Genomic DNA, 70501 nt, shown 5'->3' with positions numbered 1-70501 from the left:
TGCTTTGCTAGAAATCTTTTTTACAAGGCACTGTACTCCCCATTTCCACTTTAGTGAATGAGTGTTATGGAATTTGTGTCTGTGAGCAGCCACTTTGTGCAAAACTATGCCAAAGGTTAGGACCATATCCAGTCTACCCCTCCCAAGACCCCAGATAGCTAGGACCAACATTGAATAATGGCGTTTTTATTTTCTTTTAAAGTTCTTCGTGGTTTGAAAAATGAGACTCTTCTTGATGGTGAAATTCCATTGTCCAATCTTTTGAGTTGGTCAGACTCCAATCCTGGGGTGGGTTGGGTAGAATGACTAATTCCCCTATCTATTATTCTCTTATTTGTTCTTCTTTATTTTCTTTTCATTTGTGGAAATTCACCATTAGAGTACATTCAAGATCTTATCAGTTATACCACTTGGAGTACTGACATCATCTTGGGTTCCATGTTGGCATTGGAGTGACCCCATTAAACGATGGCTTCTGCCACAGATTTCCCATACTACAATTTAAGCTTATTGAATGGTTCAGTATTTTTAAGCCTTGTCAAGCTGCCAACTTCTGGCCTTCAGTGTTACAAGATAGAGGGCTATAATCATTTGATCAACTCTTCTCAAGATATATTTGATCAGCATTCAGATCAACTTAGAATGTGGAATATTTCCATTACTATTCCCACTAAGTAGGTCACTCCACTATATGCAAGCTATTAGTGGAGTGTCCTAATAGCATATATGCCATTAGGTTTCTTCTGGCACTCCGGTTCAGTATCCTGTGAAACCTTCCTTCTCTTGTTTTCCCCAGATTAAGAAGATAGGGTAAGGGGGCTTCTACCTTCCAAAGATTTGAGTATAATCCATTCATGGAGGAGAGGAGGGTTGCCTGAAGACCATTTAGTCTTGCCTTTATCATTAAAAAAAAGAGAAACACCAGCCATCAGCTGATTTAGTTTTGTCATGGTTAAGCTAGTTTATAGGTCTGGATTTTCTATGCTTTGAGTTTCTCATCACAAATACAGTTAACATTCCTGTGCACTTCATGTAGGTTTCAGCAAAACATGGCGACATATCAGAACTTAATTACGCAATCGATGTATGACAAACAACTGGATAGCGGGAGAGGGACTCTTCTTCACTTATGTGATGATGTGATTCAACAGGAAGTGGGTTCCAAGCCATAAGTAGACTTTGTTGTGTAAAATGTTGTCCATCACATAATAAATCTCCAGTCTGCCACCATTTTACAGAATTAAGAGTTGATAAAGAAGACAAGATGGTATAAGAACACAATCTAGGTAGATGCATGCAAATGACCATGACAATGTATCATATATAGAGGGTTGAGAAACAACAAAGAATGGACCCTGTTGAACAGATTTCTTGTGAAGTGATTGGCATGAATATATTAGTTTGTGTTGTTTCATAAATAATTTCAGATGGGATATCTTTTATACATGACACAGAACTTCCTGAATCCAGATATGAGTCCTCAGACTGGTGAATGAGTCCTGTAAGCTCGAAAGCAAGCCCCCCTCCCCCGAGCACAACAGAATAAAATAAAGAAAGGAAGAAAGAATTCCATGCAATTAGTTATGGAAATTCTAACTTTTAGTTTTGCTTGACTTCAAATTTGGTTCAGTCCTATAAAGTTTGTAAAAGGCACATAAGAAAATTTTGAAGAGCAAGAGCTTATGGTATGATCTGGTTTCTCAAATTGCTGAGCACTCAGATGGATTTCTGAGTCCTGACTGTTTGTTCAATTTTTTGAATGTTTTTAAATTTGGAAAAGGAATGTATTAACTGGACAGTGTCAACTGGCTCAATTGGGGTATATGATATCTAGCGGGTTGTAGCAAAGACTTGGGATCAAATCCCGCTGTCAGTAGTGGGCCTGGGTTGGGGTTGGTTGTGTGTGTGTTGGGGGGGTGGGGGGCATCCCTCCACTGGGCGGTTGTGTAGCCCCATGAAGCAAAAAGAAATGCCTTAACTGGATGGACATGCAAACTTACATGGATAGAAGACAGAATACAATAGAAGTTACATACACCAAATTGGATGGACATACAAAGTAAGCCTCTGACTCAATCAACCCTAAACTTTCCTTGGTCAACAGTCAGAATATTTATGGTTATCCTACTGTTGAAGTCTCCCAAGGTAAGTATCAGTTGATAATCCTTGTAAGTTGTAATGGTGATTCTGTCAAGACATGAGGATTTTAGGTCATAATCAACATTGAGTATATTCGTATATAAGCAGCAATTGTTTTTTGAATTTATTAAATCTTAGTGTTCGTGCATTATTTGAATGTGCAGGTTAAAGAGGTGATCATTTCATTCTTTATTTTGATGGAACAGGGCAAATCTACGAGACAAGTATGAATCGCTCATGTGGTTTCTTACTTTCATAAGTAAATGTAGACAATCAAAATATGTAGCGTGTGGAACTTAGATAACATTTGATTTCTTATTGTAATATCATGTAGGATCTTGACCATCGGTGTGAAGAACTAATTCAAGAAGAATTTGGTGAGAAATGTAACTTTGATGTGGATGATGCAGTCCAAAAGTTAGAGAAGCTAGGCATTGTTGCTCGGGTGAGTTTCTTTTTATATCATTTTCATCCCAATTCAAATGGATTCTCATTGATCTATTTTGAGAAAACAAAAATTTGTTGCTGAAATTGTCAACACTTGCATACACAAATGAACAGGATAAATAATGTGTTTGCAATAAGCATGCATGGAGCACAGTAACTTATGCATAGCAAATCAGATATTGTATTAAAGGACTTGATCTATGTAACTGATCTTCCTGCCTGACATAATTATAAATTTATAACTACATAAACATTGGCATGCATGCCTTTCATTTTGCCCTTCTTTTAACAAATGAGAGGGTATTAGGATGGTCATCTTGGGCTTCACGCTTGACAAGGGTTAACCTGTGAATTCAGGATGGCATTGGAAGGTATTATTGTGTAGGTTTAAAGCGTGCTAATGAGATCATTGGCACCACAACAGAGGAGCTAGTGCTGAAGGCAAAGCAGGGACCAAGTGTTTCTTAATTTTGTACCTAAAGGTATGCTTCCCTCCTCATTATGTATTTTGAGTAACTGAGCATATAACTAATGACTTAAGGAATTGACAGGCGCGATGCTTTTTGGGTCTTCAAGATTTTGGCACCTCATTTTCTTTCAGTAAATTTTCCTTCCAACTTTAAAATACAACAGTATGATCAGTCTATGTAAACCTTTGATGAACATGTATCCAGTTTCTTTTGTTTGCATGTGCTTATCTATATGGGCAAATGATTTATCCCAAAAAATCCTACGTTGTTTTGGGGTGGAGGATGGGGATGGGTGGGCTGATTGTTGATGAAGTCCTTTAATTCTTTACCTCCCTCATCTCCGTTTGTTTTTCGAGAAACATTACATATTTTGTCCAACAAAAAGGTATTGCATTTATTGAAAACCCTTTGACCAGTTTGGTTTGTTTACAACGGAACTTGTTAACGTGGAACCAATCACAGGGATGACAAATGACTGAAATAATAAAGCTGAATCAATGGGCAATGGCAGACGGCAAGAACAACATCCATCCATTCTATTATTTCTCAGAGAAATAGGGAGAAATTACAAATGACTGATGAAAAAATTTTAACGCCAGCATTGGAGTCAATGGCACTCAGACTGAAACTATCATAATTCCATATTTCCATTCACCAAACCCTCCCGAGGATTAGAAGCAAATGTCTCAAGTTTTTGGTTGCCTTCCACCAACCTCTTCCAAAACAGTAAACATGGGCTTGCTATTTCGCATCCTCCAGTACTGCGCAGAGACGAAAGCAGAACCAAAACCGACAACTTGTTAGTTAACTAAAATCAATACATTGCAGAGGAACCCGTCAAGGCATCAACGTATCACTGGCCAAGGTGGTTTGCGACATCTATTATGGTACATTAGAGCATCATGGTTTCTTTACCGAATAAACTTGCATTTTTAACTCCAAAAAATAAATGAATACAAAGAACGAATATTAAGAATACATCTAAAAGATTTCTGGAGGTTTAGACAGAACTGTAACTAATCTAGTTTGTATCTTTTTATGTGGATGCAACCAGGAAAATAAAAATCAGCCAATTTATATATGAAACAATATCAACACATATGTGTCAATGGATCTTTTCCGCTGTGTTTGGTTTGAAGGAAAAAGTAGGGAAAGATGGGGAAGCCTTTACAATCCCTACCTTTTCCTTCAAACCAAACATAGCCTTCAGGTGAATTGATTCTCTTATCTCCAAGGCGTAAAGTTCATCTACAAATAACTGTAGCTCATATACATCACCGACCTGCATATGCTTAGTATGTACATACAGGTACATGCAATCTAATTATATACCAAACTATTGAGAGTCAGGTGACTTACTGACTATACACATGCTTACGTGTAAAGACATAAGGATACATGTATACAAACAAGATCACTAATAGATACGCTTATAGAATCATAGACAACAAGCACAGAGATTGATCATTAATAAATAATGAAACTTTGAACTCCAAATGCACATGCAAGCACAAAATTACAAGCTTGCAATTTGGAAAACTTAAAAAAAAAGTTAAGCACTAATATTTGATGTATAATGCACCGATAAAAGAAATGTATAAATGTAGTGTATACCTGTAGAAAAGCTTTGGGGAGCCATGCGGTCATTTTCAAATTGCAAATAGTTGCGAATGATCGATAGATTTTCAGGAAAGCAACAAATTAGAGTTCTATTCATTTGTTTTTTTTTTTTTTTTTTTTTTTTTTTTTTTTATGTTATTTCAGTATACTTTCAATTGAAACTGCCTACAACTTTGATCTGCACTGCAATAAATCATGGAATGGGGTCCTTGGTTACCTGTCCAGAACCGAATGACTTGTTTGTGTGGTTAAAAATTTACATCAATCTCAAATCAAATTTCATTTGCATATACTAATGAAAATAATTTTGGGATTGATTACTTCCTATAGAAGATGATTGATTTGTAGTCTTGCATGGGAAGTAGTATCATCATACTGAAGTTGATTTACAAGCCCTAATAGAAAAAAATCCTCAAATTTTGAGTTTTCAAATCCCCCTATTTGCAATCCCTCAAAAAGTCGAAATAGATATAAAAAGGTTGTCCAGCTGATTGTTGACAATATACAGTACCCCAAAGCCAAATTCATAGTCAGGTCCAAGCAACACAGTTGAACCATTTACTAAATGGGTTGGACTAAAGATCCAAACTTGTGCCATTTGATGGTTCTGGTGACTTTTATCCACCACCTAGAACCTCTATTCAAAATTATGAATCAATTAAAAAATGTCAACAAACTACCATAGCCAAAAGTTATCATAATAACTGATGGTAATGAATTAAAGACGAGAATAATGATGGTGCTTTTTTTGGTTCATTTATTTCTTAATCAGAAACAAGATTAAAACAAAATATTGAAAAAATTGAAGGGAAAGATGTACACCTCAGGTATTCATGGAATAAAAAGGACTACCTCCTGTATAATATCATTGTCATTGTCATAATTCAATAACTGACAAGTTCATTCTTTTTCTTTTGGCATTCCTATAATGGCTCTACTTTACAGTATGAAGTTATGCGATCAGATTCTTTGTTTGGGAGGCTTGCCTGCAGCGAGTGAACACTTGTGAGTTACTGCAGAAGAAAAATCTTGGAAGGCTTTATATCTCCCCTCACGCCCGTACCCTTTGCTTATGTGAAGGAGAGACAAGAGACCATCTCTTCATACATTGCCAGGTAGCCAGCAGCATCTGGAACTTCTTTCTACATTTAGTTGGCTTCAGTTGGGCGGCTCCTAAGCATCTTCAGGATCTGATTTCTCAGTGGCAAGAGGCCTGAGCAAGAGAGGTAAGACCTATTGGCTGATAATACTGCACGCTCTTTGGGGAATTTGGGAGGAAAGAAACAATCGGCTGTTTGAAAATAGGTCAAAATCTAAGGGTGAGCTGATCAACCACATCACTCACTACTGCAACTTGTCGGCCTCTAGTTCAGAGGAGCTCACAGGAGTTAGTTTCAATGATCTCAGCAGAGACGTATATAACTTCCTGGTTTCCTCCCCTCCTACCCCACTCCCTCCCAGAGCTCCCTCAGTTAGAAGGGTAGGAACCTGGACTCTTAGCTTTGATGGAAGTGCTTATGATAACCTTGGAGCCGCCGGCATAGGAGGAATTCTAGGAGATGAGAATGGTCACACCTGCTGGGTTTACAGTGGTCCGATTGGGATAGCTGACTCCACAAAGGCAGAAGTGTTAGCAGCTCTAACAGGGATTTTCCTAGTCAGCAAACTGGGCATTCAAAGCTTCTCAATTGAAGGTGACTCAGCCAATACTATAAGATGGTTGGAACAACAGGAAGCTGGACCTTGGAGACCTAGTCACTTACTATCAGAGGCAAGGGACCTCCTGGCTCATAAGAATGTTTCTCTAACCGGGATCCCAAGGGAACTAAATGCAATTGCAGATGGTCTAGTAAAATTAGGAGTTATTCCAGAGACATTGTACTGTGATTCCTGTCCTCCTGTGTAGTTCTCAGGGGTCTGGCCCCTCTTTTGTACTTGTACACCCTCTTGTGTATCTCTCCTTTCATTAATAAAATTAGTTAACTTTTTTCAAAAAAAATTCATAACACATGATTTGCAAACGCATTCTCACTAATTTGAGTTTGCTGAGGCTAAATTATTGAGGAATTTGTGGAGAATAAAAAAGATTGCTAGTAACATGTACACATTTGATCTACGTTTTGTCAGAATTCTAATCAGGTCTATGTGGGTGAGACCCTCCCATAGTCCCATGTAGATTAACAGGTCCAGGTTCTGTATAGGTGGAATTGGATCTTTTTAAGGGGGAATAGTGAAGCAGATCCATCATGTTTACAATTTAGAGGCTAGAGACATAAATGGGTCAAATGCGGGTGATTATTCTGTTCAAACATTTCATTTACAACCTTTTCGCTCTTGCAATACACAGCAAGTAAGCTTGCCAGAATGAGAATGCTAAAATAAAGACCAGCACTTACTGCTGGTAGCAGAGCTGGTTGACATCTAGGCAATTGTCTAAAATAAAAAACTTGGATGAGTAAGAGTTGAATCGGTTATTGAAATTGCACCAAAGTTGCATAAAACAAAGATCAAACTGGATGATAGTGATAAAAAGATATGGGACCCAGACACAAATGGCAATTCACTGTAAGGTTGTGCAGTGGACTGTTTTTGGATAAGATCCTTGCCATACCACCTTATTTCTAGGAGGACATCCAAAACTATTGTGCTCTCTGTCACTATAATGAGGAATCAGTTGTTCATCTCCTACTTTCTCCTTGCTTTTACAAAGTGTGTACTACCTTATAAAGCCATTTGGCCATCAATGAGTCCTGACTTCTACCAATAAAATAAAATAAAATAAAACAGAGTCCTGCCAGATATGAAATCCCTCATTCAAGCATGGGGTGAGTGGTTTTCAGTTGAAAGATTCCTTTGGAACTTATACCTTTAGTGGTGTTTTGGTGTTTGTGGAAGGAGCACAATGTAAGGATTTTTTTTTTTTTTTGTATTTTATTTTTATTACCAAAAGAGCTTTCAGGAGGAAACATCCACTGCAAAAATTGAGAGAGCATTTACCGGGGGCTTCCATTCTTTTGGAATTAGGAATCCCACTTCTCACTTTTTTTTCAAACTTTTGTTCCAATTGGAATGCCATTGTTTTTCCTAACTAATGATATATGGATTGTGACAACCAGGTCTCTCCCCTGGGCCTCGTGAGTCATGAGTATGTAAGATCATGGAAGCATTCAGGTCCAAAATTCATGCACTGAAGTACATATAAATGAAGCAACATCAGTATGAAAACAAACATATTACATATACATCAATCATAAATAAAATCATGTCACTTAAACATACAGTTGGGCAACTGCACAGAGATACACACATGCAAGGGAAATAATATGAATTAATACATGCATGCAAGCACTGAGATCAATCGCTCATGAAAAATGAAAGCTAATCCCCCCCCCCCCCCCAAAAAAAAAAAAAATGTGCACACATGAACGGACACTGTAAGCATGTGTTTCAATTTAGATGCAACTTGTACAAGTATGGATTCAATAACTGATCAGACAATCAAGCACTGATATTTTTCACATATAAACCAATGTAAGGATTAAGAAATAGAGAAAAAATTAGGAAGCAATAGCATTTTGGAAGGAAATGCATTTACTATGAAGTTGCAAAATGCCACCTAATAAAATTTGCAATAAGACAATAGATTTACAAGGTAATTAATATATGTTTTCAGGAGGAACTTCTCTGAGAATCAAATTCTCATAAGTTTACGAGGTCAAGCATAAGATCACCTAAATAGTACCCAAGACATTGTTGGATCAATTACCAGTACTTCAGATCAGATTTCATGTCCTGCAATACAACAATGACTTGCTGATTGGTTCTGCAGAAAACAGATGAAAGAAATTTGTCATTATGTTAACCAGATCATACCAGAAGCACAATAAAAGTTGCTACTACTAAACCACAAGGAAGAGAAGAAACCAATAGAAACTAAATTAGTAGGAAACCTCAGTAATGCAGAGAGAATATTGTTATTGTCAAGTTAGTTGAGCTCCGTCTGGTTAATTCCTGCACACGGAAATATTAGTCAAGGAATTGTATAAAAAAACTTGTACACATTCGCCTATATAGAACAATAGTAGTCATGAAACTGTATACAAAAAGAACTTCAGCTACTTTCTTTCCTTGCTCTCAAAGTTCCAACCATCAAGAGTCTCTCTAAAAGACAACAAATATTCCAAATTTATGCATTCTAATTACTCTGATCTATCAGAACTACATGGAGCAGTCACGCAACTGCAAGCACATATTTGGTTGTTTGTGTAACATAGAATAGCTATGACATTACTTGATATTGTAAGTCAACATTGATCTCACTAAAACTACATTCATAAATCAAGTTGTTTTATATTTTTCACCTGCCCCTTGTGTAGGGCAGGTAAATAATGATTCCAAACTTGTATCTTTTATATTAGTAAAACTATTCCTGATTGATCACGCAAGAAAACAAGGGAATGCATCGTCAGTTATTATGACTGAGCAACTGACCTGACCTTATTTATGACCTCAAGGGCATGAGCACCATAACCTGATTTCTATCCCAACAATCTAGAACTGAGACAGTAGGATCAGCTGTCAGATAGTCTGTAACTGCTTCAGTTTTTCAACAACATGCTTCATTGATGGTCGCACAGAAAGCGACTCCACTGTGCAGTCTGATGCCAGCTTTAACATGCCCAACAGATTCTCCTTGGGCCCTGCGTCCCACAGCTCTGGGGAGAAAAGCTCAGAAGCACGGCACTCTTTGATCAGCAACTTGCTCCAGGCTACAATATTAAAGCCATTCCCATATTCACAGAATGATGGATCCAGAGATTTCTTCCTTGACATTAATTCTAAAAGAACTACACCAAAGCTGTAAACATCTGACTTATCAGACACCCTGCATGTGGTTGCATACTCTGGGGCCACATAACCGAATGTACCGGCAACATCTGTAGTGGCATGGGTCTCTGAGACTGCTAGAAGCTTTGCCAGTCCAAAATCAGACAGGTAGGCATTAAAAGCCTCATCAAGCAAGATATTGCTAGGCTTGATATCCCGATGAACTATCCGAGGAGAACAAGAATAATGAAGGTATGACAGTGCTTCTGCTATATCAAGAGCTATCTTGTGGATCACTGGCCACCACACATTTTTTCCTGATCTGTCATGTATGAAGGCTTCAAGATTTCCACCAGAGAGATAATTGTAAATTAGGAACATCTCAGCTTCTCCCATGTAGTATCCAATAAGAGTTACAAGATTTTTATGCCGAATCCTTCCTAATGTTCTTATCTCTGCATCAAACTGTTGGAGTCCTTGGAACCTGCCAACAGAAAGCCTCTTCACAGCTACCAGGAAACCTGGGACTAGCTCTGCCTTGTAAGTTGCACCAAAACCTCCTGTTCCAATCAGGTACCTGATGCTAAAATTCCCTGTTGCTTCAACCACATTATCATAAGTCAACTCAATTGGAGTATCTGTAAATGTTACAATCATTTTCCTTCTTAGATTGGAGAACCCACCAAGCCTTTTCCTTCCTAAAACCAGGAATACAACCATCACTAAGAGAATAAAGACCATGATGGAAGCAGAAGCCACTATCACAATCACCAATAACTTCAGTTTGTTCTTTTGACCACCCTGTTCATTCACTGGGTCTGGGAGTGGAAGCCCAGATGGGTGTGTTGGGTATGGGTATGGTTGTAAGAAGTAATTCCCTTTGAAGCAATCACAGTCAAGGGAGTGCTGAAGATGGGGGATATGACCAGAAAGATTGTTGAAAGAAACATCTAGTTTAGTAAGACTAGCAAGAGTTGAAAAAGATGATGGTATCTCCCCTGAAAGCTTGTTTTGATTAAGCAACACGACTTCAAGTTTCATGGCATTTGCCAAACTTGCAGGGATAGGTCCGGTAAGAGCATTTTCAGATAGATCCAAAAACATGAGAGAAACCAATTGACCAAGCAGAGCAGGAATTTCCCCTGTTAAATTGTTCCTACCTAGAAGAATCCATTTCAGATCCCTCAATTTTCCAAACTCGTCAGGGACAGATCCAGTCAACTTGTTTCCTCTCAAGTCAAGGTATTGAAGCATCTGTGATTCCCCAATACTAGGAGGAATTGACCCATTGATCTGATTATGGGATGCATCAAATCGTGTTAACTCCAAGCAACCAAGAAGCAAGCCCTGAGAAATTACACCTGCTATCTGGTTGATACTCAAATTCACAGCAAAACTCTGTATGTCTTTACAGGCTGAAAAGAGTTCATCAGGAAGAGACCCATTGAACTGGTTATTGTTTAGGAATAATCCGTATGACGTTTTCTGGCTGCTTGCTAATAATTTGTCTCCGAGTGAAAACAATGGTAACGAACCAAAGAACCTGTTCGAACTAAAATCATGCAAAACTACAGATTTTTCATCCCGCATCCAGCCAAAAAGATTATTCACCGCAGACCACCAATGAGGGACAGCAAAGTAAGTGTTCTCGGTATTTTTCTGTTCCACCTCTGGGAAACTGCCACAGTTACTATTCACAAAGTTCGGTAGAAAGCCAGATAAAGAATTCCGGCTCACGTTAAAATATATCATGCATGGAACATGCAGCTGTGGGTAGAGGTATCCCTGCAAACGATTTGAACTCAAGTCTAAGAAAGAGAGAAACCTACACATTCTCAGCGTCTTCGGTATGACACCAGTCATATAATTCTGGGCCAGATTGAGTATCCGCAGTTTGCACGAATGGCTCCAAGCATTCGGCAATCGGCCATGGAGGTTCGCTCGGGGTGCCCAAACAATCTCAAGGTTTGGAAGCAAGAATATACCAGAAGGAATTCCTCCCACAAAAGCATTGAATTCTCCCCTGGTAATTTCAACCAAGCTATCGCCAACAGATATAACATCAATCAAATTGGTAAGGACAAGAACGGACAGTTTCCGGCAGGTTGCAAGCTCTTTCGGGATCGTACCAGTGAGACTGTTTCTAGAAACATCTAGAATCTTAAGTTCAGAAATCCTACCAATCTCGGACGGAATCCGACCTTCGAGAATGTTCCCATCAAGCAAAAGAGACTTGAGATTGGAGCAGTTTCCAATTTCGGGAGGAATCTTGTCGACCAAAAAATTACCAGACAACTTCAAATGAGTAAGTGACTGACATCTACTGAAAGGCTCGATTTTAATTCCTCCAGAAAGCTGATTATACGATAAATCAATAGCTCCGATTCCAGTAAAACCGATCATATTGTCCGGAATCGGGCCGGAAAACAAATTATAAGATAGATTAAGCAGACGAAGTGACGGAAGTTCTCTTATCTGGTCAGGAATCCGCCCGGAGAAGTTATTTCCCTGAAGTTCGAGGACTTCAAGAACCTTAAGCCCTCCCACCTCCGCCGGAATCTCACCATGGAATGCATTATAAGGGATGGAGAAAACCCGAAGTTCTGTTAGGTTTCCAATTGAAGACGCCAGGGTTCCCGCGAGAAGATTGTCCCTTCCGATTGAGTTGTAGCCCGAATCCCACGACAGGGTGGTCATGCTCCCTGTAATGTTCAGAGCAATGACTCTGCCAGAAAATGGATTGCACGTGACACCATACCAATAGCAATGGTTTCTCGATAGATTCCAGTTGGAAAGGAGGTTCGACGGATCGAAAGAAACACAACTCTTGAAGCTAAGTAGCGACATTGCATCAGTAGACACGGAGCTCACTGATTTCGCAAAGCAAAACACCAATGAGAGAACAAGAAAGATGAAAAACGCCATCTTCTCCGTAAAAAGTTCATTGCAGATGCGTGACATTCCGGTCCGGAGCTGCTAGACCTGCCGGCCGGAGAGTTTTGATCCGACGACTAGATTTTAAGACGAATTTCAGAATCCCGCCGAGATTCAAAAATTGAAATCTCACTTGCAAGGGGATTCTTGAACTGATTCTGCAGAAACGATGAACTGTATCGAAACCAAAAAGCTTCAACTGAGCGAGCGGAGACCGGAAACGAAGGATTTGTTTGTTTGTTTCTGCTATTTTCTGTCTTATTAATCGACTTCTTCAGTTCTTCTACCCCAAAAAAAAAATCGTCTTCTTCTCCTTCTACTTGTTATTATTATTTTATTTTTATTTTTAATTAATCTTATACCATATAATTTAATATTTTTTTTGAGACGTAAAAAGCGGAGTTTCAAAACATTGCTTTGTCACGTGGTACCGTTAGGTGCGTAGTGCGCACTGGTGAAGAGAAGATCCTCTCAGGAGAGATCCTAGCGAAATCGCTACGTCCAAACAGCAATCAAGGCGGTGCCTTGGCTGATGCATTGCATGAACGATAGAGGGTGTTTTGGTAATTTTGTACTGTTGAAGGCCTCTCTTTCATTGGCGGGAGTATAGATTTTGCAACAACCTCGCCGTAGAGATTCAGTTACCCCGCCCTACTGGCTACTGCTGTCTGCTGATACAGAGATTCTCGAGCTTCCCGATGTAGTTCTGATGAGAGGAATTGGACACGTGGAGACAAAAAAAGAATTATGACAAAGCATGGCCCACTAGATGATTCTCGGCTTAGGATTGGACTAGTGGAGCTGGACACGTGGACCCAAGCATTCCGTTCTCGCTTAGCGTGGCTGACTCCGACTGCCTCTGGCTCCGGGATAAATATTCCCAACTGCTAACGTAAGCTTATGGCGCAATCACCCTTTTTACATTAAAGAGTTCATTATAATATCCAATCGACCAATCCACATCCGCTGGAAACAGGACGTATAACAATTGCTGGTACAGAATCTTGGTCCAGCTAAAACCAGTCGAGCCTTCAATTCAAACCGACTTGGGTGGTGCATGGGGCTGCTCATCAAAAACCCAAAAATCGATCAGTTCGGTGTTTTGAAAAACGAAAGGCGTGAATTCGGTTTTGAGAGGGTGTTTGGTTTCGTTTATATTATTGAGTAAACCTTTTGCGTCATTAGGTACCACAGCAAAGTGCCAATAAATCAATGTTTGCTTTTATTTGAAACATCGTTGCATAGAAATGGATGTTTACTTTTGTTTGAAACATCGATACGTATGGATACAATAAATGAGGCATTTGCTGATGTTTACTTTTGTGCACCAATTTATGTGGCAACATTTACTCAATAAACATAAATGGAACCAAATACATACTAAGTATCTATTAGGTATAACTTTCGTTTATTAAATAAACGTTTGTACTTCATTTGTCTTCAATAACGAGAAAAGTATTTGATAAATAGTTTATGGAAAATTAAGTGCCACTAGGTGCCATTAGGCATCACATTAGTAGAACATTAAATAAACGCTCAATTGTTGGGGGAAACGTTAAAATGAAGCTTCCCTAATGATTGGTGCACATATATATTAAAACCCACTTTTGTGAATATCAATACACAGATGAATATGATGAAAAAAAATTTTGATTTGGTGATGACATAGCAGCCTATCACAAAATGCCAATGGACAAAACACATGCTAAAAATATGGAAACTTGGTTAATCAATATGCATTATAATATAATATATTATATATTTTTAATATTAGTATTGATGCAACATGATCTAGTGGCTCCCTACTGGAACGATAGCTCGAACGTCGACATGTGAGGTCAGTTGGCCGAACTTCAAAATAACAGTGAGAGTACCCAAGTTGTTTTACCTAGGGCGAGCACTATGATACTTAAGTCAACGAAGAATTTTTATAATGTTGGAAAGCTAGAGATCTGTGAATGCTAATTGCATGTATCTTTTCTAAGGAATGTAACGCCTTTATATAGGTGCAGTTTGTCATTGGCTTCACGTAACATGTCCGAGATCACCAGCTTATCTAATTCATAAGTGGTTTCACGCCCGAAAATGGACTTCGCATAAAGTGATAACGCTTATTTGCTTGCCTCCAAAGTGGGTGGGACGGGAGTCAATTCCGTCGGCATGGTGACATGATACCGGAGGAGTCGAAGACGATAATCTGCTCATGAAGGAGGTCACTCGTCACGTCGTGTAGGTTGCGACTGGGCCTCAGTCAAGTTGACGGAGGTAGGTTGCCTCTTACGCCGAGTCACCGACTTGACATCTTTTGGGGCATCCCCAATAGACCTGTTCATGGGCCAGGCCGGGCTTTCACTTGTCACTAATGAAAATATACTAGGCTTGAGCCCGACCAACGGGCCTATAACTTGGGCCCGAGCCCGGCCCTGTTAAAAAGCCCAAAACCCGAGCCCGATCCCGAAGCCCGACCTAATTGAAAAAAAAAATTTCCCTATTCAAATTAGAATTAAAAATTCAGATAGTATATTTTTTTCTATTTAAATAAACAATGGGCCTACAAGATGGTATTTTTCCCTTTCTTTTATATTTTAAAACACAATTTTACATTCTTAAATCAAAAAATTTATTCAAATGGACATAATCACATAACTAATTTTAAGTTTAATATTAGGTTGGGTCGGGCCAGGCTATTTTGATAAAACCCGAGCCCGGGTCGAATTTATTGCGGACCGGGCTTTTTGGCCCGAATTTAAGCCCGCGGGCCTATAAACATATTCAAGCCCATCAATGGGTCAGGCCGGACTGGGCCGGTCCATCGGACCACCCGGCCCATGAATAGGTCTAATCCCCAAGTCAGCCTACCAAAGTAGGGTCGAGGAGGTCTAGGTGCGATGTATTCGAAACGCTCTCGAAGTCAATACTTACATGACGCTGAGGTGTCATATGAAGGGTCTAGGGTGCCACATGTCGCAATGTCACGAGAGGGCCAAATTACCACTCACCAATATTATATAATTATATATTTGTTTATTTATAATATATTATAAATTCAAAAAACAAAAATCCAAAAAATTCAGTTGATTAACCAATTGATTTCGGTTCGGTTTTGATTTATGAATTTTCAAAAAGCAATGATACCGGTTGTATTCGAAAAATTCACGAGAGGTGTACACTGCGCACTGTGACTGTGACTGTCTATTTGTTCAATTATGTTAAATTAGACACGTGGAGCCAAAAAAAGGCGGCATGCTGTAAATAATGTTATCCTTTGGTTTTAAATCAGTCGGGGCGGGGCGGATTCATCCAAGGCAGTGTGTGTTAACATTGAATGGTCAACTTTTTTTTGGTAGAAAACAGTCAAAAATTTACTTCCCTTTTTGTACCTGTAAATAATAATTTATTTTACAAATTTGCCCCTCTAAAATTTTGGAGCAGAACAGTATTATAACATAAAGAAAAAGAATAAAGTAAAGATCAGCACTCAACAATCTATACATCATAACACCACCATCATCTCTCCAAATGTAAAGGAAAATGTCGTTGAAAATTGAAAAGAGAAGGGTTTTGGGCAAGAAGATAAAACAATGACATTTGTGTCTCCAAAAGAAATTTTTATAGGATTAATTTTGGAAAAAAAAAGCCTTTAACGCATTGTTACTTTAAATATTTTTAAAAATAATTTTTCTTAGAGGTTGAACCAAAGTACCAAATAAAAACCAGCTGGATTTCTAGAAAGTCATTGTTTCATACTTCAAATTAAGGTCCGTCCATTAATTCAATGCAAACAAACACCACCCAAACATTTGCATTCAAGTGAATTCAATTTCAATTCATCATTCCTTACAACTTAAAAAACTTTATAACCAATTTAGGATTTCCTATCCACAATTCTATCCACACTTGCCCACAAAACACTAGTTTGTGTATTGGGAACATCTCCCATGTATAATAACATGCATGAGCATAAAATATTCCTTATATAACTGTGATGTCATGTGGATTGGTATGTGCAGAGTCATCATAGGTAAAAAATCCGGACTCCAAAGAACCACCAGTTGGATATGATTCATCAAGTCTCAACAGCACCCACTGAAATTTGCTTATAGTGGAGGTTATCCATATAAGAAGATTTGGTCCTCATTTTTGGGTTTTGTAGGCCCAATTGTAGATGTACTATTTTTTTTCTAAGTCAAATGGCAAAATTTCATTAAATAATGTTTAGAGTACAACCAAGAACCAGACATCCAGATAACCAAACAAAAACAATACCGAATCATACAGTAACAACAAAACAATAGAACACGAAACAAGAAAACTTTTTGCTGGCTGTAGATGTGCCGATTTGATTCTCTTCTTCTTTTATTTTTTCCCTGCTTTTTCTTGCTATATTATACCATACCATTTGAAAACTAATTAATGTATAGGCACAACCACATAGATTAATGGAGATGTATTTTGTTCTCATAAGATGTTTAACATCAGAATCTATAAAACAAAACTAGCATTTGTTTTTGAGAGAGAGAGAGAGAGAGAGAATTGCTGCCCTAACAATACACTATTAACCTTCTTAACTAGGTCTATGACATGACACCTCAACCTTATAGGGTCAAACATACATCTCAGAGAATGAAATAGCAAATAAAAGCTTTAGGCTATGTTTGGTTTGAAGGAAAAGGTAAGGAAAAGAAGGAAAAGACAGGGAAACCAATACAAGGGTTGTAAAGGTTTTTCCACCTTTCCCTTCTTTTCCCTACATTTTCCTTCAAACCAAACATAATCTTAGTGGATGACATTTCTAATTAATGTACTAATTATATATATATATATATATATATATATATAGCTGGTATCCAACAGCTTTGATAGAAAATAAGATGGATCGATCGAAGGGAAAAGGACACGAAATTAGAGGAAAAATAAATAAATAAACAAATCAAAGAGGGACCTGGTAATACAACTAGTTTGGTTTAATTTATAGAAGTGGGACTACCTAGATTATTTCTTTTCTTATTTTACAAGCACAAGAGAGATACGTATATAGAGTAAGGAGGCCCTAGGAGAAGGAAAAAGGTTTCTTACTTTTATTTTTTATGCAATTGGGTTTCGTTCTTGTCACCAACATCGATCGACCCATGGACTGGATTTCCTGTTTGGAAGCTTCACATGGCCTTATGGCCCACACACATAACAAGCAGAAAAGATTCTCCTCCTTTCCATCCACACACGGTCACACCTTGTCAATACTCTCAACGCCACCCTCCGTAAGGAAAGTTGGAGATCATAGGAAGGCAGAAGGCAGAAGGCTTCCCACTTTTGAATATCGATGAGACAATGACAATTCAACCAAGTCCATGTGATGGAACCCACGATGACCATAATCTCCAACCCATACATGATCCCGGCCATCCTATCAAAATACTGTGGTCTACGTAAATTAAGGCAACCATATCCACCAAAATTATCCCCACCCCAACAATTAAATCCTCGTAGACATGCATCCATGCATGTATGGATCACTACTTCACATCCCATGAAGATAGACATCATTGGTTCTGACAATGTATATGATGATGTTACCATGATCATTGACAATGCATGTAAGTAATGTGTCTTATCATCATGGACGTGAGGGAAAAAAAGCAAGAAAAGAAAGAAAGGGAACCGATGATGTCTATTTTATTTTTTTTCTGGGTTTTGCATGCATGCATGGAAGTGTGTAGCCACAAATTAATGAATTATTATAGCATCAAAGGTCAAAGCCAATTTTGGTACTTAGAAATTGAAGGGCGACACGAAAGCTAGGCTATCCATGCATATAAACATGAGAGCTAGACCTAGAGCCAAGAATCAAGCTGAATGTCTGTAACTGTAAGCCCTCCCTTGTCCCCCCGGCCCCTAGCTTTCTTTACTTTATAGCTTTAACTTGTTGGAAAGAAGAATGAAGCATCTGAAACAAGAAAGTTTAGTAGGCTGGCCCTACTTAGTAAGATACAAAAGGGTCAAGTTTTAATTTGAAATTTTGAATTTGATTGAATGAAAGAAAGGAGCTGAGGACAGGGACAACCCTAGTCCCCAATAAGTAATTTAAAATTCAAAAAGAAGTTAACTAATGCATCAGGGGCTTGGATTTGTGATGCAGATGGGAGTGCCTCTCATCCTGTGCAAGACCCACTGGTCTAACCCTTTTTAATGGTCAATAAGCATATATAGATTCCATTCCAGCATCCAAAGTCATCTTGACGTCTTGTCTTCAATATTGGAATTGAAAGCTCAAACCTTTTTTTTCTTGGTCTTCACTGTTTGACTCAATTCACTACACAGACACCCCAAGACGGAAACCCACAAAATCTAAGCTTACTGATATCATCTACATTCTACACAATGAGTATTTGTACTAAATCCAAAGCCTTGTCATGATCTTCTTTATATTTGTGGTTCTCGTGTCTCGGATGCTTTAAATTTGGACGCAGCGCCGAAAGAAAAGAAAAGATAAAAAAAAAGAATGTGGAGACATGGCTGTGTCCAAATCATTTGGTGTACATTTCACCAACTAATTTTCCCTCGATCGGCCATCCATCACCTAATTTTCTTTCCATTCTCTTATTAATTCATTATATTATATGTTTTTTTATATTTCTTGTACCTGTGTGATACATGTGCCTTCAATGTTTGAAAAGATTTGTTGTTGTTAGGTCGCCTACCAGATAGGGGTGTCAATTGGACTGGATTTGGTCTAATCCGATCCAGTCCAATGTGATTCCATTACAAATGGATCAGGTGCAATCCAATCAAATGAATATTTTGGACCGGTTTAATTCAATGTCCGGATTGTTCATTCTGTTTAAATTCGTTTTAATTTAAATTGATTTCAACTTAAACTCAGTCTGTTGACATTTATATTCTTATCTTATATCAATGAATCAGATATTGGTTCAATCCAACCAAATCCAATATAAATTTAATATGAATGGACCAGGTCCAGTCCAATCTAATAAATATTTTGAACTAGATTGATCCAATCCAATATGTCTTGTTGGTCTGTCCAATCCATCCAAATTGATTTTGGAGTCCAGTCCAAAACCGGCCCATTAACACCCTTGTTACTGCCAGAGTGTTATCAACTCATTCAATTTCAATCTCAATTATTTGAAGTCTGCTATATATATAACTCTTATCCTACCATTGTGCTTTTGTCATCAAAAGCCGTTTTCTGTCAAATTCAAAATTCATATTCATATTTTGGATTTAAATTTATTTAAACCCGTCTATGGAGTGAGGAGAAATGAGGAGGCCTAATCACGTGTTTGGGGGTGAGAAGAGGTAGTAGGAGAGATGGTAGAAAGAATTTTCAACATAGAAAAACTGTTTTGATGTGAAAAATTAAAGAAGAGTTTCAGGCATTGGAAGCCTGTTGAGAGGGAGGTGGATTGTATTGATTGGTTATATGGTAGAAACAAGATGATAAAGAGAAAAACAAAAATATGAAAAAAAAGAGATAAAAACATACTCCTAAACTTACTTTATAAATTTGAGTAGGAAAGGCTGAAGAGCCAACTTTCATTCATCGAAAATATTCTGGTTTACACTAGCCTCCTTGGGAGGCAAATCATATATAAAATCAAATGCGGAATATAAGAGAGTGTGTCACCCATCCAAAAGAAATGGCCAAAGCCAAGTTTAGCAATAGGGGTTAACCAAACCGTGGGTTTATTTTTGAAATCGAATCGGGGTTATCGATTTTTGGAAAACTGGTAACCGAAACTGAATCAAAATAAATCGGTTAACCGGTTTGGTTAACTATCAGTTCGGTTCGTTGGTTCATCGGTTTTTTATTATTTACAATATATTATAAATAAATATATATATATATATATAATACTATATTTTAAATAATAAATAATATATTATATATTATAAATATATATTTATATATAATGCATATTTATTAATTTATAATGTATAGAAAATATAAAAAATATATAAATTATATATATAATATATAAAAATACATAAAAATATATAAATATATGTATATCAGTCGGTTTAGTTAACCGCCAGTTTTCTATTTTGATTAACCAAAACTGAACTGATACCTTTGATTTTTTAAAATACTGAACTGACCGGTTCAGTTAGTCAAATTTTCGGTTTGGTTTCGGTCAATTGTTTTGATTGATTTGATTTTTAGTTTTTTCTTGCTCACCCCTATTTAGCAAGTTTATGTGCAACACGATTGAAATCCCTCTTGACATGGCGAACCAAGATTGATACAAATGAAAGGAGAAGTTACTTGCAGTCCATAATAAAAGAGTGGATGGACCAAGGAAGGTAGGATGACTGGATGAGTCCAACAAGCACTGGGATAGGAACTATGGAGTCTCCTTCTAGAATAATTCTTCTGAAGTTGAGAGAAATAGCCAAAACTAAGCCCAGCAAATAGAGCCTGCTCTTCACCCCTAGTTGTGGAACAAAGAGGAATAGTGGCTGCCAAGCTAGCCACTTGATTAGCAAAGGAATCAAGAAATACGGCTTCAGTGCCAGTCGTGGAAGAAGAGAACTCAGCATCCATGTTCACCATTTTAGCGCCCTCGATTGATGGGAGCCAAGCAATAATAACAGTGTGTAGAGCGCCATTGAAATCACTACACTATGTACTAGACCTGTTCATGGGCCGGGCTTCGGTCCTGATTTTCCATTGTGTTGGGCTTAGGCTTCAGGCCAGGCCCATTCATATTTTGACAAAAGTCAAGCTCAAGCCCGGCCCATGAACAGGTCTAATATGTACATATGATATCCAATACTCCTTCAGCATAGTAAGAGATACAGCAATAATAGTGGAAGGGTGATTGACTTGTCAAATTTGAGAGTATTATGACCTTTTCATAAGTGCCACCACCCACCAATGTTTTCAACCTGTCGTTGGTCGGGCCGGCCCAACCGTTCAAATTGTGACTCAGCCAGGATTGTGGGTCTGGTTCAGTCAAGACCCGTCAGATGGTCAAAATTGTTGATTTGGTCAAGAATTGTTTGACCCGGCCAGTCTGACTGTTGACCCATTCGACCCGGTGATCGAGTTGCGGGTTGCACACTCAATGTATACAAAACTTTCAGAGGCCATAACTTTGCGCTTCGATGTCCGATTGGGGTGTTTTTTATTTTATTTTGGGTATTTTTTCGAGACCTATGTGTCTGAAGGAGGCATAGGCGCCTTGCCCCACTATTTTCATAAAAAAAAAAAACAATTTTGGCCTCAAATTGTAAATTTTAATATTTTTAAAAATAAAAAATAAAAAATGAATTAAAAAATATAAATTAAATATAAAATAATACATATGACATACCTAAAATATATTTATATATTATTTATTGCTAATATATATATACGCACATACACACACATATATATAAACTGATGTGGCATAGTCTGAATCGTTCGACCTAGCCGGTTGAACCAGTGACCTGCGACCCGGAGGCAAAAATGGTTTTGACTCCAAGTCGGTTTTTAAAACATTAAGTGCCACATAACGATTGCTATCTTCTCAAACGGTGAATAGGTCTCCAACTCCATAACATTGGACACCAAGAGCCAATCAACTAAAGGCCCATCAATCACTTCAGATCGTATAGATAAATTCGAGGCCCACCATACAAACTTTGTTAAAGGGCAGTGCAGAAATAGATGTTCTAAAACTCTTCCATAGAGCATAAGGGACAAGAAGGATCAACATGAGAGATTCTCTTAGCAAGAACAGTCCCAACCGGAAGGGCCTTGGATAAACATCTTCATATGAATGTGATAACCGTGGGGGTAAATACTTACAAGTCCATAGTTTATTTCACAAATGAAACCTAACACCAGTTATAGAACTCGAGCCTTGTTGATTGAGGAGTTCCGCATAGACTGATTTGGGATGTGAATTGAATTGTACAAATTTTCCAAAAATAAAAACAACGTAATTATCTTCCTGCTATAATATATGAATATATATTAGAATTGTCTAAAAAGAAGAAGGTCAAGAAAATCATAGATACGGGTACCCATTCCCTTGCTGTTGAGCTTCTGTTTTAATAAAAGAATTAATGGGTCGGTCGTTTGTGTTATTGCTTTATAAATTTTTTATATTCATCGCAGCCCTCTTGAGTCTTGATATAGCATCACCTACGAGAAAATTGGCTTATAAACATACTTTCTGTAGCATTGGGCCTATCGGCCCTCACCTCTTAACCAGCAATTTTTTCTGAAAAGATAGGTTAGAGCTTGAACAAAGGTGTTTTCCTTTTCCTTTCTTTTATTGTGGGGATCCAGACATCCATTAGGGATGATCTCATTTTCTTATTTAATGCGGGGTCAGGTATAGGTAAGGTTCAAAGTATCGATACGTATTGGCTGATATGTATCGTTTCGGGACCCTTCCGATACACCCCTACAGTGAGTGTATCAGGAGTCTGACCGGTTCAGGGGGTGGAGGAGCCCTAAACCGGCCTCCCTGAACTGGTTGTGAAAAAAATAAAAAATAAAAAAACACAACAAAAAGCAGTATCGATTCACCCGATACGCCCCTACCGGCATATCGGGCATATCGATATTTTGAACCTTGAGTATAGGCAACCACTAAGGTGGTGTTCAGCCTCACACTGTTTTGTTCTTTTACCACTGTGAGCATAATCAGCAAAGCAAGTAGGCAACACCCTCCCGATTGTGCAACGTTTTTTTATAGATATAGACTAATAAGGAATTTGAAGTGTTTTAGGTTTATTATAATTAGTGTTGCAATTAAAATATGACTAGAATGCTGATATGACAAGTTACTTAAATGGATAAGAAATGCTTGGAGATACTAAGATGGTCTATTGTAGAGAAAGACCATAAAGTTGAATCCATATATTAGGGACAAGGCTTGTTGAGTTCACTAGAGCTTACATGGGATTCTTTGCAAGGACATGAAAGAAACACCATTTTGGCCTTTTCATTTGAAATCTTGTATCGCTTAAAAATCTTTTTCGACCAAAAAAGAAAAAGCAAAAACCAAGTGTTCTCTGAGAAGTACGATTGCTGTTGAACAATATAAAATTCATTGTTTATAACGATAACAAGACAGGAGTGCTTTGCAACTTCAATCATATCATCCAAAATTACCATATTTCCTTCTGTTACTAGTGAGTAGTTGCAACCTCCATTTCCTGAAGAATGTGTGAGCATTCCCAACTCTTAAATGCCTATTAAAGAGTTCATCACTCCAGTCTTGTCTGTAGTTTGTTCTGTTGATTTCTTCCTTTTTGGAGGCATTAATCATAGTGGTTAGTGCCTTTGGAACAGGAAGTAAATTTCAGTATCTTTTGATGTATTATGCAGATAATATGTGTTGCCCTGAATCCAACGCATATTCGGTTGTGTATTCTAATTTGTTTCCTGTTAGTCAACAAGATCCACTAAAACCCGTGTTGAGTGCTAATTCATTCCATAAAATCACAGCTCTGTAAAATAGAAACTGGAAAAAAAAAGATTTAAATTGTACCTACAATATAACATCTGACAAGGGGATAAATTCCCATTTCATGTCCATTCTCGTATCTGAAGTGGGCGGCAACATAGAATTCACAGGCTATGGAGGTATAACCGTGTAAATGGTTTGGCTCAAATGCTAGTCTTCTATCAATGATGATGATGAATGTTACAAACCACTCTAAAATGGTTATCCTTCTTAATTATACAAAATTGTAGATTGTTGTATAAACGAACCAGAAAGAATCAACCAATCAAGTGGCCATATATTTAACGCATCAGATATCACTACTGTTTCTTCCTGGTACATAAATATGAACTTAGTGTGCTTCAGGCAGGGAAATATAAAGCATTGATGGCTTCAAACAGCTTGAACATGTTAAAACAAGCAGCATATACCAAGGTGCAGCTGACAATCAACCTTTCTGGAATAGTAATAGCCACCCAAACAAAAACATAAACTTAGATAATGGCCATGAATTCCCAATCATCACTGTTTTTTCCTGGAATGTCAATATGGACTCAGGGGTGCTTCAGGGTAAGGAGATATACAGGGTTGGCATCTCCATACAGCATCAACCTCTTGCTGCCAATCCCTAAAGAAACCTGAGCTGCTGATTCCATTGGGCTTATTCCTCTTTCTTCAACAGGTCTAATTTAGATTGCTGAAAACCATGTGTTTTGTGCCTTACAATTATGTTAGATATACAGCAGCCTTTATGTTTCGTTTTTCATGCTTTTACTATGTCATCTTTGAGCATAGAAAGTTAAAATCAACCCATCTACGATTTCGTTTTTCCCATCTAGTCACATATGCTCAGTTACTGGTTCAGCGGGGATGATTGACACAAACATCCCAAGTTCAATGCTTTCTTCTTTCTAGCTTATCTAGTTTCCCCTCATACATTAATCTTCAATTATTTCCTCTTTAGATTGAATGTGACCATTGTTTTTGACTTATTTCCCTTGTTTCTATTGATCTTTAAATACATCAAATATTCAAAGTTTTTCCAAGCCTAGATTATGTTCTTTAATCTTTTTTTTTTCCTGTTTCTAATAAAATGTTCTAGATCTTCCTGGAAGTACAAAAAATAAAATTCTCACAATATGTGTCCCCATGAATAAAAAAGCATGAATAAAATTACACATTTATACATGGTGTTTTTGTATTTGGATCACAGACTTGACACAGCAAAAGAAAAAAAAAAATTGAAAACATTAATTGGGTTAGAATTCACAGTTAAGGATCCTGCAACCACTGACATTTTGCATCATAGTAGCAAAAGCTGGAAATAAACACAAGACAGAACTAATTACCAAAAAAAAAACAGAAGATAAAATATACATTCAGATGCTTAGAATTCTTCCATGTAATATGAGTTCTATCTTTGCTCAAAAGCATTGGCAAAATTAACTTAAACATAACATCGATGGTAATGTTAATCTATACCTCTACTTGCAAAATCTGGAATTGAGATCACAGGAAATGGAGGAAAAACAAAAAAGAAGTGACAATAGAAGCAAAAAGGGAAAAAATGTCCTGCAAAAACTTACAAGAAAGAGGGATACCTAGTTAACTCCCTCAACTAAACACCTCATAGAATTTCTCAATGACCAGTAATCCAGAGTCAATTGACTCTAATGGATCCTTCCGAAGACGATGTCTTAAGCAGTTGGGAATAACAGTGGCAATATCCTCAGGAGCTACTTTATCCCTCCCCTTCAGTGCAGCCAAAGCTCTTGCAGCCCTGTTTGTCACAATATCACCTCTCAATCCATCAACATTCAGCTCAGCACAGACCTTAGAGATCTTCACCCGAAGATCATGATCAATCTGAACAAAAGAAAGATAACTCCTGGCTGAGGCAATTTGTTGTTGGAGCTTCTCCTGCTCTGCCTTGTAGGATTCACGGAATTCCTTAGGATTTCGGTCAAACCTTGACCTCTCCTCCACGATCTTAACTCTGAGCTCCGCATCCTTCACAGTTCCCACCTGTGCATGCATACCAAACCGGTCAAGAAGCTGTGGCCTGAGCTCACCTTCTTCAGGATTTCCAGAACCAATCAGAATAAAACGAGCTGGATGTGAAATGGATATCCCTTCTCGCTCAACCGTGTTCCATCCAGATGCAGCAGAGTCCAGCAGCACATCCACTAAGTGGTCATCCAAAAGGTTAACTTCATCCACATAAAGAATACCTCTATTAGCTTTAGCAAGAAGACCAGGCTCAAATGCTTTGACACCCTCAGTGAGGGCCTTCTCAATATCAATAGTTCCACAGACCCTATCCTCAGTAGCACCTAGGGGCAAATCCACCATGGTAATTTTGGTTGTCAGGACAGGGAGCTTCTCTCCTTCAAAGATCTTCTCTCTGACTTCCATTGCCATTAATTCTGGGTCATCTGGATCAGAGTTAAAGGGGTCCCCAGCAACCACTTTGATCTCAGGAAGCAAATCCACCAAAGACCTCACCGTGGTGGATTTCCCAGTGCCACGGTCACCCATGATCATGACACCTCCAATCTTGGGATCAATCACATTTAGTAAAAGGCACAATTTCATCTCATCTTGCCCTACTATAGCAGAAAAGGGGTACACTGGCCTCTGACTTTCCTTTGATGCGAGCTTCTGAACCTGAAAAGTGACATGGCTAAAAGATTTACTACTAATTCTCTCAAATTTAGCTTTAGACATTTCCCTCAGAGCAATTAGTGTTTAACTGATCAATCTCAGCCTATTTCCCAGTTCATCCAGAAACAGAGTTGGGATCTGCCGCACTTTTTTCCCGGCACTTATCCTGCACACCCATTGAGTCTATGATAGGCATCCCATTAAACATGTATAAATAACCATACACGTGAGACCACAATGTAATGGCACACTTGTCACAGATTGAATGGAAGTCCATAGACAAAAAGTGCAGCAGATCTAACTCTATAAACTTTGTGATTCCCGAATTCCGGATAGGATTCAAGCTACCCGATTAAACTTGCATTTTATGAAATTAATATTACGTTTAACTGATTTAACTGAAAACAAAACACGAGAGTGAAAGAAGAAAAGCCAAGATACGGAATACAACCTGTTCTGTGGAACTAATTTCTGTGGCTATATTTGTAACTGCAGCGTGGACCTGAGATCTTCCCTTCTTGAGGGGAATTCTGATCCCTTCATAAAATTTCCTCCCATAAATCTGGCCTGCAAGTATAGATCAACGAATTGTGCATTAAATAACTATTATAATAATAAAACAAACAGTAATAGTAACAACAGGAAGAATGGTTAGCTTCTTCTCGCCTAAAGTATACTAAATCCCGGCTGTCTTCATCGTCATAAAACCGAGGAATTAAGCAAACCAAAGCAATGAAGACGAAATGGATGGAACTCATCCATGTCGAAATTCAAGAATCTAAAAGAAATTAAAAAGAATGGAAAGCTAAGCTTTCAAGAATATCGAGGGATGGACTGTTTATTGTTATTATCCATTTACTAATTTGCTTTCTTTTCTAAGGGGAACGGAGGAGTAAGGATTATGCGTTCCAGAAATTTGAGAATGCAAAAGAAAATAGAAAGAAATTTGAAATTTTGATACTTAACTAGGTCAAACTTGATGAATCATCCGTGATGTTAGAATCTGAGAAAATAAACTAAACAAAAATGGGAAAATTTTAAGCTAGCAAATGCATTGGAAAACACTGTGAAAGACTTACCCATGTACAAAAACCTAAGAATGAAAAAAAAAAAAGAAAAAGAAAAAGGAAACGACAACAACAACAACACAGGAAAGAAAGATGGACAGGTAGACTGATAGGAACAGGAGAGTTTTGATGCTTGTTCCCTAACGTACCTGTAGCAGCAGAAGAGAGGCAAGAAAACGAAGGTTTTGAAGAGTGAGAAGTGGGGAGCCGAGAGGCCAAGATGGAGGCAGAAGTGGCTCCGAACAATGCCGCCATGTCCAACTGCGTCAGAGACTTCCCTCTGTTTGTGTGTGTCCCAACTTTCTCATGGAATGGAGGAGGTCGTTTGGATAAGCTTTTCAATCTATATCCATGTAACCACTTGTTGACAAGCCTTGAAGATACTCGGCCGGTTTATCATCAAGGTACGATTTTCAATCTCTCTCTATAACATTTTAAATATATTTTTTTAATATTGAAAAATGACAAAATTCTCATATTTCTTAATTTAAAATATTTTATGTTGTAAATTTATTTTTTTTAATAATACCATTGTAAAATTTTAAATTTAAATTTAATTTTTTAAGCTTAAATATTTTAAATCAATTGACCAAACCGAAAATCAGCTCAAACCGATACAATCTGAGTTGGTTGATTTTCACTAATGGTTAACGACCCTTGAACACTCCTAATTTCAACTAAATTAATAGTGTAATCTCTAATAAATAACAATAGTTTAATCTCCAATAATTACTAAAAATTTATAGCTAAATACACAATTATTGAAAATAAGTTTATAATGAAAATACAATAAATAACTAATAAAAATACAATAAATATATTAAATTTGTCTATAAATAGTGTAATGTCAAATAATAGTTTAATCACTAATAAATATTATTCAATAAATTATAATAAAAATGCATAATTACTAAAAATATAATTTATAATAAAATACAATAAGTACAATAAATTAAATTTAAAATGTTAAATAACAGTAGTTCAATCTCAAATAATTATTGAAAATATTTTGTTAAATAACAAAACAAAATAGATTTATACATTATTATTGAAAATACATTTATCAAAAAATGCAATAAATAATTACTAAAAATACAATAAATATTAATTTATTATATATAAATATATAATAAATATAGACTAAGATTTTAAAATTATTATTAGTAAATATTAATTTTTTGAAAGTTATTTTCTATAATTATTAATTGATATAAGTGAAATTAGTTTTTCACAACATTATTTATTTATTTAAATAATATCATTATTTAAAAATTTTAAATTATTTATTGAATTTAATAATCTGTACTATTATTACATAATTTCGTTGTTTTTACTATTTAAAATTTAGTTATGTTAAATATTTAGTTATTTAAATGTTTAAATAATATGTAAAATATTTAAAATTTTTGTTATTTGACTTTTATTTATTTTAAAGTTATTACATAATATTAAGTATTTTTTTATATAATTATTTAGTTGTTTTTAATATTTTGTTATTTAAGATATTTAGTTATTGAAATATTTAAATCTATTTTGTTTTCAATGTTAAACTTTTATTATTTGAATAACATTTAAATTTAATAATCCATAATTTATATTGTTAGTACATAATTTCAACATGAATTTTGTAATTTAAGAGAAAGTTGGGGATAATTTAAGAGGAAGTTGGGAATAGCGGTGCTAGTTGACTAGTCCTCTAGACATTAAAAAAACCAAATTCCTATTTCTTTATCTATTGATTTTTAGAGATAATTTAGCCTATATTGCTTCCTTATTGATTTAATGGGTAATTATTTAGAATTAAAAAAAACAAAAATTCAATAAAAAATAGAAAATTAGGAAGAGGTATTTAGAGCAAGAAAAGACATGATGATGTGGAAAATCTTGCTTTAAATATATAAAATAGATAAATAGATTGTTTAAAAATAAACTCCTAAACTTACCTTATGATTAAGCCTCGTCGTTATTTTTTACTTTTAAGAACAAGAACCTCAATTTTCAGATACGTGGCAAAAATGTTTGGGCAGCAATGAAGAAAAACAGTCAACATCCTCAACTGTCAATCCTACGCACTAAGAATTTGGATTTGCTTCAGTTCACTACATCACAGCTGTGCATTGGGAACATCACCTGTGAATAATAAAATACACGTATTGAAGATATTCTGATATTCTCAAGTCAAATGCATGGCTGAATGCATTGAGGTTGGTGAAAAGAGCACTGTGTGAGGAGCAAATCCCGTATCACACGCCAAGATATGTTGCCCATAAAAAGATGGCAGGCCCACCGCCCACTTCGTAAGTTCGAATCCCTTTCTAAGTTGTAGCTTCGATTGGATTGAACTAAGCAAGGTTAAAATTTTAACAACGTATACATATCTGCGGGTCACCCTATGCAAAATACAGGTGTTTGGGGACTTCAGATCTCCTGTTCACGAGAACCCTGTTCACCCCCCGTGAATTAGTAACATCTCCCCCTGCATTATACTATGCAGAGGATGAGATGTTCTCCATGTGTGGCTGTGACAAACGTGGGCAGGGTTCTCGTGAGCAAGAGATCCAGGCTCTTGTTTGGGGGAGTTTGTGGGTACGAGATCCAAGTTTAACCGTTGAATTTGAGGTTATCTTTCTTTTTTTTTTTTTTTGAAAATGCCCGAAGGTTGATCCATTCAACAATTACTCAGTTACATCAGATTCCAAAGAAAGAATAAAAAAAGTAGGTGCCACAGACCAAGAGTGCGCTGAATTACAAGACAAAGCATGTTTAACAAGTCTATGGGCAACCCGATTACAAATCCAAGGAGCAAAAGTAACTGAATAGTCTTGAAGGTGGGATATGAATCTCTTGCAATCCATAAGAAGAGTGTAGATACTCCATGGAGGTGTAAGGGTATCCTCCAACAAGAGATTAATCAAAAGTTGTGCATCACCTTCAATTACAACAAAAGAAATACCAAGAGAAGAGGCAAAACGAAAGCTTTTCAAAAGAGCTAAGGCTTCACTGAAGAGTGCAGGCTGAAGTGCTATCGGAATAGCATGTGCAAAAAGAAATGATCCATTATCATCCCGAATAATAATACCAATGCCAGATTTATCAGTAGTAGTGGCACCATCGAAATTGATTTTCACACTACCTATATAGGTAAGGTAGGGTTGCCTTACCTACCTATATAGGGAAGCTCCTATTCAAAGAAACATTCTCATTAGGTACCACTAAAGAGTGATGAATAACATCATAATGCAACTGCCAATCCACACGGGCCTCTTCTATAATGAATTTTGGGTATTGGTGTTGATGATTGAATATGAGGGCATTCCGAGCAAGTTAAATGTGCTAAAAGATATTGAAGTACTAACCACAAAACAAACCATAAGATTGACCGTTACTCAAATCAAAAGAAATCCATTCAGCAATCCATTCTGATAAGCTACTCTCCGAGTATGAATCAGGCCTAAAGCTTATATAGGAACCAAACCAAACCAATCAAAAAAATTGGCAATGTAGAAATAAATGATCCATTGTCTCTGTAGCCGATTCACACAAAGGACATGTCATTGCAGAAATGAAGAATTTTATGGAGTTTATTTCTAGTGGGTAAAGCATTTTGGAGCAACCTCCAAGTGAAGAGGAGTAATTTAGGACTGACATTCTTAGGCTCCATAATTGATGCCAAGTAATGTTAGAAGCCAAAAATTGCTATCTTGAAGAAATGGGATGCATAAACGTTATAAGCTTGTAACCTGATGCTGTAGTATAGCGTCCATGAGGTGTCAGCTTCCAAACTAGTTTGTCTGGCATTGTGTTAGCCTGTAAAGGAAGTCGAATGGAAACAATAGAATGAGCAGTAAGTGAATCAAAGGAAACTGCAATCTGATTATTGTGCCAAGTTATAGAGAAGTGCTCAATAAACTCTGCAACTTTAATGTTGTGTTGGCTTGGTGTGGGAGCCAAGGTAGAGGGAATAACCCCAATTGATAGCCAAGGGTCGTGCATTGCATCAATAGTCCACCCATCCCCAATAAGCCAATGGCAACCTTGGCACAAGATATCTCTCAGCTTTAAAATGCCTCGCCAAATGTACAACCGGGAGGGCAATAGTGGTACAAACCAGAAATTTTCAGTCTTGATATATTTTGTCCCTAACACCTTCACCCAAAAAGCTGATGGATTGGAAAGGAAGCGCCAACCAAGTTTGAGAATCAGGGCTCCATTAAGAGCTGATGCATCATGGAAACCAAGTCCTCCCTCATCTTTTGATCTCAAGAACGTATCCCAAGAACGCATATGAAGACTATGCTTATCTGAGTCAGACCACCAAAAATTCCTACAAATATTATTAAGATAAGTACAAATAACTTTAGGTAAGAGATAAAACTGCATGATGTACCGAGGTAAACTTGTAGAATGGATTTGATTAAAGTTGTGCAACTTGCAAGGCTCAAAGTGTGTTTCTTCCAAGAACTAAGTTTGGACTTCAATCTATCGATCAAATAATTCCATTCAGCAGTTTTTGATCAAACCAAAAATAGTGAGCCTCCAAGATATTTCTTTGTACGGTTCATAATATTCACAGCAAAACGATTGGCCAGTTGAATTCGCACTCATCGGTGAGTATTAGGACTAAAGAAAATTGTTGATTTTGAAAAATTAACTTCCTGACCAGACTTTTTGCAAGAGTCATTTAAAAGACGAAGAGTAGTCGTAGTTTCACGAAGTGTACAACGACCACACAATAAACTAGTAGAAATAAGGTCAATTTCATGACCTCAAAAACCAATAACCTGATACAGATATAACTGTCAAAAATGAATCGGTAAATCTCACCGACAGGACAGGTATCTAATGCCTAAAATTAACTCCATTGGGCAGTATATATATAATTACATGTGATGTCTCAAATGACAATCTTCCAGATTACAGTGAATGAACAGATGATTTTCCATTCCACCGGTTAAATACTTAAATCATTATGCCACTGGCTCAACCTCCTTAATATCTTTCCCAACCCGGACTTTGAAAAAGGGCTTTCAAAATTCATCGAGGGGAACCATTTTACAAAATGTAAAACAGAACTTAACCATGGGTCATTTGGCACTCCTTACAGTTTCTTCAGCCCTGGTGAATGCATCAGTGAGCACGTCAATGGTCCAATCCTTCACATCTTCCTGCATCTCAAAATCATTTTATATCTATTACAAAAAAAAATCATTTTATATCTTTATAACCAATAACATCAGAATAAAGTCATAATCATATTGATACTAATCAGTTAGCTTTGTTCATGAAAATAGAAAGAACATGAATCATCTGCACTCAGAAACAATATTGGAAAAAACGGGGAAAAGAAAATCGAAAAAGAGAAGAAAACAGAAGGCTAAAGTTATAGCTAAGCATCAATAGTTAACTAGATGCAATAAATGTTTTCATATTCTCTCATGATTTCACGTGATCTAGGATATTTTCTGTTTCGTCTTTGTTGAGAAAAGATGCCATATCCATATTGCGGGGGGCACAACCCATTTATAAAATCTAGAGATATGTACAGTCAAACTGAAAAAAAAAAAAACAAAAAAAATGCTGGACTCCAAATGCCTTTATGCAACTGAACTCTAAGCCATGGAGCTCTTTAACATAGATGATCAAGAGAAGTAAATTTTCAATATTTACTTGCACTACGTTGAGAAGACAGTATTTTCCTTAAAAGATATAATTATAAATTCCTTCCACAACCTCCAACAATATGCAGAAGTAATTGGGATTCCAGAATACATGGTCCTTTCCATCTCTTCCTTCTAAACAGAACTAACAAAAGACGGGTTGTCTCATAATTGCAAAAACATTCATTGATTATAATCCATTTGGAGATTGGGCAAGAACTTCCAGTCTAACTTAAAATTTAATATGCCCTGCTGGTGGCTAATGCTATATAGTAATTCTTTGCATCTGATAATTGTGTATACAGATTGATGTCACACACTTGAGAATAAAGCCAAGAATGTAAATTCTCTACATCATGTGTAAATTATTCTTCAGACGTAACCTTCACAAAAAGGGCAACATAAAAAGCTCTCCTGACACGTGGAATGAGATGTTGCAGGGATAGCTTCAAAGATCATGGGCAACAAAGTTTTTCTACTGTGATTAAGTTGGATGAGAGCATTTTAGTGCCAACTGTTTACCAGGCACAGGCAGAGAATCATGGAATTTTTGCTACTTCGTAAACTAAGTTTTAAAAAGAAAGAATTGAAGCTTTAATCTTTGGCTTTTTTCCCCCACAAAGTGGCCACTTTCAGACTCAAGCTCACTTTATCATGCTTGTCAGGCCTGAGATTTTACCATTACATCAAGCAATGGCCCCTAGTATATTCAAGTATTCTAAATGCAGGAATATCTCAATCTCACCTTAGATGGATATGCAGCATCTGGTGTACTACTCTTACAAGGGACTGAGGTAATACCATCCTCAAAGGCTCTATTTGTTAGCTTGTCAGCACAATGCAAGTTAGATTCTCATCAGAAGTCGCACCAAGGAAATCTTCCCAATTGAATGCATAAAAAACAAAGCAAAGGCTAAGGCTATAAATAGCATGTAGGATGTGAGAGAATTTCATCTTCTTATTGGAAGTACTAGGGCCTTTTCCATCTTTTTCATTGTGGTATTTCAATCAAATTGAGAGAGCTTGTTAATTGTACTATTGCCCTGTTTGTGAAGGCTTAAGCTTTGCTTGAGTTGCTTTAGCTGAGCTGCTTTGAAGAAGCCACCAAAAGAAACTTCATGGGAGAGCCAATGTACGCAGCTGAAAAATAATCAGTTTCAGCTCTCCAGATTTTTCACCAAACATCTTATAGTCTTGCTGAGTACGTCCCATCCCACACAAGAGCATCAATGTTCAAGCCCTCCCAAACAGGCACTATATTGTGATCATGAACATTTGTATCTTGAAAGCTTATGAAGTCTTCTTTCTAAAATAGTGGATGGTGATGCTTTAGTTTATAAGCATCTTTGTTTAACATCCCCATTCTGTAATTGCATTGATCATATCTTAACTATAAGGTGATCAGGCTAAATGCAAACAATACACTGACAGAACAAAAACTGAGGTCCTGGAACACCAACAAACAAAGATGCACTAGCTCATGAAGCACCATGCTTAATGATCCAATAGGTAAAACACTAAGGATTCCACTCTCAGTGTTGGCTATGTGAAAAGTCACTTTAAAAAGACATTCATGAATATGCTTCACATGAAGGAGCTTTCTGAACTATGGAAAGTAGCTAAGATGATCATTAGAGTTGATATATTTTATCAGAATCAGCATGCCAATATATATATATATATATATATATATATATATATATATATATATATATATTGCATAGTAAATGCAGTAACAACAGAATCATGTGCCTCACCAAATGTAATGGTTCACCGGTTCTTAAGCGTGCATTTGGGCGGGCAAGTTTGGATTCGAAGGGAGTCCTTGGCCTCACTTCTTGGATTTCATCCCATTCTTCACGACTAAGCATCCTAACAGTACCCTGACCTGCAGGAGCATTCCGTATCTTGCGCTCGATCCTCTCTTGGGATTTGGATTCATCATACTGTCAACACAATCATACCACACATACTAATAAATAATCACAAAAGTCAAAACTCAAGTAGCATGACTAATTCATGTTCATGCTGCAAGCAAAGCAAAAATAGAAATGAAAGAGGTGGTCGCAAGAAATAACATGAAATAACATGAAGCTTCAACCTCCACCACTACTTTTTGCATCATGCATGCAAGTAGTTCAGACGCCAGACTTTGAATAGTTGGGAAATCCCAGAAGTCTTAAAACCATAATACCACCAACTCACAAATTGAATCAGAGACGACAAAGAAAATCAAATCATCAATCTTCCAGAACAAGTTAGTAATCTTCAAGATTGAACACATTGAATATGCAGTCCAGATATCCCCCAAAAGCATACATGTATGGAACAGGATGAGGACACACCAGGAAAAGTTTTTTTTTCTTTTTTGGAAAAGGTAAAGTAATATTTATTGAGAATGAAATACACACAAGAGGCTGAGATCAGTCCCAAAACAGGCTAACTGATCTATTCAGCAATTACACAAGCCATCAAGATAAAGAAAATAATACATCTGACACTACAGTTTCTAAAATCTGCCGTCACAGACAACCAAGAAATCAGCTTGCCCACTAACTTCTGGGTTAAGTCCTCCAGACTTAGAAACTTGTTACTGAACACCCTTCTATTCTTCTCGGTTCAGATACACCAAATTACAGTACTTGGAATCATCTTCCATAAAGTCTTCTTTTTCTTTCTCAAGCCCAAGATATGCCAGCAGCATAACAGCTCTTTTACCGTCCTCGGCATCACCCAACAAACCTTCAAGGAGTTGAGGAAGTGGCACACCAGGCAAAGGTCAAATTACAATTTAAACTACTACATTATTTGTAATAATCTAGATCTTTACTCTTCCAACATGTGTTCCATAAGAAAACCATTTTATCATTTTCTTTTTGAAAGGGTAAAGTGTTGAACATATCACCAATGAAAAGAATATTCACAAGCCTTGCGGGTCCAGTTCAAAAAGTGGATGCAGCAATGCGAAGCATAGGCATAATTCACAAAGCAGTTGCACCCTTAAAACCCTAGCTAAATCAGTCATACAATTTTACCTGCATTTCTAAACAAACCCCCAAGCAGAAAACCCCTTGTATTTTCACCGATTCCCTCTTGAACTAAGGTTATGACTGTTCTATGGCCTACAGCATGGGCCGGGCTCGGGTTTGGCTTTTGCCAAATTTTCAATGGGACCCGACCTGAAGCCCAAGCCTGACACAGTGTAAGTCAGGCCCGAAGCCCGGCCCGTGAACAGGTCAGACTACGGGCAAGCAGCTTAAACTTTAGAGCTAGAATGAAGTGTGTGAACAATATCGATGGCACAACACAAACAGATTCAACTTTATGGTATAGAATCCAATTTTCTTTAACAGTTCAAATTGTCATACCATCATGAGGACCTTAGCAAAGAGAGCAACAGCCACAGCAGTGAGAACCATTGGCATGGTCAGTGTGTCAAGAAAAGCCTTTGACTCTGGGACATAGACAATGAATTCGTCCTTAGGATTCTTCTTCTTCCTCATCTTCTGCATTTTGGCCACTTTTGTCTTCAGGGTTTCACTAGGGCCGTCCTGAGACCATGTATGAACCAGTCTCCAGGATCGGAATGGCATACGGAAGATCCCATACATTGCAGATTATCGGAACCAGCTTGCTGTTGTAAAGAAAACAAAATAAATGAATAAATATTAAAAGAAAAATCCTTTCAAAAATAAACACAAGAAAATTATTAACAGTATAGTCTGCAAATTATGTATGAAATTACAAATAATACCACATTAGCAGTGCATGGACAGAATTTGGTCCTCTCTATCAAAAGGAAAGAAGAAAAAAAATGTCTCTAATTAGCCAAGTACGGCAAATACAGGTTTACATAGGAGACAGTTTTCCTTTCATTTACAGAAAATACTTTTAGAACTATCTGATCAATTCTCTAAGCTCCACAATCAAGATTGACTAGTGATGTCACTCTGTAATCAGTTAATCAAGCTGTTCTCAAGTCTTCACCAAGCTCAATCAACTTATTGAAGGATTTTCTTATTATCTATTGCACAACATCCATGCTTTGGACAGCTGTCCATTTACTCATGTTTTATGTTAATTGTGCAAGTTTGGCGGATGTCCCATTAGTTACTCCTTTTATTTTATTTTAGGCCCTTTATATTCTTTTTTAATCCTGATCCTTCCATCGACTCTCCCTCTTTTCCCTTTTTTACGCTTTGGTTTCTGCATTTTATTCAACTGAGCCATTTATTTTGTTGCTTCTTGCAGTTTGCCAAACATGATTAGAAACTTGCTATATGGTTGAGCAGAAAGTTGAACACAGAACTCTTTTTTGTTTCCTTTAGGCTGTGTTTGATTTGATATAAAATAGGAGAGAAGAGAAAGTTGAGGGAAACTAATTAAGGAATTTCACAAATTTTGTTAAGAATTCTCTTAACTTTCTCTAGCCTATTAGAGTCTAAAACCTTCCTTTCTCCACTACATACTGTAGATGAATTTGAGTATTCCTTTTGAATTCGTAGATAATCCCTACTATGCTCTGCCCTTCAGATAAAATTCTTGAAATGTTTTTTTTTAAACATCCCACATTCCATAATTCCATTCGGATCATTATAGGTGAGAAATAATCTGTGACCAAGTGATCTAGCAAAATTCCACTGATGGGTCAGATTTATTATTAGGTCATAGAACCAATAAAGTATTTAAAATTCTCCAAGAGAAGCTTACATGGTCTAAGATTTTCAATATGAGAGCCAGAAAATGGCTCACTTAATGGCTGAAGTGTTGGAGCTGCCACTCATCATGGAGAAGCGATGGCAGTGATGAGACTCTCAACATTGAAACTGAAAACTACTTTGATTTGTAATGAGTACAACGCTAAGAAGAAGCTATCTAGGTAAGTTGGGAAAAAAGAGAGGGAAGGTGTTAGGCACCCCTCTCTCTTTCCTATATAGATGCCAATTCCAAAGTTTTGGTTTGAGCAAAAGGATGAGATCCAAGAAATCCAAGGGAGATTATTGCACATGAACTAGAAACACCTCAGCTTAAATGATGCTTAACCAATAAGGGAGCTAAACTATCTAATGTACTTGCATATGTGAGAGACTAATGAAAAAGACATCCCTTATGAGAGCGACAAATGTGATGCATAACTTAAATACAATTTGAATAAATGAGGTGACTGTGCTGTCACTTGTCAATATAATAAGCTTAATGATTCAAGAAACCGAGGTAATTCTAGAGCAACTAAGGTAAACATCTACTTTAATGCAGCACTTGGCATTGCTCCAACAATCAATAATTCAAATAACAATATCTACTTCATTTAAGAAAAGGAGGAATTGAAGGTTCTTACAAGATGCTCAAAAAGGATATTCGCATTATTTCCAGACATCATTTGGCATTAAAAATGTTCTGAATCTCCAAATGAACATCTATTTCATTAGAGGGATCAAAAGTTGAAGACTTGAAAGATAAATCTAATATTTTGGACATCATAAGTTAATAATTGAAAACCTGCTTGAGAAATCTGGAAAATTATCACCAAAGAACCATTCTAAAACTGATAGCTGAGTAAATCTAAAAGAATTGAAAAGAAATCTTCTATGAATTCAATAACTTAACATGTTATTGTTTATTTTTTCAGAGATGCTAAAGGTTTTTTTTTGTTTTTTTTTTTTTTTGATAAGTGAGATGCTAAAAGGCTGGGTTCAGCAATGAAGCACATTGAAGCCACTATTCTCTAGTTGTGCTTGCTTTCAGGTAGAGTCCAGGCTTACATTAGCCACGGAGAGGGAGAGGCTCAAATTTTCTGAAACATGTTAGAAGCTACAAATTCATGCCAGAGTGTAAAATATTTGACTCATACAAAAATTAATACAAACACCGAGGGGCGGAGGCTGTTTCTGTCGAGCCAAAGCAAGACTAAGAGCAGCCACCACCTTACAGAGACGCAGGATACCAAGAAGAAACAAAAGAGAAATTAGCAAAAACACCCCTTTGTAAGAACTATACAGAGAGGGATCGGGTTGCACCAATTTGTTCAAGCTCTTCTTCCCACCTATGAAGGGGAAAGCGCTGACTAAAAGGTGAACCCCCTCCTTACATTTCAGTCAGAGCAACAATCAAACAATACATATGTAAGAGCTTAACCGAATACGAAGAAAGGTTTGGGCATCGTTAATCTGCTCAATGCATCCCTGGTTGGACCCAACGAGGGTGGTGTTACCGGGGTCCGCCCCCCAACCCTCTCACCTCTCTTGGGACCAACTTCGACTCATTGTTAGAAGGATAGCAGCATGGATGAAGCCCTAACCTTTCTGTCTTTTCAATCAGAACAGGAAGCCCATAAAGAAACCCGAAAACAGCACTTACCTGCGTGTGGAAGAACTGTAGGGAGCATTCCTTGAAGCTGGATTTGTTCGGAATCCGACTGCAATGGTGCCGACCAAGTGAGGCGCTCTGCAATTCAAAGGACTAGCCCTTATGTGAAATACGAAGGGGATGAAAATGAGGAAAGAGGAGAAGTGGAAGGTGAAACGAAGAGTCGAGGAATGCAGAGGCGAGAAGGAGGGGAATTCGTCGGAACCGAACCGGTTCAATTACAGCAATGGCCGATGTTCCGGCCTTTGACCCTCAAAGGTCCGTTTGGTTCGCGGGAATAAGGGTTTAAAGTCGGAATTGGAATCTAACCGTTTGATCGGGCGAAATGAAATTACCAATTTGAGAGATTGAATAGACGTCTTTACGGGCCGGGCTCGATCAAGCAAACATGCTCGGTAGACCTGTTTATGGGCCGGGCCGGGCTTTCACTCTGCATTAACTAAGGCCCAAGCCCGAGCCTGATCCGACCATCGGGCCTACAACTTGGGCCTGAGCCCGACCCTCATAAAAAGCCCGAATCCCAGGCTTGGGCCGGAGCTCAAAGTATATAACTCATGCTGTTGCTGAAACGACTGAATAGACAGAGAGAAATTATAAAGAAAAAAATAAAAAACATATTTATTATAATATATATATATATATTATAATAAATACTATACCTTTTATATTATATAAATGAGTTGGGCCGGGCTTTTTTTGACAAACCCCAAGCCCGGCCTGACACACAATCAAGCTTGGTGTTTTGGGCCCGCAGGCCTAATGACATGTCCAAGCCCAATCGGGGGCACGGGCTGGGCCGTCAGGCTACCCAGCCCATTAACAGGTCAAATGCTTGGGACTAGTTGACGAGTGTAAGTTTCAGTTAAAACTGCAGCTTGGGCCGGGTTGGCCCTAACCCAACCCGACAAGTGGGTTGGGTCAAGTTGATCTTGGGTTAGGGTTAGGATTGAAATTTATGAGCCCAACTTTACTTCGGGTTGGGTTAGGTACTTAGGTTTGACCCCTCAGGCAATCCAAACACGACTTTATAATACATATCATATATAAATATATTATATATGATATATCATACATTGATTTGTTTAGATGCATGATAGTTGTATAGCCCCCACCATATATTATCATTTATTTTTTTTAAAGATAATCACTTCACTTAATGCTAATTGGAAATACTAAAACTTTAATAACATATTTTATGTTTTTTGAATATTTTATTCTTTATCTCCTCTCAATTGTTTGTCACCCATAACTTGTTGCCCATAATTCCATAAAAGAACTATTATAAGTCATAACTCATAATAAATTATAGTCATCTCAAACACTTTTTTTTCTAAATTTTATATTTAAAAAACCAATAAAAACATCAACAAACAAATACTAATAAAACATAGGATTAATACATGTAGTGAAAATTGAGTTAAGATTTGAGATTAAGAAGTTCTACGTGATTATAAGGGATGGGAAGAAGGTTGGGTTGGGCCTAACCCGAGCCCAGCCTAACCTGAAGTTGATTTTGGGTTGGGTTACGGTTGAAAGAATTTAGTTAGGGTTGGGGGTTTAGAACTTAGGGTTGAGCTAAGAGCCTAGGATTAGCCCCAACCCGACCTAACTCGGCTCAACTTGTAGCCTTAGTTTCAGTGGTGTTGTGGTTTATTTGGTAGGCATGTAATAATCTCCTATTCCAAGAGAAAAAGTTTGATCCACATAGCGTCCTTATTCACGCTCATGCTCAAGCATATTTTAGAATTTTTTTTTTTTTCAAAACTTGGAGCCAAGGTTCTGAAAACCGACCCGAAAACAGAACCAGACAGGGGACCCGTTTTCAGTTTGCTGGTTCAACCGTTCGGGTCGAATGGTTCTACCTGTAATGTCATAAAATAAATTTAAAACTAAAAACAATTATAAATAATATAAATTAAATAAAATACAGAAAAAATCATAAAAAATACGGAAAAAATCATATCTTATATCTAACTATATTCTTATAACGGCTGGGATGCGTGGGTTTTTTCTACTTGATGTGTGTTGCTTTTAACTGCCAACACGTGTCCCTCCTCCATTTCTCTCTCGGCTCACCCTTTCTCTCATTGCCTTTCTCCCGGCTCCCCTCGTCCACCTGCCCGAGGATCGACTCTCTCTCTCTCTTCATACTTACAAGTCTATCTCTCTCTCGTACGCCTAAACTAACCAATCGCCTGACTCTCTCTCTCTTCAGACTTACAAAGACTTTAAATACCACCTCTGTCTCTAGACTTCACCCGAGGAGAAACTTGCCTCCCAAGACTCTCTCTTCCCTTTCTTATTCCCCTCATTTTCTTTCCTCTCATTCGGTTCGTCTTCTCGAGATTTTCACATTTTTTCTCTTCCATGTTCCCATTGTCTTTCCCTCTCTCTTCACAGACCTCAAAGGTCTCGGACTGACCCGCTTATTCAATGAGAATGGGCGTATCTCAACGTTCAACCTTTCATACAGGATGGGGGCTTAGGGGTTTGGGAGGGGGTTATATCTGTAACCCATTACCAAGAAAAGCTCCCAATGCCCTTGTCTGTAGAAGTTTCAAACAGGTATCATTAATTTTTTTATTGTTGTTTTGTGGTATCAATCAATGCTTCTTTCTTTGTTTTCTTCTATATTTTGATCGTTGTAATTCAAACGAAAAATTTTGACTTTCAATTTCTCGATTGTTGGCCTACTCAGATTTTCACCATTGCCTCATCTTCAACATTTCTCGATCGTTGGCCTTCATAGGCTTTCACCATTGCCTTATCTTCAACATTTCTCGATCGTTGGCCTTCATAGGCTTTCACCATTGCCTTATCTTCAATATTCCCATCGCTACCGAATCTCGAGGTCCAGTCTCTCTCTCTCTCTCTCTCTCTCTCTCTCTCTCTTTAGGGTTTTCTACTTTACCTGTGTTCAGTTATTCTCAGACCTCTTTTCGGATGATAAGGACATGGATCATTGCTGAGACCATCTGGCTTTCTCTCTCGTGAGAAATTTCTGTTGCTTGGAAGCCTTAACCAGCAATCATAGTAGTTTTTCCTCTCTCTTCTCTGCCTTTCTCTCGGTGAGAACCCTAAAATGGTTTCCTTTAGTTCTATTATTTATTTATTGTGATGTCAATTAAAGTTTCTTCGCTTTCTTTCTATTTCTTTTATTTTCTTTGACATGTAAGCTTTTGTTTTCTTGGTCTATACATTTCCAATCTGATGTAACAATGATTCATTGAGTACATAATTTCCCTTTGGAAGTACATTGATACCAGGTTTTTGTTTTTTTAGAATTATTCTTAATCTGTTAATTGAGACTTCCACTTTCCTTGGTTATTTGTTGTGTGCAAGAATTAAAGTATCAGAATAATATAACTACGTCGAAAAATACATATAAATTTTATAAATATATTAATAATATTATTTTTAAGATCAAAATACCAAACCAAAATCAAATCGATTTAATTAACCAAACTTTCAATATAATTTTAATCAAATTTTCAGTTTTTCTTGCTCACCCTTAACTAACAGGGGGCCATAACCTTGCATAAGCAATATACTTTGTGTGGGGTGAATGAGTTGTATTGCTATGATGTGTCTTAGCAATTTCCAAACTAGAATCCTATTGTTTGATATATTCATGCTTTACATTTCCAGGGATTGGGTCCCAACCAAGTGAGGTATGTTGATGCTTGCTACTTGTAGATTATTTGCATTATGAATAATGATTGCATTTCTACAGGGCCATGTTAATTAGAAAAGTTGTGCATGAACATTATTTTTGTAATAAAAGAAATTAATTAATTTTATAATCACATATATTACTCTTTTTTCTTCATTTTTTACTCTTCCAGCACGGGCGCCCCTCCCTAAAAGTAAATTAAAACAATCTAAATATAAAAAAATACAAAAATATAGAAAAAATATAGAAATTTTCAAAAATATAGAAAAAACACAGCAAAATGCAAAACATACAGAAAAAAATTAGATTTGAGACAGCATGAATCATATGTCCAATAGAATATTCTGTGCTTATTTTCTGCAATTAAATTATTGCGAGTGGGTTGTATTGCATATGATCTTTCAAATAGCACTACTTGAATTCAAAAAAAAAAATTGTAAAATAGCACTATTTTGTATAAAAAAAAATCACCTTCTCTGGTAATGATGGTGTGCTGATGTTGGGCTTACAGAGAGGAAAAAACGCTGGTCGCCGCTGCAAAAACCGCCGGTCGCCGTTTTCTGCTGCAAAAGCAACCGATCACCGCTAATTAAGTAAAATAACAAACCGCCCGCTGCTTATAAGAAAAATATAAAAAGTTAAAAAACCGATCGGTGGCTGCCACAAAAACAACCGGTCACCGCTGAAAGAAAAATATAAAAACAACCACCTGCCGCTTCTAAGAAAAATATAAAAAATTAAAAACTAGCGGTGGCCGCTGCAAATCTTTGCTGCTCAACCGCCGATCATCGGTCACCGTGAATCGCCGTGAGTCGCCGTCGCGCTGTTGTCGGAGGTGAGCACCTGAGCGGCTGATACTGAGAATGGGAAGGGGGCAGGGAAGAACGAAAATGCAAGCCCGCAAAGGTTTTTCGAGATTCCGGATCTGCTACCCACTACCCAAAATTTACACCCACAAAACACCGCCGTCGTGTATTGGGAACATCTCCTGAAAAGGGAGCTATTCTGTTTGTTCGAACCCTCGCCTGGTTACTTGGAGTTGGGACGTGGGCGTAATTTTCTTCCCTATTTTTTCTTTTTTTATGTTTTTAATGGGTTTGTAGCAAATATGGGCATCTTTTTGCCCTGAATATCAATAAAAAGATAAATAATTTTATAAAATAACAAAAATAAAATAACTTATCAGCGGGTTGACCCATTACCCAACCCAATCCATTTTTTTCCGAATTGAATCGGGTCATGTCATTATGAAATTCGGATAGCTAATATATGAGACCCCAACTCTATTTTTTCAGTTGTGTTGAATTGGATTCACGAATTGGGTCAACTTTTTGCTCTAAATCTAATAAGCAGGCCCCTTCGACTTCAAGCGCCTCTAAATAGGTCATAGGATAAACCACCCCTTAAATTAATATGATTAGAATATTATAAAAATAATAATTTATACATAATACATAAAACAAATATTTTGCCTCGGTATTTGATTGATCATATATTAAATTAATTTATATCTTTACCCTCATTTGTAAACTAATTATATTAAGTTGATTGTCTTGATTTTAGTGCAAATAATATAAAGATTAAATTTGATTACGCGGTCCCTTGCAATAATATGGCTAAGGTATGGACCTACAGCTAGAAACATTCAGAAAATCAACATGACCTGATAAAATATAACATCACATTTTGAATCAATGGATATATATGGCAGAATAAACCAGCTCAGGAAGCCTTAAAACTAAAAAGCATCCATATCAGACCACCTCAAGAATGGCATCTTGATGGGCTATTTTCTTTCATCCTTATATTACATAATAATGACTGCAACCAAAGCCTGGGACCCGAATTGGATCCATCACAGTTATCATTCATAAGGGGTGTGTGAGAGAGAGAGAGGAGGGCCCTTAATTGTTGAATTAATTTTGAGTTTTCATCAGTTTCATTTTCTAGGAAGCTTCTAGTATGCTTATCTTTGGCTTCATTGATTTGCTGTTGTCAAAAGGTCTCATGATCCTGCGTGGGTCCTCTTCCGTTGTCAGTGAGTCCTCCCTAGGAATTAGCTTTATTATTAATGACTAATGTACTTTTAAGTCATTGACTTGCAATAGTTTATACAAAGTTTCGTACTCCTCTCATAGTCTTCCTTGTACAAGATAGAGGAGAGACAGAATGGAAGTAATTCTCGGTTAGGAACTGATGGCATTGTTTTTTTTGTTTTCATGATTTTTGTTTGTTTCTTTTATTCTTATTTTTTGGGGGTCAATTTTTATCATGAAGTAAGGTAATACACAGTCACACAGTGGCCAAAAAGGAAACTAAAAGGTAAAAAAAAAAAAAGTGTTTAAATTGTAGCTCAAGACTGACAATGGAGGCACTCTTTTTCTCAATTGGTCTGAGGCTCACTTTAGGTCGAGACTTGGGCCCGTTTGGGAGGGCTGAACCTGACTTAGCTGCTTTCTCTGAGCCACTTTGAACAAGCTATTTAAAGAAACATTATTGGAAAGCCTTTTTTCCTTTTTCCTGTTTTTGGATTTGCTCCCTGAAAGCCCTCCAAAAAGGCACTTTATTAATAAGCAAAGGCTAAGCTAAAAGCTAGTGCAGCTCATAACGGCGCTGGAAAGTTTAACATAGTCAAAGCCAACAGGTATTAATATCAGGGAACCCTGCCCATACCTGGTGAAGTTAAATATTTGGTTTCTATGTATGCAGGCAAGTGTACTTCGATGGCATGGTGACTGTGGTGAGCCAGCAGCAGATCAAATTCTGATATTTGGCACCCTGTAGTCAGATTCTGTAGAACTTGGGCATCCATATTTAATAAAATTAATTGTCGTGTAATTGGCTTGACTTAAGGATTTTTCTCTGTAGAGGGAAATAAGTGTTTTTAATCCCAAATCCTCTAGAGGTTTGAAGGGATATTCTCAAGGAGAACCAAATCCTCTAGAGGTCTGAAGGGTTTTTACTCTCAATTATCTTAATGTATTTCCTAAAGCAGCTTTCTAATTGATTTGAAATTGGGATTTTCCAACTCACACAGCACTGAGCTTATTAGTCATGGTGTACGACTTAGGCCCAACTCTATCTATAAACCACATGTACAAAGGACCAGTTAAGTCCCATCAAATATTTATTTCCCTTCCCTTTGTGTGGTCTTTAAAATTGAATGATGCTCTCACAAGAAAGAATTAGAGTATATGTACTCTTACAATTGCCTTCAATTCACCAGTTAAGGCCCAACTCTATCTATAACTTGTAAGAGTATTCATTAGATTCCAACCATGAGATTAAAATACACAAAAAAACAAAATAAAACCCAAATTGGAAAAGATAGTATCATCTTCAGAGAGCTTAACAGTGAAGAGTTGTTTATTTCTTTTTCATTTTGATGGGTCAGCTATGAAACCACCTACTTCTTCACTGAACCTACAGATAGACACCCTACTCAACCCACCAGCATTGTGGTTGGACACAATTCTGATATTTGGCAATCAAATCAGGAAATGGCCAACAGATTGGAATTCTATTAATGCGCCATTAGATTGCTATGTTTTTTGACATGGCAATTTCTTATGTCAGTTTGACTGATTGGACAGTCCTGATCCTATAAACATCAAACATGTGGCAAGTTATGGCAATTTCTTTCTTTTTTTTTTATCAAGGTTTTCTCTTGACATGTGACAGTCCTGATCCTCTAAACATCCTCTAGCACAGGTTCTCTTTATACAGGGGTTCTATTGTATTTGGTTTTTGGATATTAATGAATTAATTTACCTTACAGTATCAAGATTTACCTTACAGTTCCTCTAGCACAGCTGCACAGGTCCTCTAGCACAGAACTAAAAGGCAAACCATATAAGTAATTTAGATCAGCCAATTCAACCAGATAAAAGGGCCATGGTTATTCATAAAAAAAAAATAAAAGGGCCATGGTTGGCATTTGTCTACCCTCTTTTTCAGCAAAACAAGTGCCACCTATTACTATTATATAAATTACATTTGCACTTTCTCAAACATAAACAGATCATTGGGTATCAAATTACAAGTAAAAAATTTGAAACAAACAACGATAATGTATGAAATGTTAAATGAATACATACATACATATGTTATTATATATTATAAACATTAATAAATATATTATTTATAATTAGGTTTAATACGTTTTGTGGTGTGGTCTGGTTTCTAAACTTCAAAAAACCAATCTGAACTAGTAAATTTATGGCCCAAGGAATTATCAGACCAGATAAAAGGGCCTGCATTATCTTCTCTTTTTCTTCTATTTCAGAAGAAATTTTACCAACCCCCCAAAAAAACAGAAAAGGAAGAAGAACAAAGCTTTCAGTTTTGTTAAAGGCTTACAATTGGTTGTTCTATTATATGTTTTTGCAGGTAATTTGCAGGTAATCAAAGAAAGAAATTCTTTCAAGATCTAAGTGTGATTTCTATAAACCAAAAGAAATGAAAGAGACAATTAATCATTGAAAACAACTTACCTGGAAGCAATGAGTAAGTTTGGAAATAAGGGGATATTGCTCCAGATCAAAGAAGTTCTGTAGCACTTCTGGTGACACCAGACCAAGATCCAGTCCTTGCTGAAGGTCCTGGGTAGCATATCACCAAAAAAATAAGTCATCTTTTCTGCTAAGAAGAGTATCTTCTGAGAAAAGAAAGATATCTCTTTAATGGATGCATCAATTACATTCATAATTTGCCCCATCTGCATAATCTTTTAATTCTAAATAAAAAATAAAGGAAATACAACAATTAGCATTTTGTCTCCAATACATGTTTGAGTGGATAAAAATAATTAGTATTGTATGGTAAGCAGAGGTTTGGACAATCAAATAACCAATTAAACCTTAAAATGGATGCAGCATAAATAAGAACATTGAAATGGATGACTGATAGGCATGACTAAAGGCGATAGGATTAGAAAGAGAGCTCTAGCAGGTAAGTTCTACTTGAATGTATTTGGATTTTTTGTGTGCAAGTATGGTGGGGATCTTGCATGTATAACCTTTTGGTTATACTCTAGAAAATCCATGATGGTCGAAGCCTTTGCTGCTAAAGAGACCCTGAAAGTCCCATTCCAAGCCCATGGCAGTAGCAAGTTCAAGACTGTGAGTCTCAAATTCAAAGCAGTTGAGCCCAGAACAAGGATCACATTTTACAGTGGGTTCTATCACACAAAGCTTCATGACTATGGCACCTTTGTGGGCCTGTCCTGGATCGTGTTAGGGTTTTTCCTGTCTCTTAATTTTCGGTTGTATAATCACCATGTTGCCAAGCTACAGTCTACAGAAAGATCCAACTATAATTTTGAATCATAGCTAATGTAACAGTCATACTTAATCATACTTGTTGAAATTTTGGTTCTAGTAAGTGTTGGTGGAGATACCTTTGATATCAAGGATTGATGCCTTTGATATCAAGGATTTCAGTGGTAGAGTTCAATTCTATGCTTGAGCATTCAATTTATTGGAAATTTATTGAATCAGCATATTTTGGGAAAATCAGATAAATACAGGGAAAAATCAGCATATTTTGGAAATTTATTAAAATCTTCTTTTTTGACTTTTTAAGTTCTTAATTATTTGGTACCATTTTTTGTTGTGAAGCAAAACTTGTCTTTGAAGAAAAAGAGAATGCACAAATATTGCTATTGATACAAGTTCTGGAAAGGGAGCAACGGTATTCTTCCAATTCCAAATTAAGGGGGATTAAACCTCTTCTCTCTCCCATTGGAACCCTCCATTATTTTATATTGATTTGTGCATTAAATAATTAATTAGGAGGGTATTTCCTAAAAAACAGTTCGATACACCATGTTTGAGCAGATCTGGTAGAAGCTACTTCCTAAAAAATAACGCAGAAGCTACTTCTAAAAAACAACGCAGAAGTTACTTCCTACAAAATACCTATTTCAAGGTGCAGAGATCCAAAAGTTAGTGTGAACTTTTACAGGGACCGATATCATTGATCCAAACTACTACAGTGTGAACTGAAAGCTATCAATGATTCTGCAGAAGCTTCATCACCAGAGATCAGAGATCGTGGAGAACAGCAGAAGAGGATAAGAAAACCAGAGATCAGAAATAAAAACATTATTGATTTTACAGGGACCGGTAAAGCTACTACAATGTAGAGAGACTACGATGATGAAGAGATTTACCGGAATCAACGTGGACGATGGACGGCGACGAGAAGGATCTCTAAAAGACGGTGAGAAACTGCCGTAAACCCCAGTGAAAATCTTGTGAATATCGCCGCTGTGATGGCCGGAGAACAGGGGTGAAAAATCCTTAGAAAACGGACGCCGACGAGAAGAAAGGAGGGGAGGAAGCTGAGAGTTCGATTTCGATGCTTCTCAGTTCAATTGCTGGGGCAGAGGGTTCGAACTCAGTCTAATTTTTGTCAAAATGTCGGGAAGCTGAGAAGCCCGAATTGAAAAGTTGGCTAGGAGCTTCTCAAATCTAGACTATTTTGGTCTTTTTAGGATCTTTTTTTGGCGTCTGTCATTTGGTCTATTAGCCTTTTAGTAACCAAACAAAAAAGACTACTTTTGGTCTATCGAATTTTTAAACAAGGATCTTTTAAGAAGATTTGTCAAACAGGACCTATATGATAAAATGCATCTTTATACATATAGTATAATTGATATGTTTATATATTAAGTGTTGATATGTCATAGTTTAATCTATTTGGTCTGAACGGTCGAACCAGTGACCTGCAACCAAGAGACAAAAAGCTTCGGTCCGTTTTTAAAACAGTGCATAGAACACCACCACCACCAGGGTAATACTGATAGTGTGTTTTGTTTGAAGGAAAAGTGAGAAAATGAAGTGAAAGATGGGAACATAGCAGCTTAACTTTTTCATCCTGTCCCCACCTTTTTCCTTCACACCAAACACAGCCTCATGGTCAAATAACGTTCCCCTCAAAAGCAATTATTTTAATCTGGTGTTCCCGCTAACTGTCCTCTCAGGTCTTAACAAAACCTCTTTCTCTACTTTTCTTTATTATTTTCTAATATTTTATTCATTTATCCATGGAATTGATTCTGCATTTTCCATTTTCATTTTATTTTCTTTTGCTCTCTGCACTCCGTGCATTTCTTCTGTTCGTTCCATTTTCATAAATCATGCAAAGTTCGGAATCTGACGTCGGTTTTGCTATGTTTTGAAGAACTCTCCGATTCGTGTTGGGTATTGCTTAACATTGCGGCCCCCTCCCTCCCCCCCTTTTTTATTATCTATTGTCTTCAATTTCCTGCTCGAGCCGAAAGCTTCTTACTTCTTGCTTTCATGCTTATTTACATTGATCGAATACTTTAGAACTTTGCTTTCCTGTTTCGTTTCTCGTTTAAATTGTAAATTGGTTTCAGAGCTCAGAGGTTTGACTCTTTTGCTGTTATATCGTTATTGATCTACATCAGTGATTGAATCCTAAGATTATTGAATTAGGGTTTAATTAGGGTTCCTAAATCGCATTTATTTAGTTTAAAAGATATTGTAGAAGGTATGTCCCTGCATCTATCTCTTTTTAATATAGAATCTTGGTCTGTAACACGTTTACCACGTTTCATGCTTTTGTAGTTTCCTTGCTGTTTCCTTTTATTCTTTTTTTTGTTCAAATAAATCACAAACACACACACACACACACACACATATATATATATATATATATATATATATATAATATTTCATTTTTTTGGTCTGATACACAAGGCGTTCAAGCTTTTAAATTTTCATCAATCCAATACAAATAATAGATCATATTGTGAAGCTTTTTGTTCTTCATGTTTTTATTTGCACGACCCAGTCATATTTGTCGCATTTCTTGGCCTCTTTTGTTAATTATTCTCATTTGTTTACAAAGCTTCAAAATTATAAATTCATAGTCTATGGAAGGGCTTGGAAGGGGTGGACTGGATGCAGACCTAACCTCCAGCATTTTGTGCATGGAATGGCAACCCTCAGACTTGAGCCTGCATTCTCACGCTTGTCAAACCAAGATTTTACCATTGCACCAAGCACTGGCAACTTCCCAGTCCATGAGATGTTAGATCATATTTGGGTGGGGCTTTGTCTTTAAGAACCTTCTAATCTTGTTTCTTGCTACTTCAGTCTGTCTGCTGCATTTGTTTCTCAGTTTTTCCCCTTCTGAAGTCCAAGTCATTACAAAATTTTGCAATGTTTTTTGTTCATCCTTAAAGAAAGCATGGGCAAAAGCTTTGGCTTTGAAAGTAGAATTGCAGGCAATTTTCATGGATTTGCAGTTTTGATCTTTCTTTATTCCTTTTTTATTTGATAATACCTGTTTCGTTTCTTGGTATCGTGCCTAAAAGAGCCTTGTTTCCAAGTTGTTGTATTGTTTCTAAAATTTCAGCCTCTTCACCACTCTAATAGAAATAGTGGATCATGTGGTTGGATGGAATCTTGGATGGGGGGGGGGGGGGGGGAGATTGTGACCTTGTGCAATTCAGTCACATTTTTTGGTCTCCTTTGTTAACATCTCTCCAGAATCATTTCAAAGTTTACAAGTCTTAACTTTTCTTATCAGTCTACCTAAGATGATATAGATCACATCTGGATGAATATTTGTCTTTCTAAACTAGACATTTTTCCTTTCCCTTGCTTAGATCCAATAATTTATGCTACACTTCTTGGTGCCTTTGTAATCATTTCCATCCCTTAGAATTTTTATTTCTTAGTTCAATCTGTCTCTAATTTTATTGAAACATATTTTGGTTTCTATAGTTAGAAAATGAATTAGAAGTTTATTTTATTTTATTTATACATTTTTAAGCTCCATCTAGATATAACTGTTTTCCTTTATTTAAACTTACACCCAGTTTAGGTTTCATGGCTGTCATGATAGATTCTTGATTCATCCATTGTTTTTCCTTTTTTTTTGTGTTGGATGATATTAGTACTAGTTTGTTTGAACTTGGTCTGGCAAATGTGTTTCATCCAGGACAGTCTGGGGATGATGAGTCTGAGATCAAAGAGGAAGAGCAATCAAGATCCTCAACTACAATTAGAGTATTCCTTTTTACCTAGAGTAGGCATGTTCACTAGGAACTGTGGAAGCAGCCTTCCCAACATTATAAATATAGATGATGAAGATGATGATGACGATTTGCTAATTTATTCTCCAAGCCAGGTGTCATCCGCCTCACAGGTGAATGTAAGACCATGGGGATTCAGGATTCTACTATTTCAAATGCTCAATAGATGTTCCTCTTACATGTTCTTTATGTTGTTATATGTGCAGACAATGGGATTATTTCCTATTCCGAGTTCAAGGGTTACTGTCACCGAAGATGATTTGGAACTTCGTCTTGGATTCAGAGGTGATCTAGTACCCTTTTGATGGATATTGATTTCTTCTTCTTCTCTCTATGGGAATTGTGTGTTTATTTATCTTTTTCTTTGTGAACATATGTGCCAGGATTTTATTTTTTAACCCATGTGACGTATTATCTATTTAATTGTTATATATGGCCACTTATCATCTAATTCAGGCTACCTGTTTTGACAACCTTTTTGTGTTCTTGTCCATTGGTTGTGCCTTTCAGTCATTTCTTGCTTTTATCTTTGTTGTGCAACTGGTTTAAAGTTATTGGTTTTATCATCTATAACCTGGATAGGTAAATATATAACCATTAATCCTACATTAGCATACATGTTTTTGTTAAAATATTTCATAAATTAAGTTAAATGCAAATGTTATTTACTAAGATTGTGTTTGGTATTAATGTCGTTTCTCCAAGGTGTTTTCTCCAGGTCAGCACCATGTAGGCATTTTCTCATATCCTCTGTTTGGTTGAGCATTTTTCAAGAGTTTTCAAACCATTACAAGCAACAGTCTCACCTCGGGTTATGTGCAAACAGCTTTTTGAGAAAATGTCAAAACGAAGCTTCTTGTATTGGAGAAAAGGTTTTCTCCTTCTTGCCTATGTGGTGCCAAATGGTGCTTGGCTGGCACCATATAATATTAAAAAAGTGCATATCACCTGGAGTAGTTTATCATTTTTCAAGGCGTTTCTGTAGCCTGAGAAAACAGCAATGGTACCAAACAAGCTCAAAGTCTGAGTCATAGATGCACTTAGTTGCAGGCAACGGATGGGATTATTAATTAGGAGAAAATAATGGATGTAAATACAAATAAACTGAACTTACTCACACTTGTTTCTAGTTCATGCTCATGTCCTGACCTCAAACATGTGCACCAAGTTTTTGGTAAAACCGAACTCTTATCTCTGAAAAGCAAAGAAGATCAAAATATAAAACAAATTAGATTACCTCCTTTTATAGTCAGGGTTTTAGGTTCCATGACAATGTTGAGTGTATGTTTGTTTCAGTCACAATTCTAATTTGTTGACAATGATTTATATGATGTTTACCTGTCTGGAAGGGTAGAATGGTAGAATGACAATGTTGGAGAATGGCTACACTGGGAATATTATTTTAGATGTTACCTGGTGCAAAACCGATGTAATCGGTAATCAACAGAAAATAATGGAATGTGGAAGCACAGTGAAAGGTGGTAAAAAAAAGATCAAAATATGGTTCTGGACTTGGAATAGTCAAAATCTACTTTTGAAAATAACCCATTTTACAAATTTTCCCTTCTAAAGTTGGAGGAGATAGAACTGTATAACATAAAGAAAAATAAAGTGAAGTTCAGCATTCTCCACTTTACATGCTGCTGTTGTCAGCTCTCCAAATGCAAAAGGGTAATGTTGGTCAAAAAAGAAGGGCTTTGGGTTTTGGGAAAGTAAGAAGATAAAACAGTTGTTTTTGTTTCAAAAAGAATATATGTAAGGTTACTTTTGGAAAAAAAAAATCAAAAGTCTCTTAGCATATTCAGAGAAGTTGGCCCTTTGAGCTGCTAAGAGGCAGTTTTACGATTAAGTGAAATTCCTCAGAGGTTGCACCAAATGAAGTGGGACTTCTGGAAAATTGTTTTCTTGGACTTCAGAGGTCCATCAATGCAAACAAATGTCACATAGTCTTAAAAAAAAATTCATGTGAGCTGTCATCTCTTTCCTCCCAGGAAACGTAACTATCATTTGATGGTCTATTTTGAAAATTTAAAGTATATGTAGCATGAGTGGATTGGCTATGAAAGTGCACTTTTTCTCTTCCCTTTTTCAATACATTTCTTATCTAAAAATAATAGGTTTTTTTGTTCTGCATATGTGCTTGTTATTGAAATTTTACCATCCTTTCCTTGAGTAAATGATCATTTTGACACAACTTTGAAGTTCTGTACTAGGCATATTGACTACTTAGTCCTATTTTCAATTTAATTTTTGATTTGTTTTTTCTGATGTAATTAGTGGCTTGGCAGTGCATAGTGAATCTGCTGAGAATCGAAGTCACACTGTCAATGGAGTAGGAGAACCTCCACGACCTTGGAAAGTTGTCAAGGTATGAATAATTATGCATCCTTTTCATTTTACCATTAATCTCGTTACCACGTCCCAACTCTTAATATTATTAATGAAGATTTCAGTGAGGATTGTCAAGAGAATTTAACAAGAATAGTTGGATTTGGAACAGCCGGAAAGTGATCTGCTCAAATTATCTATCATGTAATGCAGGGGCTATCAGGAACAACATTTCTGAGGGTTTTCTGGTAGAGCTATAATAACAAACCAAAATGAATGACTGTTAGCCAAGCAACCAATCTTTTTTGTTCTTTCTGAGACAAAGTCTGAAAAGTATTTGCAAATTCTAAGAAAGAATTCTTTGGGTTGGATATTGTGATAATAAGTTGGATATACTTAATGATGTACATCTCCTTGGTATAACCCATCAAATTATTTTTGTCCCTGCAATAACTGCTTGCTTCTATTGATCTATTACTTCAATTGATGTTACTCTTGGAACAAGTCTGTTGATTTGGGCAGTTAACTGGAGGAGAGTGTCTAGTCCAGGATGCTATCACATAGCAGATGGAGATTCAGTCCATTTCTATCCACATTTATGACAACAGCACCCTATATGTTTGATCCTTTCTGTTGTTTCACCACCTATTGGATGTGACTGTACAACTATTGGATTTAGCAGATGGTGCAAACTGCCTGATCTTTATTGCACATTTCTTTTACTGATTTCCAAATAAAAGCAATCAGTTGGTTGGTAAGGCTTTGTATGAAAATAAATTTTGGCTGTCTAAGTGGTCTTTTTATTGGATGTATAAATTATTGGGCACATCCTTGGTTTGGTTCCATATCATAAAAAAGATTCATGGTGTCAAATTCTTCAGTTGAAAGAGCATACTTGTGTGATTGTTAGGTTAAAGATGTTTGCATGAACCTTATCAAACCATGTATTTTGATTTGATGATTCTGTTTGATAAGCATAAATCAGATTTTCCAGTTAATTATACCATCACCTTTTCTAATTCTGACACGTGTAAGATGGTGGCATAGCAGACGAAGTTTGGAGTGCCTTCAAGCAGCAGGCAGCATGTGCAAGAGGTTGATGAAATAAAGCTTAGGTGCACAATCTGCATGGACACCATGAAGGAAGAGACATCTACTTTATGTGGGCATCTTTTCTGCATGTCCTGCATCACCACCGCCATCCGGGTCCAGAATAGATGCCCCACCTGTCGGATGGAGCTGTTCATTGGCAATATCCACCGTATTTATCTCCCAGGATCCCAGTCCTGACTCTCTACCTTACAATTTGATACATAAACAGTTTATACTCCATATGCCCACCTTACCCCTCTACTTTGGCAGATTGTCAGCTAAAATGCCTTTTAATTTTTGGATAGTAGAAGAAGGTTACGTGGAATTTGTAGTGGATGACCAAATTTTATTAAAATAGTTATAGTTCTTAGTAGGGGAGTCATCGGTGATGATATAGGGTTTTGATTCTGCTGTTGCCTGTTAATGGGATGAAAAGAATGCAGAGGAGGTAGATGTATAAAAAGAAATTGTTAATTCAGACCTTATGGATTCTCATTTTTATTCTTTGTTTCGATACAATTTAATAGAGGATGGACATTAAAGATGGCTTATTACCTTTATATTTTTGGGTACAAAGAGAAAAGATGCAGCAGCAACTACTTGGGGTGGTGCAGCGGTGCAATACATAAACCTGAAATCCTCAAGCCTGATTCTTTATAGATTTTGCAAAATATCTTGTAATCTGATGCCAGTATCTTTATCTTTGGTTGACTAGGTCTGTTAGATGATTGGCTTCTTTTATAGGTGTGGCTGAAGTGAATACGCGTTTGAGCATTTCCCACTCTCCCCCACCAATCTCCATTTATCTATGATAATATTGCTCGTGAGTCGTGAGCGGTGACCCAAGGAGTTTTGACTTTTAATGCACTGCACGGTAAGCTTGGAGTCGCCTTCACTTGCGATGTTGTTTTGGTTTAGTTCAATCATCAATGGCTCCAACGACCATTTCTTTTGCTCCCCGTGCTTCTGCTACTGTAATTGTGTTGATGCCAATCATCTTTGTATTGAAGTTAATAATGTTGCTGTAGAACCATCTCTCGCTGCCCCACCAGTTGCTGATGATTTTATTGAGCTGTGGTACCTTCCATCTGATATTTTTTTGGTAAAACCATTTGATGAATTTGAGATTCTTATTTGTAGTCTTATTTTCATATTAGTGCATGATTTCTTGAAAATTTTAAGTTTGATGGCCGCCCATTCAATGGATCTAGCTGGCTGGATCATGTTGCTCATTGTTAAAGGCGTACCTATTCCTAAGTTCTATAATATGTAGGGTATTTTCTCTCCATTTTACTTTTACATTGGTTCTGTTGTTTATCCTTTGCATCCATAATAATATCCTTGTTCTCCCTAGGTCCAACTGATTGATGGTCCACCAGTTTCCATGTCTATTTGGCTGCCTTACATTCCTTAAAGATGTGGTCCTCCGTTTCATTTGACTACTGGAGACAGGGCAAATTGGGTCAATGCTCCAAACTCTTGATCTTAAGTCTTGATGGATTAGAATCTTTCTTGATACTGATGGCCACGAATAGATCATAATTTTTGGTTGAATGAGAAGCTTTCTAACTAAGTTCTTGACCTCAAGAATTTGTCTTTTGCATCCCAGGTTGCAGTTAGAGTAATGGAAGTAAGTGTTCTGAGGTATGAAAGAGAAAGGTATTTCTATTTGTCTCACATGAACAGTTGCAATATTTCTTGGTCTTATGGAAACAAAGCTTCCAAGATATAACCCTTTCATCACACAGAGGAGAGGTTATGGACAATATTTGATTTGGCTGAAGCTCTGACTTAGTTGAGTGTCATATGGTAAAACATTTTTATGGTTTCTAGTGTTTACTTAATCTTGTTCCTAGTTGCCTACTTGATGTAGACTCCAAGGAAGGAGACTCGAACCTGTGTCAAAAGGTTCGAGATGTCAACGGGCCAGATTTGTGTCAACCCGAACCCAACTCAAAGCAACACCAACCTGAACCTCTGAACCTGACGGGTACCCAAACTTGCCTGTCTTATAAATAAATAAACATTACAGGCGCCCATCCCATTTGTACTACACCTATACACAACAATCCCGGATCACCTGCCAGCAAAGCACATTCCAACCCCCTACCAAAATGATCTCACACTGCACATCTTATATATGGGTCCTATTTTATGCTGTGCCCCAATTTCATAGTGAGATGTGCAGTGTCAGATCATGTTGGTAGGGGGTTGGAACGTGATCCCAATTTTACACAACCACACTTAATCTATACTACCTATAAAAGAGTGAATTCCTCTTTTTTTTTTCATTGGATGTTTTTTACCCCTCTTGTGACCTTGTTTAAGCAACAGCGGGCGTAAAGAGGGCATATATGTCTTTTATTCTCACTTCAGAAATTGTCCATTCATAACTGTTCAGAAACTACCCACTTATAAGTTATAACCATTTAGAAACTGCCCATTAATTATAAATAGTTGTCTTAGAGATACTGCCATGTGCAAATGCACATACACGTTTACCAGTATATACAAATGTTTCAATGCTACAATGCAAGCGGAAAATGACCGGCAGTAGGGTTGGATCTGTGGGTTTACCACTTAACCTGAGCCACTGACATCCTTAGTCCCGAACAGCCACTATGATCCCAGCAAGTAAATCTTGTTGTGGTTTTTCCAGTCCTATGTGTTAGAAAATAAAAAACTATTCAGGACCTTATCTAACAACTGAAGATTTTATGTTGAATGATTCTTTAAGATGGTATCAGAGCATGTTGGAATAAATGGTCTAGTATTTTATCTTCATTGCCCCCATTATAATTAATCAAGTTTCAGCACAAGATAGATAGGTCTATGCTTGTTCATGCTTCAAAGTCCGGTATTCGCATGAGAAAGTGGGCCAAAGAATAAAAACCTATTCAGACCTAACAGCTTATGGACACCCATAATAAATTAATAATAATGCCTCTACCTTGACTTGCTACAGGAGAGAAGGATATGTTGGGCATTCGTTGGAGGTTTCACCGATTAAACAACTAACTTGTATGGGCTTCCATGGGGAAAATGATTCGGTATGACTATCTAATACATACAAGGTTCATCACTTGCATCAGAATAACATCCATACTTTCACCTTCGCCTAACGAGCTCTAAGCTGAAGTAGACTGTTGGGTTATGATTGGTGGTTAGAAGAGATAATCCAGTAATCGTGGTTACATAAGATTTAAACTCTAAATGCAGATGACAGTGCAAAGACAAGCCTTGTGTACTGAATTTCTAAAAATTGTATTTGCATTCTACATATTTTGTATTTGTACTCTTTCCAAACTGAGACCTATATCCAATTTTGCTTTGAACATCCGTTTGTAGACCATCTTTTTTTTCTTTTGGACATCGACTTTGAATTTAAAATGATAAGCGTTTGAACATTGTAGATGACTCCCAGAAAAAAAATTGTCAGCACTCCTATATAGCCTATAGGCTATAGGAGTGCAATTTGGGCCAGGTTGGGTCGGGTTGAGGTCAATCCAAGCCCAGTGAGTCTGATTTATCTTGATTCTTCATGACAAATGTAAAGCCCAAAATAGGTGTCAAGACGTAGGATCTACGAAAGCCCAAGCCCAACTTCTAACACAACCATGACTCCATGAGCCATATTTCGGTAGTCGGTTTACTTTCTCCCTAACCCTAATATTATCTCAAAACCCTATAGCCCCATTTCCCAAGGCCTCGAGGAAGCCCAAGCGTTGCTCCTGTATCCTTTTGACCAGGTCCCCATCCCGGTATGGCTGGGATATTGGGGTCAACCGTCAAAGGGCTACAATGAGGGCTTGGACAAAAACTAAAGAAACCACCAGATCTTACGAAGCTGAGATTTCCAAGCCCAATGAAGTTAAGCCAAAGCCCACCCACCACCTCTGGACCACCTATTGCCCAATCAAAGAACTTGCAATTTTTAAGCTGCCATCATTTCAATTGTATTTTGTGTGCTCCTTTTTAGCATTTTAATTCAATCTTCATGTGCCTCACCACCATCTTTCACACCAAACTTAAAAGCTCATGTGCTTTTTTCTGGGAGAAAGATTTGGATTAGGATACAAAAGATTAAATCTATTGAAGGGATTTCGAAGTTGGATCTGGGCCCTCGGTGATCATCATAAACAATTGATGGCAATGGGCCTCTCATGTGCTCCTCCTCCTTGGGTTGGTTTCTTAGCTAATGACCAAGGGTTTAGTTATAATATGTTGATTATATCTCTAGCTCCTGTTCATGTGGCATGTCTCCCCCATGATCCTCCTTGAGACTGCAGAACAACTTGGCCTTTTTACATCTCCTACCTTTGCCTCGGATCTGGTGATCTTGGTTTTCTTTTTTTTTTTCTCTTTCTCTCTCTCTCTTGTGTAGTTTGGTCAATGGATAGTGATATAAATACCGAGAGAACAACTAAAAAGCTGGCATCTTGGAAATGAGATGATGTCAATACACCAATTAATTAAAATTGGGTGGCAGAGTAAGGTTTGAATGTAACATGGATCAAGACCAGGTCTAAACTCCATTTTTTATTTGGTTGGATGCAAATGGGGATTAGATTGATTGACTGATTAACACTGTCTTTGATTAGCTAGCAATATGGTTTCCAATTTTCCATTGGTTGCTATAGGTACTACTAACATAACAGTTGCAACAAAGTAAATTTGTCATGTTCACGTTTGTGCTAAAGCAATCCCGAAGCATCCGTTACCTTCCAACCTAGCAAATTAGCTAATTAGACCCTTCAAAGTTTAACCTAAAAAGGTGAAACCATGTGAGGGTAAATTGGGTTTAAGGTTAATTGCTCTGTTTGATCACCTTTTTGTGGTTTCTTCTAAAATATTTGAATTTTCAAATCACAAGTGGCAAATTGTAGGTCTGACATGTAAGGAATCCCCAAAGAGATTTTAGAGAGCTTTTAACATTTCCAATTCCAAATCATATATTTTCTATTGACAGAGATATCAATTGTATGAATATATATGATATCTCTGATTTCTTTGGGTAAAATACAAAAATCTCCTCTTGAGTTTCTGACAATTATAAAATCTTTCCCTTAGTTTTACTTTAATAAAAACCTCTCAAATTTTTAAAAAAATCAACAAAAATCTCCCTTCTGTCATTGACCCAAACGGAAAACATTAATGGATGAATATTTTTTTCTAATTACCCATTTTACCCTTTTTTTTTTTTAAATGGGTACTAAAATAACTAACCGGTGAAAAACGGATTATGCCGATCAAAAACAATCACCGGTGAAGAACAGTTGTCGTTAACTCCCTGGGCATTCCTTGGTCAGACGTTAACCCAGTGCTAAATACCTTTTAAGGGTGAAAGATTTCAAATACTATAAATCGAGAGATTTCAAAAGCTTTGTATTGTAGGACTGATCTCTCCAAATGGTTCCTACTTCCCAGTATCGATCAAATTTGTCATCAGGGAATCTGGAGTTTCAAAAACAAAAACAAAAAATAGAAAAATAGAAAATTAATGTTCAAACGAACAACTTCCGAAGTAGAAATAAATGGATCTGAATCCATACGTATTTCCAACAACACAAGTGCGCATCGTCTTCCCAATAAATGGATCTGAATCATCTCCTTGTGGCGTAATCCTCCATCGTGTTCACGATGCTCCAGAACATCCCACCGACTCTCTGATCAAAATTTGGAGGCAAATCTATGCCGTTGATTCCCCCATAGAAGTATTTAACATTGCAGGTGACCGGTAGAACGTAGTAGAATTTCCAACGAATACAACCTTCAAGAGAGAAAGAAAGACCGGAGGTGGAGAGAATTCGGACAAAGTAGGGAACTGAAAATGAATTGACATAATGAAGTTTAAATTCAGGGAGATGAAGTGAAGATCGAAAATCAAATCAGTGATGAAAAAGGATAGAAGTTTTAAGGTGATTAAAAATGACAACCATTGTGGGTATAGCGTACAATCTATTCACGTGAAAAGTGGTGCTCCAAAATCTAAATTTGTATAATTAGAGCCTATTCTTATCAGAGATTTTTCTCTCTATGAGTTCAAAAAATGGAATCAGAGAGAGAGAGGATTTTAACAAACGATGAGATTAATGGCTTCATAATCTTCGATTTATACTGTTCTTCACTGTCATTGGCGACTATTATTGATTGGCATAATTCGTTCTTCGCCGCTCACTGGTAAGTATTATATTACCCATTTTAGAAAAGGATAAAACGGGTATTTAGAAAAACTTTATTAATCAGTTAAACATTTTCTGTTTGTGTGAAATGACAGAAATAATGCTTTTGTCGAGTTTTCTAATAATTTTAAGGGAGATGTTTATTAAAATGAAACTATGGAGAAAAACTTTAAGCGAAATTTTTATATTTTACACTCTTTAAATGCTCTATATCTCTAGCTACTGTTAGAGGGCCTGGAGCTGGAGATTGAGGTCTATGGGTTTTTACAAGTGGCACAAGTGAAATACCCAAGAATCTTCATGGGGCATCAAACTATATATTTATCCGAACTTTTTGGCTTTTATTGAAGCATCTTCAAGTATCTTTCTGTCTAGGGTTTCGGGATTACAAAGTTCTGAAAGTTTTTTCTATTTTAGGGCTTTGGGAGTAACGACTTAGATTTAGACCTAACTGGGTCTCTGATATGTTCTTCCTCGTGCTTGTGCGCCTGCACCCTTAAATCTTATAATTAATTGGAAGTTGATGGTAACTGGAGTAGAGGTTTTTCTAGGGTTCTGAGGGGTTGTGGGTTTTATTGGGGACAGGTTTAGATTTTAGGGTGGGGGCCCACCATGTATATCTCCAATTGAAAGGCAGTGTAGCTCTCTAGCCATTTCCCTGCACCTCTCTTCCCGGGCCTTTGCCGGTGCCAGAGGTAGCAGAGACAGCGTTACACTCCCAGGCATTAAAGAAGTCATCTCATTTATCCTACAATATACATATTTGAATTAAATGCAACTTAATCTCATTTATCCTTCTCACATGCTCCTTCTCTCTCTCTCTCTCTCTGCATGGATACAGATAGAAGGTTTTCCGAGGCCCAGAGTCAGCACACCCTTTAATTATCCAAGTCGTACTATAAATGAACTCTTTGTCTTTAGTCTTTTAGCATGTTCTGAGAGAGAGAGAGAGACTCACGTTGTGGAAGTACAAATAATGACGTGAGAAAATCAATTCTTCAAACCTGTAAACTGCATAATATTCAGATTCAATTTAGAAAAACATGGTATATGGAATTGGCTAAATACTCCTGTGCTTGTTCTATCCCCATGAACGGGATACAAGTTCAAGTATATAATATTCAGATACAAATGCTTTTGGCAAACCCACAGTGGCAAAGAAAATGAAAATTACTTTTGGGTATTTGAGATTCACCAAAGTCCAAAACTCATCATCATCAGAAGGTAGAAGCGATTTCTACACTGTCAAAGAAACGGGAAAGAGCCGCCTTCAGCTTCAGCACAAAAGTCATCCTTGAAGTGCTGCACAAAGTTTATACCAAACGGTACCTAAAGCAACTGAAATAGAAATACCATTGTTACCTGCAAACTGCAATGAACACGATGACAAAACATCCTCTATATTTAGATACGGAAAATGCAAAGCCAGCTCTGAGGGCCATCATTTTCAGTTAGTCCTTTGGTATCCATACCCATCAGATGTTCCCCAAAGCCTTGGAAGTTGGGTCCCTAGCAGTGCTCAGTAGTCTACTGGTCTTCAGGACTATTTGACTCCTTTCTCTCTCTCTCTCTCTCTCTCTCTCCTGGTTTTACTCCTTTACTCCTGCGGATTTCAAGTGAGCCCTGTCTCTAATGACACCCTCTCTATTAGTATTTTGTATTTAACCCGAAAATCTGCAACAACATATCCAGCAGATCCCCTTATCTTTGTTGAAAGAAATATAAATGGTAGAAGATAATTCATAATCATCTTTTAAAGCAGGGCTAACACAGGAAAATTTGTACCACCTTTGACTTGGACCGTCTCCTGTGCAACTTACCTGGCTTATGTTGTTGCACTATCACAGCCTTGGGCGAGTAAGATATGAGTGGCGCTAGGCTGTCACTTACGGCCTTCTTTTATTATTGCCTCTGCCTTCCAAATCGAGCCTCGTAATTGCTCGTTCGGCTTCACCAATCTATATGAATATGATTATGCACGTCTCCCACACTTGCAGAGAAGCATTTCTTGTTTTTTTTCTTACCTCCTTTTCACTATGGTGATGATATTTTCCTGTGTGGGAAAGGGAAAGGGGGTAGCAATTTGTTATTTTGTTTTGTTGCTTAGGTTATCCATTGCCCAAAACCAATTTTTTTCTCATTTATTTAGACTACTCTCTTTTATTTCATAGAAGCAACATTCGAAAAAAAAATGTAGTTTCTTGATTGAAAACGAAAAATATATTCAATTTAGTGCTAGTTTGACCCAAATGAGCATTAAAGGATTCGTTTCTTTCCTCTTGGCTGAGAAGAAACTGTAGATAACGAGGCTCGGGTAATATTTTCATGTTGTTTCCAGTGGGATTTTGGATTTTCTGAAAGATGGGCAGAATCTAAAATGGTGGGTTTCTTTAGACGTTGAAGTTTCATATTGTAGGGTATATGCCAATAATTTACTGATATATAACAGCACTTCTACCAGGGTCCCATTCTTCAAATCCTCAAATTGAAATCCCTTTGTTGTATAGCGCCGTTGGTCGAATGCAAGCAAACAATTTTCTTGACTTGTTGTCTTGAAATTCATACCCAACATGGTGTTATTGCGATGCTCCAGTTTGAATCCATTGAAATAAATCAGTTCGGTTTGTCTCCTTCACAATTTGGATAGTTCAATTGAAGGGGTCCTTGAACAATAAATGATTTATGACCAACCATGTTTGGTTTCTTTCTTTCTTATTTTCTTTGCAGGAACAGAAAGTGATAATATTGATTTTATTTGGATCATTTCTAATGGAATTTGTTGAATTTTAATGAGGTTGATAGGTGGGGAACTTGTCATTTTAGTGTTAAATCAGTTGCATCATTTACAACGCAATTTGATGGATAGTTGCATCGACATCCAAGTCATGCTTTGAGAGCTTAATTAATGATTAAAAACAGAGCAGTTTGACAACCGAAACAGAGTATACATTAGAATATTACAGTACAGCACCATTGGATTCACAGCTCATGCAATTTGGTTATACGTGCAACTAGTGATTGAATGAACCCATGAGACCAAGATGGTGACATGCACAACTGTAGAGAAGAGCTACTTACTATATCTCTTTAGTTCAAGTTTTTACCCGTACCCAACAAATCCCTCTCTGTTCTGCATCTCATGGGTATTGCCACAGTGCCACCTAGAAAGTAGAAACTCTGCTAAAACCAGGAAGTCATCATTTTCCTGAGTCCTGCATACTGTACGATCTGTAGGTGTTAGGGAAGGGGAGATCCTCCATGGATTGTCAAGTTGATTGCATTATCCAACTCAGTCCAGAGTACTCGAATTAATCTTTAATTGGTTATTGATTTATTTATCATCCCATTCTCACCCCATTCCCCCTACTTCTAGCTATCTTGGAACTTTGAGGCATTAGCATTTATTGTTGAAATATAAATTGCCGCCTAGGATTACATTACTCATGAGTTTTATTTGCTCTAATAATCTTTCTGCTTGGGTTGAAGCTCTACAATCTCTTTTCAAGTTTTCAGTTTTTAACTTTTCATTGTGTAGCTAGTTTTATTGTATGTCGTATTTATATTATTGAAGTATTACTAGCTTATTGACCTACAACAGATGCACCTATCCAGAACTTACCAGACAGGTCCACGTGTGTAGGACCTCCATAGCCTCTACTTCCCCTACATTTCCTTCAGCTTTCTCGGTTATTTTTTATTTTAAAAGCAGCAACTCCCAAAATCCCCTTCAAAGTCAGTTATTTAATCAGTTCCTCATCTGCCACTCTTGTCAGCAGCTACCAAGAAACAGAAACCCAGAGAGAGAGAGAGAGAGAGAGAGAGAGAGAGAGAGAGAGAGAGGGTGGGGTGGGGTTGGGGGTTCAAATGTTTTAAATACGAAGGTGAACCCGATAACAGGAGCAGTGAGCAGTGTACTTGGTGGGTGGTTCCTGTCATTCTTTCTTATTATGTCCTTGAAGCATCTTATGTTTGTTTTTTTCAGGCTTTTAGCTGATGAAGCTGTTTGTTTGTTCAGTGTAGGAGTCAGAAAGGCTACCGTTCCTGTAGTATTCAATAGTCGTGTATGATTGAAGGGTGTGCTTTCAGTTTGTATTTAAGGGCAGTTATGGCCAAAGATATATACTAGTTCGAGCTTACACTTGTAGCCTGATGATAATTGATCTTCACAATTTGTCGAGGATGTTGCTAAACTGTGATCCTAATGATAGAGAAGGTAGTTTGAAGCTTGTGGAGGAACTAACAACAAACGCGGATGAAGTACAACAACAGGTACTCCAGGAGATATTGACTCAAAATGCAGACACAGAGTATCTAAACGGCTTCCTTGGAGGCAGCTCTGATAAGGAGCAATTCAAGAAGAAAATCCCCATTGTGGTTTATGAAGATATCAAGCCTTACATTGAGCGTATAGCTAATGGGGAAGCATCGCATATCATCTCAGCACAACCAATCACAGAGCTCCTCACGAGGTATTAGTCGCCCAACTCTTTCTGTTTTCTTTCCTTTTTTTTTTTTTTATTTCACTCCTCCAAGCTCAAAGCTCCATCATCTAAAACTTCTTTCCATGTCTGCAGCTCAGGAACTTCAGGAGGTCTACCAAAAATGATGCCATCCACTGCAGAAGACATGGACAGGAAGACCTTCTTATATAACCTCTTGGTGCCAGTGATGAACCAGTGAGATGCTTCTTTTAATTTTTGTTTCAAATCAAATCTTGCTTAACTATGAATATAACAGTGAGATGCTTCATGTTCATTCTTTCTAATATATGTTAAATCTGTTATACTATCAGGTATGTAGATGGTCTGGACCAAGGGAAAGGGATGTACCTCCTGTTTATCAAACCAGAAATCAGCACTCCCGCTGGTTTGATGGCTAGACCAGTACTAACCAGCTATTATAAGAGCAGTAACTTCAGAAACCGTCCCTTCAACAGGTTTAATGTCTATACCAGCCCAGATGAAACCATCTTGTGTTCAGATAGTAAACAAAGCATGTACTGCCAATTACTTTGTGGTCTGGTACAGCGAGATGAGGTCCTTAGGGTTGGTGCAGTTTTTGCATCTGCCTTCCTACGGGCAATCAAGTTCTTGGAGGATTATTGGCAAGAGATGTGTTCTAACATAAGGATGGGCCATGTTAGTGATTGGATAACAGACCCAGGTTGCCAAAACGCTGTATCTGGCATCCTTAGGCAGCCCAATTCAGAACTGGCCCATCTGATTGAATCTGAGTGCAATGGGAAATCATGGGAAGAGATAATTAGGAGGCTATGGCCTAGAACAAAGTACGTAGATGTCATAGTTACAGGGTCCATGGCTCAGTATATTCCAACCCTTGATTTCTACAGCGGAGGGCTGCCTCTTGTTTCAACAATGTATGCTTCATCCGAGTGCTATTTTGGGATCAATCTCAAACCCCTAAGCGACCCATCCAGTGTCTCCTACACCCTTCTCCCCAACATGGCCTACTTTGAGTTTCTCCCTGTAGAGAAAAATCATGAAGAACTGAACCATGGTGTCCGGTGCAATGGGGATTCTGAATCGAATTGCTTAAACAAGGAGGGTCAAGAAGAAGGGGAAGAACAAGAACAAGAAGCGGTTGATCTTGTCCAAGTGAAAGTCGGTCACTATTATGAACTTCTTGTCACTACATTTACAGGTGAGGTTTTCCTTCTTGATCACATCTGACCTACATGTCTCATTTGTTTGTTTTCTTCTTTTGTTCTTGAATAAATTTGATTCACTTCCTGTTTTTGTGATTATGTTCTCATGCATGATCCATAGCCTTGTTTAGTTGTTCAGTCTTTGCTGTTGGTTGACAGATATTGATTTTCTCAAAAGTCAAAGCCAAAGTCTATCTGTTACTGCAATCTGATCTAGTGACCTATATCCATATCCACATAAAGCTATCCATATTTAAACAAACACAGTTTTTTCTCTATTTGTCGGATTCAGAATTAATTTTATCACTTAGGTATCTGCAGAATGCAGACAATATTCTGAAAACCCTGTCCTTGGGACCAGTCAACTATAAGCACCCCAATATTTATATCACAATTTTGAGGTATCTGTAGTGTATACCTAAGGTTATGCTTGGCTTCATAGAAAATAAGAAACAGTAGGTTGAGGGAAATTTCTTAAGGAATTCCACAAATCTCATATTAGATAATGAGAGTCAATTGGCTGGCATTGGACCACTTATTCAGTCATTGAGCTTTGACCAATTTTAGTTTATTTATTTTTTAGTCTCCAGTTTCTCGTGGCTTGGGCATCCACAGTAGTTAACTGGAGTAAATTCAGTGGAACTAACTAATCTTCTGCCAGTGCTCAGGATCTGAGCTACCGATTGGTGTTCCCTTGTCATCCCCATTTCACTTGGACAAACACATTTAAGTCTGACTAAGACTGAAACAACAATGGGTTGGGATTGGACATCCACAATTCTTAGTTAACTGGAGTAAATTCACTGGAGTTAACTAACCTTCTGCCATGCTCAGGTTCTGAGCTACAGATTGGTGTTCCCTTGTCAGCCCCATTTCACTTGGACAAACACATTCAAGTCTGACTAAGACTGAAACAACAATGGCTTGGGATTGGGCGTCCACAGTTGTTAGTTAATTGGAGCTAAGTCACTGGAGTTAACTAACCTTCTGCCATGCTCAGATTCTGAGCTACAGATTGGTGTTCCCTTGGACGCCCCATTTCACTTGGTCAAGCGCATTGAAGTCTGACCAAGACTGAAACAACAATGGATTTCTTTAGTCATAATTTCAAAGGAATACTAGTGTAATTTTGTCTCTGTTTATCCTCTGCTCAGGCCTATACAGATACAGAGTTGGAGACATTCTAATGGTGACTGGATTCCACAACAATGCACCACAATTCCGGTTTGTACATCGACGGAACGTTGTTTTAAGCATTGATACGGACAAAACCAATGAAGAAGACCTCCTGAAGGCCGTAACAAAAGCTAAGCTCCTTCTTGAGCCATTGGGCTTCCTGCTGACGGAGTATACTAGCTACGCAGACACTTGTTCGATTCCTGGACACTATGTGCTGTTCTGGGAACTAAAGATGAGAGGAAATGGTGATTTGCCGGAGCTGGAAACTAGAATAATGGAGGAATGCTGCTCCACAGTAGAACAGTCGCTTGATTCAGTCTATAGAAGATGTAGAAGCAAAGACAAGTCCATCGGGCCATTGGAGATAAGGGTGGTGAAACATGGGACATTTGATGCACTGATGGATTTCTGTGTTTCTCAGGGGTCCTCTGTAAATCAATACAAGACTCCAAGATGCATCAAATCTGAAAAGGCCCTCAATATTTTAGATTCAAGGGTGGTGGGCAGCTTTTTCAGTAGAAAAACTCCCCATTGGGAACCTTTCAGAATAGAAGCTAAATGATTTATATCATATCACTCTATCTACTGCTAATGTTGCAAGCTTAGCAGGGTTGTATTTTCAAGCACGGGTGTCTGGATTCCTTCAGAATTTCAATTTGTTAAACTGAAAAGAAAAAGAAAAGAATCATTATGTGTTAATAATGACTTTGAAACGAGAGGATTTCAGTGGGTCTGTAATGTAACTTGAAATTGATTTTAATGCTTTCCTTGTTTACTTTTTGATTCTCTCCATCCTCTTGCCTTGTTTTGTAACAAGTATTAAGTAATAACTAATAACTCTTTTTGTGTAATGTGTAATGCAATCCAGGCCCAAGTGACTGAACTTTCATGTTATGTGGTAAAGCACTTTACCAATAGTTGATTTGCAAGCGCAAACCCAATCAGAGAGAAATGGGACAACACCAACAATATATGGCTTTTTTACCAAAAAAAGAAACGTAAGACAAGGAGTTGGGCACGATGAGAGAGAGAGAGAGAGAGAGAAACGCAAGCCATAGGTAGGGTCATCACTCATCAGCAGTTGGGCATGATGAGTCCATTAGGTATGAAGACCAAAAAAAGAGAGTGAAAGTAAGATAAGGAAACAATGGGAAGTGTTGTACTTGGTCTTGCACATGTGTTAGATATTGTGTGGAGCATTTATTGGAATTTGGAATTATGTGGCTGCAATTGCCAGTCTCCCAACCCACCTGGCCACCTCTCCCCCTTAGCTTCTCATGCTTTCATTAAGTCTGAACTTTCACACTTCACAGGCAAGGTTTCAAGATGGTAATTGGGCTTTTGATGAGAGCTAAGGTATGGGCCTCAAGGCGTTTTGAAATAAGGCGCCCAGAAGTATTTTAACTTGTCCTTGATAATGTTCGACGCCAGTAATAAATATATGGGCTATGGTTCTGTATCGTATTATCGGTTTTCAAGCTCACCTAAACGCAAAATATTAAGATTTCGAAGGCTTCTATGTGTTTAAATGGAATTCGCGAAGTGAGCTGTGAAATTCATGGTTTTTAAAACCGACCTGGTGATCAAAATGGTCAGGGGTCTGATTATCGGGTCAAACTGTCTGACCGTTTGAATTGAATATTTAGTCCATTCTGA

General features: G+C 37.3%; 7 protein-coding genes and 1 long non-coding RNA gene across 69 annotated transcripts in view; 5 read left to right on the top strand and 3 right to left on the bottom strand.

Moving 5' to 3' along the window:
• Window positions 1–3275, top strand: part of LOC148853341 (uncharacterized) — an 11222-nt gene extending 7947 nt beyond the window's left edge. The window contains exons 12-16 of the mRNA XM_088940846.1: window positions 1037–1154; window positions 2304–2363; window positions 2474–2584; window positions 2944–3068; window positions 3138–3275. Coding sequence (XP_088796972.1) covers window positions 1037–1154; window positions 2304–2363; window positions 2474–2584; window positions 2944–3054 — 400 coding nt within the window. The 3' untranslated portion in view covers window positions 3055–3068; window positions 3138–3275. The remainder of the gene's footprint in view (window positions 1–1036; window positions 1155–2303; window positions 2364–2473; window positions 2585–2943; window positions 3069–3137) is intronic.
• A 291-nt stretch (window positions 3276–3566) lies between these two features.
• On the bottom strand, window positions 3567–12733 carry LOC148853339 (LRR receptor-like serine/threonine-protein kinase RPK2). Of its 4 annotated transcripts, none has more exons than XM_088940842.1 (4): window positions 9168–12733; window positions 8627–8687; window positions 8443–8499; window positions 3567–3817 (listed from the first exon to the last, which is right to left on the bottom strand). In XM_088940842.1, the coding sequence occupies exon 1, from the start codon at window positions 12462–12464 to the stop codon at window positions 9255–9257; it is 3210 nt and encodes a 1069-aa protein (XP_088796968.1). In that variant the 5' UTR covers window positions 12465–12733; the 3' UTR covers window positions 3567–3817; window positions 8443–8499; window positions 8627–8687; window positions 9168–9254. The 4 variants fall into 4 exon arrangements, with proteins under 4 accessions (XP_088796968.1, XP_088796967.1, XP_088796970.1 ...); XM_088940841.1 differs by having other exon boundaries at window positions 9173–12670; XM_088940844.1 differs by lacking the exon at window positions 3567–3817 and adding an exon at window positions 7754–7863 and having other exon boundaries at window positions 9173–12670.
• On the top strand, window positions 5491–6582 carry LOC148853340 (uncharacterized). Its single transcript, XM_088983224.1, has 2 exons — window positions 5491–5503; window positions 5864–6582. Exons 1-2 carry the CDS (start codon window positions 5491–5493, stop codon window positions 6580–6582), a joined length of 732 nt encoding a protein of 243 aa, XP_088839350.1.
• Window positions 12734–25247: 12514 nt separating the features above from the next.
• On the bottom strand, window positions 25248–28041 carry LOC148853338 (magnesium-chelatase subunit ChlI, chloroplastic-like). The gene is made up of 3 exons (XM_088983223.1): window positions 27783–28041; window positions 27018–27133; window positions 25248–26569 (listed from the first exon to the last, which is right to left on the bottom strand). Exons 1-3 carry the CDS (start codon window positions 27886–27888, stop codon window positions 25517–25519), a joined length of 1275 nt encoding a protein of 424 aa, XP_088839349.1. The 5' UTR covers window positions 27889–28041; the 3' UTR covers window positions 25248–25516.
• A 4272-nt stretch (window positions 28042–32313) lies between these two features.
• On the bottom strand, window positions 32314–49894 carry LOC148853336 (cytoplasmic dynein 2 light intermediate chain). 42 transcript variants are annotated; one of them, XM_088983885.1, is made up of 10 exons: window positions 49502–49783; window positions 49248–49358; window positions 47823–47930; window positions 47121–47165; window positions 46003–46092; window positions 43801–43892; window positions 39648–39734; window positions 36659–36924; window positions 35048–35236; window positions 32314–32798 (listed from the first exon to the last, which is right to left on the bottom strand). In XM_088983885.1, the coding sequence occupies exons 8-10, from the start codon at window positions 36899–36901 to the stop codon at window positions 32718–32720; spliced, it is 513 nt and encodes a 170-aa protein (XP_088840011.1). In that variant the 5' UTR covers window positions 36902–36924; window positions 39648–39734; window positions 43801–43892; window positions 46003–46092; window positions 47121–47165; window positions 47823–47930; window positions 49248–49358; window positions 49502–49783; the 3' UTR covers window positions 32314–32717. The 42 variants fall into 42 exon arrangements, 40 of the variants coding, with proteins under 40 accessions (XP_088840011.1, XP_088840012.1, XP_088840002.1 ...); XM_088983886.1 differs by having other exon boundaries at window positions 43801–43889; XM_088983876.1 differs by lacking the exon at window positions 46003–46092 and having other exon boundaries at window positions 43801–43889; window positions 49502–49786.
• LOC148853337 (uncharacterized) lies at window positions 41746–42981 on the top strand. The gene is made up of 2 exons (XR_016112807.1): window positions 41746–42221; window positions 42355–42981. It is a non-coding gene; the product is annotated as an uncharacterized LOC148853337 (long non-coding RNA).
• A 228-nt stretch (window positions 49895–50122) lies between the features above and the next one.
• LOC148853335 (uncharacterized) lies at window positions 50123–59171 on the top strand. 18 transcript variants are annotated; one of them, XR_016112796.1, is made up of 11 exons: window positions 51158–51405; window positions 52306–52518; window positions 52606–52684; window positions 54688–54767; window positions 55778–55988; window positions 56564–56693; window positions 56848–56921; window positions 57031–57088; window positions 57174–57281; window positions 57429–57478; window positions 58785–59171. XR_016112796.1 is itself a non-coding variant. In XM_088983862.1 (6 exons), exons 2-6 carry the CDS (start codon window positions 52318–52320, stop codon window positions 56629–56631), a joined length of 639 nt encoding a protein of 212 aa, XP_088839988.1. In that variant the 5' UTR covers window positions 50123–50314; window positions 52311–52317; the 3' UTR covers window positions 56632–56968. The 18 variants fall into 18 exon arrangements, 10 of the variants coding, with proteins under 10 accessions (XP_088839988.1, XP_088839993.1, XP_088839987.1 ...); XR_016112795.1 differs by having other exon boundaries at window positions 56830–56921; XR_016112800.1 differs by lacking the exon at window positions 58785–59171 and having other exon boundaries at window positions 51161–51405; window positions 52306–52512; window positions 56830–56921; window positions 57429–57674.
• Window positions 59172–66029: 6858 nt separating this feature from the next.
• Window positions 66030–69596, top strand: LOC148853334 (indole-3-acetic acid-amido synthetase GH3.17-like). The gene is made up of 4 exons (XM_088986408.1): window positions 66030–66470; window positions 66576–66677; window positions 66794–67662; window positions 68821–69596. The coding sequence occupies exons 1-4, from the start codon at window positions 66151–66153 to the stop codon at window positions 69405–69407; spliced, it is 1878 nt and encodes a 625-aa protein (XP_088842534.1). The 5' UTR covers window positions 66030–66150; the 3' UTR covers window positions 69408–69596.
• The last annotated feature ends 905 nt before the right edge of the window (window positions 69597–70501 follow it).

Source organism: Nelumbo lutea, chromosome 4 (assembly GCF_056320005.1).
Source record: "Nelumbo lutea isolate HS-2025 chromosome 4, American lotus-T2T, whole genome shotgun sequence".
Classification (NCBI taxonomy): Eukaryota; Viridiplantae; Streptophyta; class Magnoliopsida; order Proteales; family Nelumbonaceae; genus Nelumbo; species Nelumbo lutea.
The sequence above is the reverse complement of the archived record's forward strand: the minus strand, read 5'-3'. Positions and strand labels throughout refer to the sequence as shown.

Excerpts from the sequence above, each read along its gene's own strand:
- LOC148853339 (XM_088940842.1), bottom strand. The coding sequence starts at position 12,464 with ATGTCACGCATCTGCAATGAACTTTTTACGGAGAAGATGGCGTTTTTC.
- LOC148853338 (XM_088983223.1), bottom strand. The coding sequence starts at position 27,888 with ATGGCGGCATTGTTCGGAGCCACTTCTGCCTCCATCTTGGCCTCTCGG. Across the intron at positions 27,134-27,782 it reads CCTCTCTTCTGCTGCTACAG|GCCAGATTTATGGGAGGAAA; the intron begins GTACGTTAGGGA and ends CTATACTTGCAG. Across the intron at positions 26,570-27,017 it reads AAATTAGTTCCACAGAACAG|GTTCAGAAGCTCGCATCAAA; the intron begins GTTGTATTCCGT and ends GTCACTTTTCAG.
- LOC148853336 (XM_088983881.1), bottom strand. The coding sequence starts at position 36,901 with ATGTATGGGATCTTCCGTATGCCATTCCGATCCTGGAGACTGGTTCAT. Across the intron at positions 35,237-36,658 it reads TTGCTAAGGTCCTCATGATG|TATGATGAATCCAAATCCCA; the intron begins GTATGACAATTT and ends TTGTGTTGACAG. Across the intron at positions 32,799-35,047 it reads CCGGTGAACCATTACATTTG|GAAGATGTGAAGGATTGGAC; the intron begins GTGAGGCACATG and ends TTTGAGATGCAG.
- LOC148853335 (XM_088983868.1), top strand. The coding sequence starts at position 51,295 with ATGGCAACCCTCAGACTTGAGCCTGCATTCTCACGCTTGTCAAACCAA. Across the intron at positions 51,406-52,305 it reads AGATGTTAGATCATATTTGG|GACAGTCTGGGGATGATGAG; the intron begins GTGGGGCTTTGT and ends TGTTTCATCCAG. Across the intron at positions 52,685-54,687 it reads ACTTCGTCTTGGATTCAGAG|TGCATAGTGAATCTGCTGAG; the intron begins GTGATCTAGTAC and ends GTGGCTTGGCAG.
- LOC148853334 (XM_088986408.1), top strand. The coding sequence starts at position 66,151 with ATGATAATTGATCTTCACAATTTGTCGAGGATGTTGCTAAACTGTGAT. Across the intron at positions 66,471-66,575 it reads ATCACAGAGCTCCTCACGAG|CTCAGGAACTTCAGGAGGTC; the intron begins GTATTAGTCGCC and ends CCATGTCTGCAG. Across the intron at positions 67,663-68,820 it reads TCTTGTCACTACATTTACAG|GCCTATACAGATACAGAGTT; the intron begins GTGAGGTTTTCC and ends TCCTCTGCTCAG.